Source organism: Nothobranchius furzeri, chromosome 11 (genome assembly GCF_043380555.1).
Source record: "Nothobranchius furzeri strain GRZ-AD chromosome 11, NfurGRZ-RIMD1, whole genome shotgun sequence".
Classification (NCBI taxonomy): Eukaryota; Metazoa; Chordata; class Actinopteri; order Cyprinodontiformes; family Nothobranchiidae; genus Nothobranchius; species Nothobranchius furzeri.
The window spans coordinates 64,414,861-64,486,949 of record NC_091751.1 but is presented as its reverse complement, the minus strand read 5'-3'; the positions used below and the strand labels follow the sequence as shown (position 1 = coordinate 64,486,949).

General features: G+C 44.3%; 1 protein-coding gene and 1 long non-coding RNA gene across 3 annotated transcripts; one reads left to right on the top strand and one right to left on the bottom strand.

Moving 5' to 3' along the window:
* Nucleotides 1–32,448: 32,448 nt before the first annotated feature.
* LOC129166977 (uncharacterized) lies at nucleotides 32,449–40,218 on the bottom strand. Of its 2 annotated transcripts, none has more exons than XR_011515506.1 (3): nucleotides 38,967–40,218; nucleotides 34,938–35,058; nucleotides 32,449–34,827 (listed from the first exon to the last, which is right to left on the bottom strand). It is a non-coding gene; the product is annotated as an uncharacterized lncRNA (long non-coding RNA). The 2 variants fall into 2 exon arrangements; XR_011515505.1 differs by having other exon boundaries at nucleotides 32,450–34,827; nucleotides 39,525–40,213.
* Nucleotides 40,219–49,077: 8,859 nt separating this feature from the next.
* On the top strand, nucleotides 49,078–59,213 carry LOC107384301 (kidney mitochondrial carrier protein 1). Its single transcript, XM_015957486.3, has 9 exons — nucleotides 49,078–49,277; nucleotides 49,391–49,538; nucleotides 49,627–49,721; nucleotides 49,976–50,061; nucleotides 50,540–50,635; nucleotides 52,671–52,795; nucleotides 53,071–53,194; nucleotides 55,205–55,285; nucleotides 58,576–59,213. The coding sequence occupies exons 1-9, from the start codon at nucleotides 49,214–49,216 to the stop codon at nucleotides 58,615–58,617; spliced, it is 861 nt and encodes a 286-aa protein (XP_015812972.3). The 5' UTR covers nucleotides 49,078–49,213; the 3' UTR covers nucleotides 58,618–59,213.
* The last annotated feature ends 12,876 nt before the right edge of the window (nucleotides 59,214–72,089 follow it).

The window sequence follows — 72,089 nt, the reverse complement described above, 5'->3', positions numbered from 1 at the left end:
TTTTACGTGTGTGTGTGTGTGTGTGTGTGTAGGAAGGTGTTAACAGAAGCCTTTTCTTATGTGTCTTCATCTTCCTCTGATGAAGAAGAGTACAACCTCTCACCCCTCTCAGAGTCTTCATCTCCCTCTTCTCCTAAACAAAACTGAGGCGGATTGCAGACACGGCGAGGAAAGAGGAAGCAAACTTCTTTTTCTGTGTGACTCAAACCTGTCAGTAGCTTTGCCTGGATGAGCAGGAGGAACTCAGAGGCTTCTGGATTATCTGGTTCCCGGAGGAGAACCGGAAGAACAGGAGCGGCATTAGAGGCGTCCTGGCTGCTGCCTGACAGAAAACACATTCCTCAGACTCACTCATCCAACACAGCTTCCTGGCCTGCTGATGCTGTTTGGTTCTCACAGCTTCGAGGAACTGGAATCACACATTAAACTTTTGTCAGGCCTTTTGTTCTTTCTTGTTTTGAAATTATAAGTGTTGGCTTCCAGTACCTTCATCTTCAGCTCTGCTGGAGCCTTCAGGTCTTCTGTGCTTCCTGTCTGACAGCAGTCACCACCAACAGATCTTAAACTTCTCCACAGTAACATATTTATTATCTTTGAATCAACCTGTGAGTCTGGAGTGCGGGCTATGTGGATTCTGGGGTTTTGGTTTTAGCTCTTCATCCTGAAACGCCGAGGACTCGGCTTCTTCTTCCTCCCTGAAACCAAACATTAAAGCTCACAAAACCTGTGTGATTGGTGTGTATTTCTATGACCTCAGAACATAGACATCTTCTCACAGGTGCTCCAGGACGATCCACGACACATGTGTGTGACATCAGTGTGACATCAGACATGAGTGAGACGTTTTACATTTCCAGGTATTCAGACAGCAGAGTTATTGAGTAGTTATTGAGTGTGGTGTCTGATCCTGAAGCTTCGTCCTGTTTAAATTGTTAGCTCTGCACACTCTTGGAAGTCTCCTGATGAGCTTCATGCAGTTGTTAGCTGAAATGGTTTTCCAACAGTCGTCGGCTTGGCCTGGGCTTTGTGGAGACAGCCCACCCCCGCATGGTCAGGTTGTGTTTACACAGCCTTCTCGGGAACGGGGACAGGGACATGTCCTGCTAAAGTAGCGCAGAGACTGCCTCATCCCAAACCGTCTTGATAGGGTGGAGGTCAGGTGATTTGGCTCACCCTCTTTCTTGGTCAGACAGTCCTTAAAACAACCTGGAGATGCGTTTAGGGTCATTGTCCTGTTCAAAAATAAACTATGGTCCAGCTACATCCAATGGAATGGCATGGAATGCTGCTGCAGGAAGATGTGGTAGCCATGCTGGTTCAGTGTGTCTTAGTAAATCCCAAACAGTAACATCTATGAAATACCCACACGCCGACACGTCTTCTCCATGTTTCACAGTGGGACTGGGGACCGTGCTTTTAGAGACAAAGGCAGTGGCTGGAATAAAAAAAAACCTCGTAGAACAGAAATCCATGGGTCTAATGTATTACCTGTATGTCGTGGCCCAAGCAGATCTCTCCCGCTTGTTGCTTTTTCTTAGTTGTGGTTTGTTAGCAGCTCTGAACCATAACAGCCAGGGGCCTCAGTTATAAAGCTTGCTTACGCACTAAACGGGGTCAGAAAACTGCGTAAGCAACTTTCCACGTAAACTTTGGGATTTATAAAAGAAAATGTAGTGGAAAAATGTGCGCAACTTGAAATTGACTAAGGACCTGGCTTACGCACATTTTGGACATGGAGAGCACCTGCAGTGCTGCTGCTGAGAAGGATACAATTATGAAATCCAGCAGCATTATCACTTGTACTGCTTCATTTTCACACCGAACATATCCGACACAGATCACTCTGAAGAACTCACAGCATTGACGGCTTCAGCAACGTTGTGCCACTCCGTGGATTTTCTCTTATTTGTTTTGCAAAAGCACTTCCTTTCATTTCTCCTCCTCACCCACAGATACCTCAATTTCTGCTTCTGTGAAATTGCGCTTCCTTGATCTGTGGTCGCGATCGAAATGCTGCAACAAGCCGGCTTGTGTGCATAAGGTCCACAAGGCATTTTGCATTGACTATTTATGGCAGAAAGTGGGCGTGTTGAGGGTGGGATGTGATTCAGAAACAGCTGAGAACCTTTCTCGTTAGTCTCTGATTTATAAATTCAATTCAAAAATACTTTATTAATCCCAGGAAAAGTGGACCTTGCGTGCAGCTGTGCGTTAAGTACATTTTTTGGCTGAACTTAAGTACAGTTTTAGTAAGAATTCTACGCAATGTTTTATAAATGAGACCACCTGGTCTCTTCTGACCGGTTGTGGTAGACGTGTCTGCTAAAACTCTGTGTGACGGTTAACAGTTAGCAGCAGAGGTGACTAAGGGTTTTCCTTTCCTCATGCGGTCCTCGAGAGCCAGTTCCATGGTAGAGCTTGATGGTTGTTGCAGCTGTGCTTAAGGACACTTTCAGGGTTCTTGTGATTTTGTAAACTGTGCACCAAGCTGACTTCTGCACAACACGACTGATGGTCCCACCCTATAAAGAAGGCAAGAAAATCCTGAAATAAACTCCAGCAAGGCACACCAGTTAAGTGAAAACCATTTCAGGTGACTCAGTCATGAAGGCTGAGAGGTTTGCAGCACTGCCAGAAAAGAAAAGGACGGCTTCTTTCAGGAATATAAAATCTACGTAATTCCTATTGTTCCATGTGTCTATTCACAGTTTTTATGCCTTCAGAGAGATTCTGAAACTTAAAGAGCAAGTCACCTCCCTACCACAGTCTTAATCAACTCACACTAAAGCTTGGTTTATGCTTGACGCATTCACTTTCCGCGCGGTGATGCGGCTCGCGGATGGAACGCGCTTCACAACTCGCAGCGTTTATGGTTTGTGCGGCTCGTCTCTGCGGTGAGCCAATATTCTCCCAAACTGTAGGGGGCAGCATGGAGCTCTACGGCATGCATCCAACACTACACCATAGTAGAAGTAGAAATTACTGTTTACAACATGGCATTCCAGCATTTTTAACAGCGTTCTCGTCTTTTCCGACAGTGCGAGCTATTTCTCTCCAAGAATTATTAACAACATGTTGATCACGGTGATCTCTGAGAGCTGAATCATACAAATGTCTGTATTTATGAACCTCTGCCATACTAGTTCTTGCCAGTCCGCCATGTTTTTCCGCGTCTGTCCATCCGCGTGGTTAGAAATTTTCCGAGGTGTGCGTTGCGGAAATTCTGGGCCGTGCAGAGACGTGGTGGAGGGGCGTGGTTGTTAAAATGACGCAAAATGACGCAACTTTTCCGTGCGGAGCCGTGCGGACCTCGCGGACGCGTCAAGCATAAACCAACCTTTACTGGAGGCATTGCCTAGCAGAATGACAGAGTGGAGTTGACGCAGTGACTGACAGCATCCCAACCCCCCTAGCATGCTCTTGGAGTGTGTCAGATGGCGGAACCAGCTGATAACAAGCACACACACACACACACACACACACGCACGCGCACGCACGCACGCACACACACACACACACACACACACACACACACACACACACACACACACACACACACACACACACACCAGAGGAACTAGAAGCAGACTCTAGGATATTGTCCTTCACAAGAGGAAAGGGAGGAGTGCATTATTTAAGGAGCACGCCTCATGAGCCACTAGAAAAACAAAATGACTTGTGAGTAGTTGAGCCAGTCGGAGGCCTGTGAGAGACTTGGTTGCAGTGCAGCCATGTAATACTGTACAGGCAACGTCCCTGGGTACCTCTTAACAAATAGCAATGGCTGATTCAAATTCAACGTAGTGCTGAGTTTTAACCCGATTACACTGATAGTTTTAGGCTGGATTATTGAAATGTAAATAAGATGCCCTAAAATGCCAAACTAATGACCACTCACGTCTACAGCATATTAGACACTCATTCTTGCAGGTTGCCAGCAAAAAAAAGTTGATTTGGGGGTGATTTGCTCTTTAAATGTTGATGAAAAATAGAAAAAGCACTGAATGAGGTTTGTGATAACTTTCTGTTTTGGATTAATGTAAAAATTATGATTCCAGAAGTTCATGGACAGGGAAATGTCAGATTTACTTTTCTTATTGCTGCGTCTCAACGGTGCATTCACTGTTCTGAAAAGTATCAGATTTCTGATTTTAGCAATTCTGCATAGTTACAGTTAAAATAATAATTATCTTATTTTTTGTTTAGATAAGAGAAAGAGCAGCATTCACACAACACAAGAATAAAAATACATAAAAGTAAAAAAAAAGCAAATAAAACAACAGTTAAACAACTATCAACACTTCACAGGAAGCCAAAGGCCAAAGGAGAAGAGGATGTTTAAAGGAGAGAAGTAAGATCAGAGAGGACATCCCAAGGGAGGTTTGTGATGATCCGTGATCAGCTGACCTGAGACAACTAGTGACAATGAGGCTAAAACAAAAGAAACAAGCTCATGTTTCCTATCAAATTATTATTTAAAATACAGAATAAAACTAAAAGAATAACTAGACCTTTAATAGCTGTCTGACGTTTTGCGAAACAAAATAAAATATTGAATACAAGCAAAACAAAATATGCTTTGACTTCTGCCAGAAGTCCTGTTTTACCGGTTTCCCTGGGATAAAGTGAGACACCTCCTTCATGTTGAGCACTTATTTATGGTTAGATGTCAGTAAACGTCACCCACCTGCTTAGTTTCAACTCTTCTTCCTGTTTTATTTCCTCCAAACACGCAATTTCTGGTTTTAAGCAGCTAAAGAGGATAAATGCTGCAGCTAAATGCAGGCCTACAAATGGTGGCTGCCGCCAAGGTAAACACTGGTTACCATAGCAACCTGGGACAGCTGGAGAAGACTGCCTTCACTGCAGTCGGAAATAAGCTTTTTGCTGGTTTTTAGACTTATTTCAACTTTCTTGATGCTGGTTCAGTCGATAAATATGATTCAAAGTGTGCTTCTAACATTTATTATGGTTATTATATATCTTTAGTTTTTCTCTTTATTGTTTTAAAACTTTTAGTTTAGTTTAGCTTGTTTCTTCCACAGAAATGCTTCCCATTCCCTTCATATCTTCTATTGGGAGCAGGCTATGTTTAATCCTCAGAAGTTAATTGAGGTTTTGATTAGTTTATAAATGTGTAATTATTAGTTACTTTTTAAGAGAGTGTGTTTTTTAAATTAAGGTAGAAGAAAAAACATATCTTCACACCTTCCTTGGAATTCACCCCTGTTTATTCTTGTGTAATTTGTTGCCATGAAATAGCTTGTTTTGGTTATTTCAGAACATGCTGATAAATATTTATTTGTGTGAAACCTAAAAGTTATTTATGAGTCCAAAATTCAGTTCACTTTAAAATAGAATGTTTTTCTTTCTGGTGTACATTTATGGCACAAAATATACCTAAATATTTATCTGTTGGCTTGTTTTTTTTTTTTACAAGTGATTATTGGGTGAATAAATCAATAAAAATTCTAATTTGGTACAACACGAAAGCAATAAAATATTATGTAAGATGTAACATTAAAGTGATGATGAGTATTTCTCCTGACGATAGTGGGCAGTGCATATCTAAATCAATGCAAGCAAGAGATATTTTTGTGTTCGAGTAAGACCTTACCAATGGAAGGTTATCAGAGTCAAAAATCCCTGGGAGGGATGTTTTCGAACATGCACTTTGTCAGATCATTTGACCTCCAGCAAAATGACAAGCACATCACTGGAAACGAGTGAAGAAGTAAATGTGTAAAACAACAACGTTTATGAATGGAAAAAGTTTTGTAACCGCTCGTTACAAATCAGTAAATGCGTTTTGTCCTCATGGGCTCACGTCGAAGGAAACATGGTGTCTAATACGGCGTTGCCCAGAGACTTAGACCTGCTCCTGTGTATTTTAGAACTGCTTTTTATGGTTATATGTTACGAAGCTGCCAATATTTTTCAACAAGTGGGCATCATTTATTTTATTTTCAACATTTCAATGGCTGCTTCCAGAGATTAATGGTAAAAGCTACACATTGTCTCTTTAAATGCTTAATACTCAAGATAAGTTGCTAGAAATACTTTGACACCTCTGGCTTTGAGCTTGTTTTAGGCCTGAGGTCCATACCATAGGTTATTATGTTGCTCTTTGTGTGTGTCTTTATGTTTAGGTGTTTCCATAGAGGTGACCAGTACCACTGTTAAATCAATCAGCTCCACCTGGGAAATGGAAAAACTACTCACAATCTTTTATTCAGTTCCAGGCAGATTTATATTTGGTTCCAGGCATTCCTTTAGTTCGTTTTGGCTAATAAAACTGTTTAAACTGACTCCTTACATGTCCTCTTCTGTGTTGCTATGGTTGTTTAGACAGGCCCTAACAAATTGGGGGCTTGTCCGGGATCTGAGAGAATCCCAAAGCACCTGATTTCCAGTAGAAGTGTGACAATGGAAACTCAAGTTGCTAAGGCATTTAAAACCAAGTAGCAAAGTTTTAAACAGGATCCTGAATCGAACAGGAAGCCAGAGTCAAGAGGATGCAAGGACCCTTCTCATTCTGTTTCATCTCCATTAAAAGACTGCTGCATTTTTAAGACTCTGTAATTTAAATGATGATTGATTAAGACCAACATTCATAAAATTCCACACAGGATGTAATGAAAGCATGAATAAGAAGATCTGATTGAATTTAGGACTTATTGTGGGAATAAAAGCCCAGTTTGCTCATTAACAGCTACTAATAGAAACCTCAAAGTTCACTTTATCATTAATTTCATTTCTAAAGGACTTTCCATTGACCAAGAGATGAACCAAAGTGCTGTACATGCATGAAAAGAAATTAAAACATCGATAACCCCTGCAAGGGCCAACAAAGATATGCATAAATACAAATAAAAACAGAGATAAAAGCAAAAGATAGAAGTGAAACAGTCTTGAGAAAGAAACCCCCCTCAAATGCACTAAAAATAATGTTTATAGAATCACATTTCCTACCATTTTCAAGCTTATTTCTCTGTCCTTTTTACACAGCTGTTCCTGTCCACACTCCATGTCAGCCATTTTTCTTCCAATAAGTAGCTGTAACTGCTACATTAGCTGCGCACACATCATAAAAGAATCCCTCTACCTTGAATCTGCGTGCTGTGAGTGGGAAGTGGAGAATGGAGTTTTGTGTGCGTCTAAGGGGTTCAGGTCTCTTCAGCTAAGTTATTTCATGGTTGTCTCGTGATCTCAGAAAGCCATGAACAAGCCAAAGATTCAAACACCTCTCAGACCCCAAATTTTGCACATGATTGACAGGAATGGTCTTTTCAGCCAGAGTTTTGAGGCGTTGCTTGGTCTGTTAAATTTGTGTCTTCCAGTTAGCTCGTTCTATTTTCACACACACTCAAACCCACACAGAAACTCCTATCAATTAGGCGGTGCAATGAAGTTTCTCGGACTGAACACTCCCTCAGGACTCTTGATCACACTGACTCACCACTGAAGCATGCACGTGTGTTTTGTGTGCACACTTTTGTGTAATTTATGTGGGTGTAGATACTGGGCAGAAGAGAATTATTTCATTGTCTAAAAGTTTTCTTTCTTTTTGTTAAGTCACAAACTAAACATTAACAGACAATTGAAGGAATTTACTGCTGGCTGCTGTTAGTCACTTTCATAAATTCAAAAATTTTAATAGTTTTGAGCCTTTTTGGGTAGATTTGCTGATTTTAGTGCTTAGCTTGTTAAATATCAGGGTGCAGTGTAGTGACATCAATGGCCCACGCAGGGCCCTGAGCAGATCTAGCAAGCTCTGGTATCTACCTCATGCCGCAGGATTAGTCCTTTGACCAAAAACCAGCCGTTGTCCTATACGTGCCTACATTACTACCACTGTCCTCTGATGGAGAATCTACAGGAGGGCCAGGTTGTTTTTTATACCTCTTATATTGTTATCCTATCAACAACACAGCTGTGAAGACAAACTGTCCAACAAGTAAGGAAGGCACAAGGCACAAACTTAAGTGCAGAATTATGAGAGGAAAACCACCTGATTAGCATACCAGTGACGAAGATCCTTTTAAAGCAGGGGTGTCAAACTCAAATTCACACGGGGTCGAAATGAAACTCTGGGACGGAGTCGAGGGCCAAACTTAATATTTTTTGAAAAAGTGACGGCAAATTTGCACATTTTCTTTATCAACATATATGCAATTTTGAACCTTTTAATTTGGAAACAAACTTATTTCTGCATTAACACTGAATGTGGAATAACCAGATTACACACGAGCAAGTCAGTTTTAAATAAAAGGCATCAGTGGTATTCATTACTTGTGATATATTCAGCATTTTTGAAATCTAATCAGGATTTATGTTTTCTTGTTTATTCATTTTTCTTATTTTTTATTCAACCTTTTTTCTCCTGTAATAAGTGTCATCGCTGCTGTGACGTCTAGCTTTCCCCACTGAGGAACAGTAAAGGGATTTTCTATTCTATTCATCTATCTGCAGCCTTTCGAGTTCCTGGTTTACTGTGATGCTCACCTGTTCCAGCCAGATACCTGCATCATGGGGTTGATCTGAGCTGAGGAGGAGACTCCTGTTGTTTTGTTCATCTTCATCATAATAATGACAACATTAGATGACAACAGGTGCTCACATGGGTTTGAGCTGATGAACATGTCTGAGCAGCTTGACCACGTTGTTGTGTGGCGGGGAGGAAACACAACGACAGCAGCCACAGAGTCGTGCTGGCTTGAGCGTGTCGCTGCTCGCTGGAGTTATATCAGCTCTGTCTGGAAGTTAGTTGGAAAACTTTCTCTTTCAGTCCTGAACACGTTACTGAGTGGTTAAAATCTCCGTTTCTGGGCTTCAACGTCGGTAAATTGCTGAGTAAACTTGGCGCTGAGTGAGAGGAGTGTTTAGTTTGTCAGAGACAGTGGAGCTGCAGACACCTGCAGCAGACGCTGGAAAAAACACAAAGGAGGGGGCGCTTCGGCTCCGCGCTAACGCTGCAAAGCATCATGGGAGTTGTAGTCTTAGCAGTAAAATCGGCCAGCGGGTCTGTTTCAATATATTTTTGGTATTTATCTCGCGGGCCACATAAAAATGCTCCGTGGGTCACATCTGGCCCGCGGGCCTTGTGTCTGACACATATGATTTAAAGGAACCCTTTGCAGTTTTGGCTTGCTTTTAGCACCCCCTAGAGTCTGTTATTAATTCACTCTGCTAAAACCAAAACTGAAAGGGTCAGGGATGAGGTCCTGCCCCAAATGGAGGAGTTTAAGTATCTCGGGGTCTTGTTAACCAGTGAGGGAAAGCTGGAGCATAAGATCGATAGGCGGATTGGTGCTGCATCTGCAGTGATGGGGGAGTTGTACCGGTCTGTCGTGGTGAAGAGAGAGCTGAGTCTGAAGGCAAAGCTCTCGATTTACCGGTCGATCCACGTTCCTACCCTCACCTAAGGTCATGAGCTTTGGGTAGTGACTGAAAGAATGAGATTGCGGATAAAAGCGGCCAAAATGGGTTTTCTCTGAAGAGTGGCTGGGCTCTCCCTTAGAGATACGGTGAAAAACTCGGTCATTCGGGAGGTACTCAGAGTAGACCCACTGCTCCTCCACATCGAGAGGAGCCAGCTGAGGTGGCTCGGACATCTGGTGAGGTTTTCCAGGCACATCCAACCGGGAGGAGACCTAAAGGTAGACCCAGGACACAGTGGAGGAACTATGTCTCTCACCTGGCCAGGGAACGCCTTGGGATTCCCCCGGAGGAGCTGGCCCAAATGGCTGCGGAGAGGGAAGTCTGGGCCTCTCGCCTTAGTCTGCTGCCCCCGTGACCTGACTCCGGATAAGCGGGTAAAAATGATTGGATGGATGGATAAAACCAAAACTGAAACTCTCCTCCTCGCTGTGGGTTTGTGTTTTTAACACGTTAATCTAACTGCTGTAATGTCTCCTCAGTCTTCATTAGTTTCTACAGGAATGATCTATCACTAAATGAAACAAATCTGATGTGTTTACGATCAAAAACATGCTGGAAGCACACTCCAGCGCTAGCATGTCAGCTAGCAATTTTATCATTGGCTAACAGAGGTCCTGGTAAATGTGACTCCTGGGAGGAGGAATCATGTGGGCCTCATTCAGCCCACAGGTAAAGGCTGTAGTGCAGGGCTATTTAATTCCGGGCCTTGGGGGCTGTGTCCAGCAGGTTTAAGTTTTAACCCTCTAGCAAAACTGTTTCTAGTTGTAACGTCCCTCTCCAACTGGGTTACGTTAGGATGGGGGTGAGGGGAAGGTTAAATTGCAAGAGGTTAGAGGTTAAATGTGCGTTTTACCGCGGGCGTTGGAAACTGACATTCTGGCGCAGCGTGTCACCTCCCGACAAACGCCTGGTCACCCATCGGCACTTTGCGAAGCTTTGGGTGTGAGAATGTGTTGGTTAGTTAGCTGGTTAGTCAAGGAAATCCATCAGCTAGGTGGCTATCATTACATCCTCCTTCAGCCCACAGTCTCCTGCTGCTGTTATTATGACCAGTAATATAAAATAAACAAACATTTATTATTGGAATAATTTATAGTTCTGGTTTTTTCAGCAGCAGAGCTTCATGCTTCATCACATTTGTGAAACGAGACCATTCAAACAAATAAGCAAACCAGGCCACACATTTGACTTCATGCTTTTTTATATTGATCTTATTTAATTGATAATTGATTTAGTTTTAAACCTTAACTTGTTTAAGTTGTTCATTTAAAAACAACTAGAATGCAGGAGATGACATCTACTCACTGAAATCTTTTTGTGGAGACCCCAGACCAATGCCCCCGTCACCCCAGATCCTCTCTCTGTCTTCCTCAGAGCTGAGGACGAGGATGGGACATGTGGCTAAACACGTCTCAGCCTTGTCCTCTTCTCAGGAGGAGCAGAAACTTGTTAGCAGGTAAGCAAGGTTAATGTGAGGAAGTTCAGATACTTTATTAGGGGCTGTGACAACCCTCGTCCCCTCGGTCCTCCCCGTCGTGTTTGTCTTCGCCCTGTTTTCACCACTGCCGAGCTTTTCAGCACCTGGGACAGTTTCCGGAGCGACTCACTCTCCCTCAGTGACAGTTCAGGACCTTGGAGAGAGGCACGCCAGAAACAGGAGCAGCTGATGCACATCAGCCATCAAGCAGCCTGGAGGACTTCAAAAGGAGAGCACAGCATTCATTCGATGAGATCCAGAGCTAGTCTGAGATTCTCCTGTGCTGGGTTATCCCCTTTCGCTACGGTTAAACTGTGGTTTATGTTCGTCTCAGACTTTTTGTAGAAAGTAGACTTTGTTCTTCTTCTCCAGGCTTTGACAGCGTTACAACTTTAGGTTTGGTGTTTCTCCCCATTGGACTTGTTAGCCGGGGATTTTCTGTTTAGGTGTTTTTAGTTATTTTGGCCAAATGCCATTTCGTAAGCTGTTTCTTGCTGACGTTTTCAGTTTACACCTTTATAGCACCGTTCCCAGTTTTCAGCCTTGCCTTTAGGAAAGGACACCTTTTGTAGATAAACCCTCTTAAATTTTACTCTCACCATCTCATTATTTTCCCACTCACTCACACCTCCACCTATTTTTCTGTGTTCGTCCCCTCATCCTCCTGGACGTTCAGGAGGGGACGTACCAGGGGCGTTAATGGGAGTCAAGTGCTCGCCCTGTAATCGGAAGGTTGCTGGTTCGAGCACTGCTCAGTCTGTTACTGTTGCTGTGTCCTTGGGCAAGGCCCTGAGTGCACCTTTCCTGCTGGTGGTGGTCGGAGGGACCGGTGGCGCCAGTGTACAGCAGACTCACCTCTGTCAGTGCTCCCCAGGGCAGCTGTAGCTACAATGAAGCTCATCATCACCAGGATGTGAATGTGTGTGTGAAAGGATGAATGGCTGGTTGTCTTGTAACATGCCTTGGGAGGTCCCAGGGCTCCAGAAGGCACTGTATCAAATACAGGCCATTCATTGTTATTTATTCTCACCAGCCCTTGACTCTGCTGGATTATTTTCTTCCACAAAGTGCACCAGGTGATGCTTTCAAATCTAAAATTACTGGTACTTTCATTGGCAGTAAGTTAACTTACTGAGGTGTGTGTGCGTGTGCGTGTGCGTGTGTGTGTGTGTGTGTGTGTGTGTGTGTGTGTGTGTGTGTGTGTGTGTGTGTGTGTGTGTGTGTGTGTGTGTGTGTGTGTGCTTGTTAACTGCTTGTTCCTCCAAAGATGAAACTATGAGAGTACACCGGGGATGTCATTTCCTGCATGAGTGTCGCTCTCTCGGTCCGCCAGGTGATGCTTCCTTTTGGCGCATTTCTCAAACAGGAAGCGTGGGTGGAGTAGGAAAATATGAATATCATAAAAATATGAAAATGTATTTAGTTTCCATACAGGTTTAGAGATATTTTGTGTCCCAGAATAAAACGGTTGTCATTATTTTGTTTACTTTAGACCAGCGGTAGGCAACCCTGGTCCTAGAGAGCTGCAGTCCTGCTCGTTTTCCGATGATCTTTGCTGTTCCTGCTGTTGATTACCTGGATCAGGTGTGTCCGGCCAATTAGAAGCTGCAAGTTCATGCATGGCTGGAAAACATGCGGGACTGCAGCTCCAGGGTTGCCTACCCCTGCTTTAGAACAGCCTTTGATGCCTTCATGAAAACAAAGCAGCAAAAGGCAAAAATGTTCTCACCCACCTCCCAGCAGCAGGCGACAACCAATCACAAACTCCTTCCCTGCAATCAACTCATCACACGATGAAACTGAAACAGTTTGGTGCTTTAATGGAGTCGGCTGGAACAGTCGCGGCCTGGGAGCCGGTCCAACAGACATCATCAGCATTCAGACGCTCAAACGCAGCCGCACCCCATCAGGCAGACACACCTGCCATGAAAGGTTGATGGGAAATTATATCCCACACAGACCACATGATAACAGAATCATTTCACACTCCAGCGGCCCTCTGCTTTCTCTGTGTGTGTGTGGGTGTGTGTGAGCACCATCCATTAGGGTGCTGGCAGCTTGCATGTACTGCCTGTCTGCGCCTTGGGAGACTCCTCACAAATTTCCATATGATGAGCTGCTGTGACAGAAGAGGAGACAGACTGAGAATGGGCAGGAAGGCGTTCCCTCAGGTCATATGAAGCTCTGTGTTTCTGTGACAAGTGCTGCTGAACATATAGTCTCTGCTGAAGCTTTATTAACAGTACCAGGCAACGCTGTCGTCACGACTTCATACGTGCACGTGGGCTACACTCGTGCTCGTGTTATCGTTTCCCCAAGTGCGCGTGTTTGTGAAGCATCTGTGCAGGTCCATCAGTGTGATGTGGTGTATGACGGACCCCCCCCCCCCCCCCCCCCCCCCCAGCCTGTGGCAGAATAAAGGCTAATAATAAATGCAAATTACAATCACAGGAGCAGATCGGAGCCGGAGAGGATAAGTGCTCCTTTATGAGGTGGTGCACATCATGTGCTATGAGAGGGATGGAGAGAGGGGTACTAAATACCAAGTGGTGACGTCACAAACAGACCACATCATTACTAATGAGGGAAATCATACGTTTAGTTGCGTTTAGTTATTATAATATTAGGGCTGAGAGTGGAACACAAGACAATCTGTATCTGTTCTTGAATGTGTAGGAAGGAACCTAGAGCCCTGACCATCAATGGTATTAGTACCGGTTCCCTTTGCCTCCACGACCACCTTCTCTTTTCATGCCATGGATTTACCCAGGCGTTGACCATCCTGTCGGCCTGGTGCCAGCTGTACTAATTACATGTACTGGGTTTAGGTTTTTGAGATATGGCTAAATATCATATCTTGTTTGGGGGACAGCGCCAGTGCTCTAAAAATAATTTCTACATTTTGCTCCTTGGATTAGTCAGTCTTAAAGTGATCCCTGGCCTGATTCCTGAAAGCACCTATGCTGAGAGGGGGACACGTGAGGTGGGTTGAGAGAGTACCTGTTGTTTGCTGCTAGGACTGCGACTGCATTTTTAGACAGGGTAATATCCCATTTTATGCGACGAAAGGATGTCCTTACTGGAGATGACAGTCGTAGTTAAGCCTCGGGCTAGACAGCTCCAACTACATTCAAGTCTTCAGTTTGGGTCGGATTAACTGGACCCTAGCTTCTTTATGTCAAGTCAAACCTGGAATTAGACTATTCTCATCCATGAATTTCTTACATGATCTTTTGTGCACAAATCTATTCAGTTATGTTTATTTGCAACGTGTGGATTTGATCTTTTTCATGCATTTTGACATAATTGTAAACAGTTCAGCTTGTAGCTGTTTAACCCTTTCACTGTCCTAATGGGGGTGACCCCATGAGGAAAGTTGACCATTGAGCAGGGTTGATGGTTTACCCCTTGGGTCCACGTGGCAGGGATGAGGAGTGCAAGGGATATCAATCCTGCTCAGTGGCTAACTTTCCTCGCGGGGTCACCCATAAAAACAGTGGGAGGGTTAAATGTATAGTCTTGAACAAGGCTTTCTGTAAAAGAGATGCTAAAGTGAGCCTTAGCTCGTTACTTCTGCAGCGGTTTCTAGTATAGATGAATAACTTATGAGGAGGAAAAGCTCTGGCGCTCCTGTTTCAGGAAGTAGAAGTAAAGCCTGATGTATGCTTCTCCGTCTGCGTCAGTGCGGAGACACGCAACGGCATTATCCGTCCTTGCGTAGGGCTCCGGCAGGCACGCAAGTACGTACGGAGTTGAGCCCACTTTTTTAAACATCCATCGAACGAGACGGATTACGCAAGCTTGTGATTGGTCAGGACGCCGCTGTTGTTTACAGCGCCGCCATTGCAAAGAGAGCCGAGAATAACTAGCGGCAGACACGGAGAAGCTTGAAGAATACCTCGCGAAAAAAACTCTAAAAATATGAACGTTTAGTTCTCCCGTGACTGGAGGAGTGAAAAGATGCGCAGCAAGCGTTTTATTTGTGGACGGAAATGACAGGAAACGTGGGTTTAGAGGTGGGGAGCGCATGAAGAGGTGGAGGAGGATGAGAGACAAATTTGTCCGTGTTAAAAAGTCTCTTATATACAAAAAACACAATATAAACACACTATCTTGGACCGATACAAGACAGGATACCACAGAACAGCGCTACGCCCTCTGTTGTCCTGCCGGGCAATTGCTTCGCAACGCTCTCCAGGAGACGGAGAAGTATGAGAGCAAAACACTTCCGTCAATCCGTGTGTGTCTGTCCCGTGCGGAGCTGACGGAGAAGCATGGACCAGGCTTTAGTCTGAGTAGCGGGGGTGGGGTGGGGGAAACAGCAGGGTTTGGAGTCTTATTAATATTCATGAGATACGAACACCTCGCGTCTGATTGGCTAACAGCAAGGCGACTCATTGGCTGCCTCCATTCACTCGTTAGTCTTGGGTTAAAAATGCACCATTGATGTTTTATCTCCACAAATAAAACCTCATAAACAGATCCTAATTTTGTATTATCTGTCACCCTCTTAGTTTTTACCAGTCAAACATCTGGATCTGTTTGCTAAGATGTAGGTTTTTTTTTAACCAGTGAATTAAATGGCATATTTAGGCTTGTATGGGTATTTCTATATAAAAAAAACGCTAATTAAAATATGACTTGTTCTATTTCTGCACCTCTTTCTGTTCCTCTCCGTAGAAAACACATGCTTAAATGACAGATCTGTTCATCGCTCAATAAATCTCTTTCTCGTTTGTGTCATTAGAACGGGAGCCAAAGGGTCTTCAGTTATTATTATTATTGCAGATGCTTCATATCTAATGTCAGATCTATTTATGATCATAATTCCTGCCTCTGGGTGTGCGCGTGTGTGTGTGTGTGCGTGTGTGTGTGTGTGCGTGTGTGTGTGTGTATGTGTGTGTGTGTGTGTGTCTGATCATTATCTTGACTTCCTGTTTCTGATCCCATTTCTTTACTTGTGCCATCTGCTCATTCATCATTTCCTCACTTCTGTATTTCTTACGTTAATTCCCTCTCTTAATCTTTTCCACATTTTCCATCTAAACTAAACTTTCTTTCTGCTCTTCCTTTTCTATTCGTCGGCTTCCTTTGTTTTTGTTCTTTAAACTCAGCCAGCAGCCCAGCGATAACAGAAGAGATCATCGTTAATGCTGGTTTGAGCTGCTTTTCCAAAATATTCAGCAAGCAGAAAAATTAGTGCAACGAGATGCAGAAACCCACAAGACGCTCTGTGAAGTAAAACCCACAGCAGCTTTAAAAAAGACCACATTAAAAATCCATTAGCGAGAAAGAACATACGTAGTCACAATATCTGATCAGGTGAATGCTTCATAAAGCTGACCCAATGTTAACGTTACACACAAATCTGGTTTATGAAGCATCCACCCTACTGTGCGCGGTGCTAAATGATTAACAAGAGCCTCAGTGACAATGATCAATATATTTTTATTACTTCCGCTCAAGGAGAGCAAGCACAGGAACATGCAGGGTACAATTTGCAGATCAGCTCTGACCAACATTATGTCGATATGGGAGTCCTATAGGCTGTAAGCGGCTATCTTAAGGGTCCAGGGTGCACAAATCCTAGTCCAACTGTGTTCCGTAGTTGGGTGAAGGTAAAGAAGACCACTGGTAAGCTAGCACTGTTCCACTGTCTGCATGAAGCACAAGAATAAAAATGTCCATTACACGTGTCATCTAATTTTCCTTGCCCCTTAAGCAGCTTGAAAGTTTTCACCATCAGGTACCTAACTAATTATCCTGAGCTCTAAAACCAAGTTTTTGAAGGTTTTACTCCGTGGGGACCAGCCAAAAGTCCCCACAAGGTCAAAAGGCCCCCACGTTGCAGGATAAACCCAATAAATTGTCCCCAGAAGGTAATGGATACACAGTCCACACAAGCACACACACGCTCACACACACACACACACAATATTAGAATTTTGGTTGTACTCAATTTAATTCTATTCAATTTTATTTATATAGCGCCAAATCACGACAAGAGTCATCTCAAGTCACTTCACGTGATAAACATTCCAATTCAGGAACTGCTCTGGCTCTCCTTTGGGTGGGACCAACGCTGGAACAGTGGAATAATGCATGTCTGAAGAAGTTATCCGGGTGGAAAAGCACTCTGGTTCTGGTGGTGGTTTAAAAGGCTGCCTGTGAAATCACTGTCATGTTCTGGCTCAGTTTATGAGAACTCCCAAAGATAAACTCCAACCATTTCTGCTGATCAAACTCTTGTGACTGAACACAGGTCCTGTTCCACTCGCAGACAAAAGTGCATTTTTAAGCATTATTAGTGCAGACTAGATACGAAAGGAAAACACTTTTTCACAACAGTGGAAAACAGCGGAGGCCTCCTCTGGAGGTTTCTTCCTGTTAAAAAGGAGTTTTCCTCTCCACTGTTGCTAAATGCTTGCTTAGTATGAGCCTCTCCCTGGGCTGCCACCTTTCCGTGGTGGAGGCAGGGGCGCAGATAGGATTTTCAAACTGGGGGGGGACAAAGTTCCAATGGACCCTCCCCCAAACACATGCACGCACATACACACACGCACACACACACACACACACACACACACACACACACACACACACACACGCACACGCACACGCACACACGTACATGTTCACAAACACACACACACACATACGTACGTACACATGCACACACACACACACACACACACGTACACAAACACACACACACACACACACACACACATACGTACGTACACATGCACACACACACACACGTACACATACACATACACATACACAAACACACACACATACGTACGTACACATACACACACACTAATGTGTAGCTACATGGAGGAACGGGGTGTTAGTGTTTACAGTCCAGGGGAGGAGGGACCTGGACTCGAGAGACATGGATGTGGGGGAGGGGGTTATGAGAGTCACAATGCCCCATCCAGACTTTTGCTATAGCAAAGAAAAGAAGCAGCTGAGACATGAAATTGCTTGAGTGAAGCCTAAAACTGTTTTTGGGGTATTTTACATGAGAAAAAAAAAACAATATAAAACGATCAAATGCTTGAAATAGTGGATTTTACATGACATAGGACCTTTAACACGAAGGAAAAGAGGAGCAGAAAATCCCTCAGACTGAAAATGTTGTGCAAAAAATGGTTGCTGTGGGATACTAAAGCTTGCATTAAGAAAACAGAGAAAGTCATTCGTGTCAGTTTCTGCAGACCTTATTCACTCTCTGTCAGCAGAACCTTTGTGACAGAGAGGTCATGTGACTGGCAATGCAGCCCAATGAACGTAGACTGATGTGAGTGGTGCCAACAGCTCCTGGTGCTTCCTGTAGCGCCGTGAGATCATAAAGATTTATTTTCCATGGGCAAAGGCATGATTATGATACCATAACACGGTGCCATAAAGAAAATAATGTCAGCTAAATGAAGAGCAGAGCGCTGAAATATGCTCGCTGTAATGCAATCAATCACTTCTGTCGAGAACACAGCGCTCCACCAACAGAGCTGTCACTGTCAACGGCTCGCCACTTTCACCTCCTCTCTGACTTTCTTGCATGTCTCTGTTATTCCATTTGTGTGTGTGTGTGTGTGTGTGTGTGTGTGTGTGTGTGTGTGTGTGTGTGTGTGTGTGTGTGTGTGTGTGTGTGTGTGTGTGTGAGTGTGTGTGTGTGATGTGTGTGTGTGTGTGTGTGTGTGTGTGTGTGTGTGTGTGTGTGTGTGTGTGTGTGTGTGTGTGTGTGTGTGTGTGTGTGTGTGTGTGTGTGTGTGTGTGTGTGTGTGTGTGTGATGTGTGTGTAACTGGGCCATTTCCCAGGTGGCCCTGCAGTCACCAACCTACACTCCTTTATGTGGAGGCAGATAAGAGGTGAGGGCTCGCCGAACACTCCGGCCACATGCCGGCTGAGATCACACACACACAGGAGTTTCCTGTAATATTTCACAAGGAGGAAGAAAGGAATGCATGAATCATTCTGACAGAGCCAGAATGGAGAGAGACATCCCTCCGTTATCTCCACACATACACACACTGTCAGAGATTTATGGTACACGGCTTTAATGGTGCCCTCACACTCTTCTTCCTCTGCAGTTGCCTCTCTGCTGTGTCTCAGACACACAACCACACAGGCATCAATCATTACTCTTCTTTTGTTTCCCTCCTCTTCTCCATCTTCTCTTTATCTGCTGTCCATCACCTACCCCTCCACAGTATTTCTCATTTCTCCCTCTATTTTCCAATTCCCTTCACCTCCTTCCTCCAGACAGCTCATAACTTCTCTCCGTTTTTCCTGCTCACGTTAATTGAAAGAGCAGTAAAAATAAAGATGTCAAAGTCTGACTGAGTTCAAAGTAGTTACCACTACATCATCTTAAAGGTGAAGATGACTCCTGATGCTGTCAGGTGATAAAAACACAGCTAACTCACACTGCACAAGGGTTTTAGGCAGCTAAGTGCTCAAATATACGGCCTGCTGACAGCCACACAGACTTCCTAATGGGGACTGTTTAAAGCTTAACACAAACCACTTACCCATGTAATTTATAGAAGCCTACTGCAGCCTCACTGCATGGGCTGGTATTCTGCTCAACCACTGTAAAAAACCTGTAATGTCATGTTTTAAAGCTCGGAGGTCAGTGTGTTGGCATGAGGAAGTCTGTTTTATGGTTGATGGTTGTTCTCTCATTCATGTATTCACTTGTTGGACTGTGTAGTCTTGAGTTGGGTCACTGGGTGACGATGCTGTCATGTGATGCTGGATGGACCCACAGTTCAGGTGAAAGAGCAAAGCCCCATTCCAACTTGCACTGCGCCCTATGGTCCTCTGTGAAGTGCACTTGGAATTGGGACAGTGACTGTTGTGTCATCGACACATGCCAGAATGCTGGTGGCTATCATCGACATACGTACTGGATGATTTGTGTCCATAACCTTGAATTATACTTTTTTTGTGCCAAAGTGAGAGGTTCCCATCACTGCCATTTTGACCGTGTCACAGGTCTCGTCACGCCCAGACAATCCAAAAATGGGAAAAGAGGTGGAGCTAAGGGTGGGGCTGTTACATTTGGAACAGGATTGGAACAAATTAACCAGTGTAGCTACTAGCTAACTTGGCTAACCCAAGAAGCTAAGAAGGGCTCCTTGGACCGGGGTATCCCACCCGCACGTCAGACTGGCTCCTGTGTGAGGCTGTAGTTGGTCGCCTGTGGAGATCAAATATGGACCGGGACTGTTAAATTACAAGTGGAGTCTCAGACCACTGCGATCGTAACCGGGTGCCATGACCTTTTACACCAGCTTTTGCTGCACGGTCGGAGATAAGCGGGACACTAGCTACATGCTAACCCCAAAGCTAACTGAGTTTTCCCAGCCATTTTCAGCAAGAAAAACATGGTAGAGCTAATCCAAAGTAAAGGCACCTCCGGCCTGCTTAGTAACAAAATCATAACTTGGTAAGCTGACCGAGGATATCGGGCTTCGTTGGCCCACCGTGGTGAAAGATCCACATGTCTGCTGTTGTTGATGGTCCCTTCCCCAGAACTGGAGATCAGCGGGACATTAGCTACATACCAACCCACAGCTGATGGAGTTTTCCTGGGCGTTTTCAGTGAGAAAAATACGGTTGAGCGCATGGACGTAATTTTGGGGGGGGGGGACAGGGGGGACATGTCCCCCCCCACTTTTGCCAAAGTCAAGTTTTGACCCCTGCACTTTTTACCATCCAAAAACAATATTACGCTATATTAAAATGACACTGGTTGAGCTCTAGGACCAAGAGGGAAAACAACCGTTTGTGTTGAAGCCCGTTTCCCATTAGAGCATACTGTAAAGACCCCCACCCCCAACTCCCCCGTCCCCGGTGTCCCCCCCACTTCTAAAGTGAAAATTACGTCCATGGTTGAGCGTCTCAAAAGTGAAGCAACGTCAACAAAAAGCTGCAGTGTTTCTGTGGTCTCCCTCAAAGGTCTACAGCTTTGCTTCGGAGCCAGTCCGGCTGCCCCGGGAAACGAACAGCCAGCCGCCTGCTCTAACTGTTCCCGGGCAGGAGATAGAAGAAGTTGGCACCCGCTTAAGTGTCTTCTGCAGCCCCACAGACATGTTTGACCAAGCACTTAAATGACACAGAATTTCCCCCATATAACCAGCAAAATAAACTAAAGAAATCAAATTTTACTTACTGATAAAAAGAAGCAGAAACTGGTCGGATAGTCTGTTAGTAACCACAGCCTGCCCTTTTGTCCAACTGATTCCACGATCAACATCAGACACGAACACACACACGGAAAAAACTGAAGTTCAGAGAGTTGAAATGGCCGAACATCTAATGATGTGAGGCCGAGGCCTTTCTTCTGAGCTAGCTCTGAAGTCACGCCACATGAATGCTCATTAAGATTTTTAAGCATTAAATTCCACTTGAATTGAAGAGTCACAAAAAAATTCTGCCCCCTCAGAGTTGTCATGAATGTAAACCAGATCTATTAAACCTAAAATGGTTTCTTGAACCAAGCTCTAAACATGTTTATTTCTGCTGTGAAATTGTCAATTTTAACATGGGAGTCAATGAAGATTTGCTTTCTTCTGCTGCCAGACCCTAGTGGACGAGGGTGGAACTGCAGTTTCTGCCACTTCCTTTTTGGCTTCATATTTGCTGCAGAATTATGGGGGCTTGGTCGATACACTACATTTTTTAAAACCTTTATTAACAACTTTCAAACGAACAACCAAACAATTATTTGAAACTAATTTACATTCATTGCTGCTTTGCAATCAGATCATCAATTAATCATCCTAAAATGAACTACTTTCATTTGAAAATACAGCTTTTCAGAAAACACACTTGAGCCTTTTCTCCCAACGGCAATGGATTGTGGGTAATGTTCCCCCGAATCCCCATCTATGCAGACTTGGGTGAGGTGCAGATTAAGGGTGCAAAGGCACGTGACCAACTTCCACACTTGAGAATCGGGACACCCTACGCACTCACACTCCTGGCCAAGATCGCACAATTGAAGGGCGCGAGTGTGGAAGTGCCCACTGGGCCCAAGAGGCAAGTCAGTGAACTCAAAAATGTTGAATAAAAACTCAAATAAACAAGACAAACAGGCAAGGAGCCAGGATAAGTGAGGGCTAAAGCAGCTGGGAAGACGAGCAGCTGATGAACCTGGGAACGTTCAAACTGAGGGACGATAGTTACAAGTGAGGACAGGTGAGAATATCAGCTGATGTGAAGCAGTATTTAACCACCTGTCAAATATTTAGTTGTGCAGATTTGCATTTGAAGCTGCAATATAAGTAAAGAATGTTCTAATAATCCAATTTACTCACACACACACACACACACACACACACACACACACACACACACACACACACACACACACACACACATACACACACACACACACACACACACACACACATGGGAACTGCACTACCTTGCACAGTGGAGCATTTAGCAGCTAATGAACCTGATCCCAGAGGACTCGGTGAAAAACACTGTGAAGGTAGACTGAACCTCCACATACCCGAGGGCTAACAAGAGACGAGACATGTTAACAAAATCTGGAAGGGGATTTTTTAAGGACTTTTTCTCATAACTACATTATCAAAGCCTATGGTGTCCTCATGTAAATAATTTAGTTTGGTTAGAGAGATGAAGTTTAAACACTTTTTGTATTGTTGCAACACGTTTCTAGCCTATAGGCTAGCCGAATGAAATGAATTGTACTCTGCATGATGGTCTAGCCACGCTTCATAGGAGCCGAAAGCCTGATTTATACCTTTGCTTCAGCTCCACGAGGGAGAGTCACGCACGCTGCGAGGGATTAATCCCCTCATAACAGTTATGTCTTCCGTTTCTGTTTAATCCTATATTTTGTGGATGCATTTTAAGTCAAATTAAGCTCGGTAACCTATAAATTACTTTAAGTTAAAGTTGATTTAGTGGGATCATCACTCCTTTCCTTCTGAGGTCAATTGTTTGTGTTGCCATGGAAGCGCACCCATAGGCAGACCTGATCATTTCCTGGTGTGCTTAATCAGCTCTACTGAGGGAGACACCAACTGACTGAAAAGAGAAGATGTTTACATGTATTTGTTTAAGTGTAGTTGTTGTTTTTGGTCTTTTGAGTGAAGTTAGGATGTAAATATGTAAATAGATTGTTTGAATTTCAAGGATTTCTAGCTGAATGTTGTCCCTGCCCACTTCTTAATGGTTGGTCCTTAGGTAGCTTTAAAAGTCAGAGTGGTTTGTCTCTAGAGAGAGGTTGGCTGTTTGTGAAGGGGAATCCATGCCCCACTGTCACGGAATGTTTGCAACCAAAAAAGATTAAAAAAAAAAAGTCAGAGCTCTGCAAAATCCTAGACTCTCTTTTTATCTGGTGACAACAGCTGGTAGCTATCTGAGTAAATGACAAGGCAGAGGTTCTGTCTGAACCCAAAACCTTACACACGCACAGACAGAGATGTTTTGCTCTCAAACTTCTCCATCTCCTGGGCAGTGTTGCAAAGCAATTCCAGCACAACAGAGGGCGTAGCGCTGTTCTGTGGTATCCTGTCATGTATCCGGTCCAAGATGGTGCATTTTCTATTGTGTTTTTGTGTTTCAGAGACTTTTTAACACGGACAAATTTGTCTCTCATTCTCCTCCACCTCTTCATGCGACTCCTCCACCCTGGTGTCCTGGACCTCCTTCACCTCTTCCTTTGCATCTCTTTGGATCCGTTGTTTCAAACCTGAATTAGCTGTGTGTTACAGTGCTGAAGAAAGCTGCCGGGTGCTTGAACTCATTAAACTAACTGTTTGTCCTCAATAGGGTTGGGCATCGAGCATCGTTTAGAACCAGTTCCAACTGTTCATTTCTCCCGGAATCGTTCAAAGTTTTTATTTCGATTCCTAGTTTCGACTGCAAGAATGCCGACCAGAAGAGGAATCCACGGCCGACCTCTGTGAAAAATAAACGTGATCTGCAAATTGTGATCAACGCTTTTCAGAGCTGATCACACCAGCTGCCTGTGTGCAGCACAGAATCCCCCCCCCCCCCCCCCCGACGCGCAGCGGCCAAATATAAACAAACGTGTCTGCCGAACTTTCACTCCGTGATGTAAACTTTAACTCCTGCAGCGAAAAATGTGGTGTGCGTGCGGTGCGTCAACACGGTGGATTTAATAAAAGCTTTAAAGAACAAACTCTGGACAGTGTGAGGCGAGTTTGTCTCACTGCAGAAATAAAAACACACACGGAGCATCAGCAGTCAGACGCAGCCGCTCGTGTGTTGGTGAGCGTCAGAAGGCTGAACAATAGAGTAGCTTTCTCTGTGGTGGACCACACCAGCTTCTGCCACCATTAATAATAATAATAATAATAATAATAAATCACACACAAAGTTGTGAACATTTTAATTTCCTTTCTGAACTGTTTCTGTTGAGAGTTCGTCTTTGTCTTCGTCGTCGTCTTCGTCTTCCTCCGCTTATCCGGGTCCGGGTCGCGGGGGCAGCATCCCAACTAGGGAGCTCCAGACCGTCCTCTCCCCGGCCACCTCCACCAGCTCCTCCGGCAGGACCCCAAGGCGTTCCCGGACCAGATTGGAGATGTAACCTCTCCAACGTGTCCTGGGTCGACCCGGGGGCCTTCTGCCGGGAGGACATGCCCGAAACACCTCCCCGGGGAGGCGTCCAGGAGGCATCCTGACCAGATGCCCAAACCACCTCAACTGGCTCCTTTCGATCCGGAGGAGCAGCGGTTCTACTCCGAGTCCCTCCCGAATGTCCGAGCTCCTCACCCTATCTCTAAGGCTGAGCCCGGCCACCCTACGGAGGAAACTCATTTCGGCCGCTCGTATCCGCGATCTCGTTCTTTCGGTCATTACCCAAAGCTCATGACCATAGGTGAGGATTGGGACGTAGATCGACCGGTAAATCGAGAATAAACAAGACAAACAAAGTTTTAATGTTTAAAATCTGTTAGATTGTTACTGACAGCAGCTACGTTTAAGTTCCTGTTCTGACTGAATGCTGCTGCAGCATGGAGGTGTAGTTCTCAGTCATCCTGGACATGATCATCCTGAGAGTTTTAGCTGAAAACAGCTGGACGTTTCTGGATATGTTGGAGACATTTAGCCTCTCATCCCAGAGGCTTCTTCCACACTTTGGTTGTGGTCAGAAACAAACACACTGGTTGTGCTGCAAGTCTTTTTCGTTCTTTCTCCAAAACATGTTTTTGTCTAAATGAAGGCGATGTTGTTGCTCATAGAATTAAAATTCATGTTGAAGTTAAGATTATTTCATCAAGTAGGACCTGTGGTTAGCTGGCTCATGTAAAACTTGTCATGTCTTGAAAGAGTTGGAATCAGGAATCGATAGGAACTTGAATCGAAATGAGGAATTGGAATTGGAATCGATCAAAATTAAACGATGCCCAACCCTAGTCATCAATACCTCAAACCATTCCACATGGTTTAGCAAAACTCTAAATGCGTTCTCATTCTTAAAACACATTCTGCACTCAAATGCACACGCCATCCGTACTGGTAAACACCAGTGGCAACAATTACATATAAAGAGAAAAGACATGTCAATCAGAATACAATCAATCAAATCGATTTCTTGCTTCAAATGATGTGACAACCAATATGGTAAATGGTCTGCATTTGATATAGCACCTTCTAGAGTCCTGGAAACCCCCCAAGGTGCTTTACAACACAATCAGTCATTCACCCATTCACACACACATTCACACACTGGTGGGGATGAGCTACGATGTAGCCACAGCTGCCCTGGGGCGAGCTGACAGAGGCGAGGCTGCCGAGCACTGGCGCCACCGGTCCCTCCGACCCCCACCAGCAGGCAACGTGGGTTAAATGTCTTGCCCAAGGACACAATGACAGCAACAGACTGAGCAGGGCTCGAACCTGCAACCTTCCGATTACGGGGCGAGCACTTAACTCCTGTGCCACCGTCGCCCCGCACGTAATACGCAAGTTCAGAGAGCAAACTGGTTGTTGAAGGTGGGAATGAGAAAGTGTGAGAATGGATAGAAGAATTTATGTGAGAGGATGACGAGTGCGTATGCGAGGTGGGGGACGAAGAGAAAAAGGAGGAAGACAAGAAAGAGGAAGAGGAAGATGAAGATACAGAGTGGAAATCTCCAATGAAATTCGAGCAACAATCGTAGACCATGCTGTTGACCGTGGGCTGACAAGGAGGGAAGCAGGACTTAAAAAGCAACCCAATTTGAGCCGCTTTTCTGTGTCCACAATAGTGAGGACATTCAGAGGAGAGAATAAGTACTACTACTGTATAACTACTACTGTAGTTTTGTAATTATAAATTTACAGTACATCAGTTATGCAGCTGTTCCAATAGACATTTGCAAAAGTCCACCGAGCTGCTCAACTGAGGGAATGGTTTACCAATGGGCAGTCCATCAACCTGTACCTGCCGCCATACTTGTCTTCCCTGAATCCCATTGAGGAGTTTTTCTCCTCTTGGAGATGGAAAGTGTATGACAGACAGCCCTACTCCGGAGTAAATCTGCTGTAAGCCATGGATTTGGCCCGTGGTGATATCAGTAAGGAATCATGACAGACCTGGGTACGGCACACTAGAGGCTTTTGCCCCGGTTGCAGGAATATATTGCATGTGATGTTGATGAAGTGTTCTGATCCGACCCAGCCCAAAGACAAGAAGAAACAAACTGATCACATGTTTAGCCCTTTGATTTGTGTCACTTTCCCTGTGCATCGTAGGATGTATAAGGTACAATAAACAAACTGTATGGTCCTGAACATTGTGCTTTCCGTTTGTTTTCAGTACTGACTGCTCAAAAGATTTCGACTTGTTCATATAATCAAAGAACAGGAATGACAGAATCACAGAGATAACGTTTTTGAGTTGCAGGGTACAGCACTGTAAAAATAAAGGTACAAGAAGTCAAGTCAAAGTCAAAGTAATTTATTGTCATTTCTACCACATGTGCAGGACATACAGAGAAACGAAATTGAGTTTCAGCACACACAATTCAAAGATCAGACATACGTGGGTAAGACACATGACAAGAATTGGTGACTGCGGTCATTCGCAACATGAGTCGCGCTACCTTAATAGATAGATGAAAAGGGTGTTACATGAGGATAAGTGAGGGTAGGTAAAAAAGGCATAGCAGAGTTAGACCCAGCGGGGAGTAACTCTATTATACAAAAAAACTCCTTTAACATGGAAGCACAAACAGCACAGATACAACATCACAGTCCGATGGGGAGGCGGGGTTGGGCGGGATCCTGAAGCCTCCAATGGGAGCTGCCACTGCGGCGCATTGACCAGCTGCAGACCAACAGGTGGGAGGGAGAGATAAGGACCAGAGAGCAGATTGAAGTTTCCCGCAGACGTCTCAATCTGAAGGAAGAGGGTGAAGGTCGGAACACAGCATCTGTCGGCATTCCTCCTTTCGTGGGGGTGTGTTGAAGCAGCCTTGAGAGGCTGCTTTGGCGTCAGATAAGAATAAACATGACTTTGTTTAGGGCAGGCAGAGATAATCTTCCTCTCCGCCTTGGAGTCTCTAAGTGGTCATTCATGTCCACCAGTGAAGCCAATTTTACATTCCACATCCCCGCATCCTCCGGCGACCCTCTCCGAGATCAAATCCATCTTGCGCACTAACACAGGCAACGCCGCGAGGACATTGTCCAGCTTACGGTTCACCTCGAGTAACGTCCCAGTCTGTGAGGTCACCGCACGAGCGGCACATTCCGTGGGTACGGGTCGCACTCCAATCGCTCCCGTCTTCCCAGATTTCCAGAAAACCAGATATCCTCCCACTCCAATCAGAAAAAATCCAGTGATCATCAGGCCGAATATCCACAAATCTTCCACTTGGACAGCTGAGAGAGGCACACGATTCGCCAGACCTCCCAAGAATCGAGTGCATATCCCGATGCGAATGTCCCCTCGGGACAGGTGGGAGCCCCCTTCTCCGTTCTCATCGTAGAAAAAATTTTGTCAATCGCGTTGAATGACCAGTTAATTAAGTCCATATTTCCAAAAAAGAAGGCGGAAGAACAACAGAAAATGCAAAGAGCAAATCATAGTCATTTCTGATCAAAGACAGAAACGTATGGAATTTGTTTGTGAGATTAGAAATGTACTTCTCCCTGAGAACTATAGGTTTTGAACAATGTGTTTTCTACATTTGGTGTATTGTTTACTGACTGCTTGAAAGTGTGAGTTTGAGAAATTTGTTTATCATGTGAGAGCAGTGTTTCATTTTGAGCACAGGTAATAATGTTTTGAGGTGACAGTTTTATTTATTTATTTATTTATTATTTATTTATTTATTTATTTTTACCGTGTCCTGTCTGGCTGTGAAGCAAGCAGAATTGATGTCTGAAGGCTGGTGACAAGCCTTACAGATTTACTCTCAGGTGGAGCATCAAAGCGTTTGCGTTTAATGTCACGCCTGATACTTAAAACTTTATTGTTGTTGTTCTTGAATGCTTTGTAATTCCGACCAGACACAGAGTCAGAGGTGAAAAAGAAAAGAAAAGACAAAAGGTGGGGAGATGGGGGGAAGGGGGTGGTGGTGGGGGTGGGGTGGGGGGGGTGGGGGGGGGTCACAAAAATAAACAAGAGTCTGCTTCTAGACCTGCAGAAAGAGAAGAGCAGAAAAAAATGGGACACACAATACAACAGGAGCAAGCTATCACTGCGTCAACCTGATGATGAAATATAAAATCAACATTGTTTAACTGAACAATCACACGATAATAAATCACAGTGCATTAAGTGCCAACCACAGCCTTAAGACATGTTGAACGTGCCCAAGCCCATACCTTTGAGAGCACCATGTGAGCACCTGTGTGTGTACATGTGCTTGTTTATGTAAGGTTTCTCTATAGGAGCATCCGATAGAGAGTGTGAGGGACCACAGATCCGCCCCCTAAAGATGTGTAGGAGACGGGGGGAGCTCCAAGTCCCAGAGATCCAGGCGCTGCCCCAGAACACAGGAACCCCAAGGAGACTGCAACCAGAAAGGCCCCCGCCCCCCCTCGAGAGTCACAGAGGATCGCCCCAGGGGGCCACAACCAGCAGCCGGCAGAGTCCCGGGATATATCAGCGGCAGGCCCACAGGCCCGCCCGCAGCCTCCCACCGAGCCCAGAACCCAGCGACCCGGGACCCAGGACCCAGGGGCGACCACCCCCGCTGGGGACGCAGCAGAGCCGAGGGACTCAGACCCCACCAGGCGGCCACCGGGATTGATCAGGCAGGCGCCAAAGATCTTAAACTCTCTGACCCGGGAGCCACGAACACTCAGGCAGACCAAGGCACCACACTCCACACCAGGTGTGGCAGGGGGAGGGGATACGAAGATCTATATCATAAAAAGAAGTCCCAGGAGAAGAGAGGAGTCAAAGGCCCCACCTGACATATGCAGTCATACACAAACACCGTCACACACTCCCTCCCTCATGCTCACACATGCACGTACAACCAAAGACTTACAAAAATGCACGCCCGACACCCACTCATGCTCCCCATACACACCCTATTCACTCTGGTCCCGGTACTCCGGGTACTACTTGAGGTGACAGTTTTATCTTGGGCACAGGTGTCCTAATTGAGCTCAAGCTGTGCTGACTTCAGGTAACATTATTGACTGCTAGTGCTTTCTAAATGACCACATGGTGTCAGCACTGAAAAACAGGGATTTGTGTTTAGAGTTTTGCAGTAACAGTTCACCAAATCTGACTCGTGTTAGAGCAGAGAATAGTGTGTATGGTTCAGGGAAATGGGTGTCCTTTTTGAAAAAAGGGCATTATGGTTTTGGAATTTAGAGTTCAAAAGGCTGGTTATAGTGTTTAAACAATCAAGAAAAACTGCTGATATTTTAAAGTTCGGCAAATCAGCGATTACTTACCCCAAGCTTTACACTAGGACCATCGTAGGGTGAGAAATAAAACATTTTCAGCTGCTTAAGTTGCTAGATCTTGTACTATTTAGTATCAGAGTGTTGTTATCTAATTCTACAACAACAAATCCTAACTTGACAATGTGTACAACTAACCAGGTTTTAACCATTTCTTGTTTGCTACGTTTCCTTAGCTATGGCTAATGAAGATGTGCATCCACTTTCTACGAGTTTGTTGAATGCTGTCCAGAGATTCAGATGTTTTTTTTCTGACAGACTCATACAGAGGCTGTAGGATCTGGTTAAGGCACTAGGAAGCTCAGAGCTGGACATGCATGTGAGTGAGGATCTTATTAACAGGAGAGGGGAGGAAAAACCTTTAAATGGAAACAAGAAGAAAATAAAGCAGCAAATGTGTAGAGAGCTGTTGTCTGGCCATAATGGTGTGTGTGTGTGTGTGTGTGTGTGTGTGTGTGTGTGTGTGTGTGTGTGTGTGTGTGTGTGTGTGTGTGTCACACCTGACCGGCTTACATTACTGATTAAACTGATCATTTTCTTTCCTTTTGATTTTCACCTTACTCTTTATTTTGGTATGCAGCAGGGGTACACACTCTGTCACAACCACACACACACACTCTCAAGTAAGTACACACCCCTCTCGCCCTTCAATAGAGCCCTATAATTTGCCAGATGCGGTGAATCACTGGTTGCTATGGCAACTACAAAGAGGAGACTTTTTCATTTTTCTGAATTTTGGCAACACACGCACACACACACACAGATACGCACGCATGCACGCACGCACACACACACAGATACGCACGCACGCACGCACGCACACGCACACACACACACATACAGTCACAGTCATGTGACTTTAGCTGTGGGTCTGAATAGAGGACCAAATCTAAAAGGCAGCTCTCGATCTCCAGCCAATAGATGTTGACCTTTGATGACAGCAACTGTGCTGGATTGGTCACATGAAATCACCCTATAATTAGGTGACGGGTGTTCATATTCAAGTGCAGTTGGACATTACCGAATACGCGCACACACACACACACACACACACACACACACACACACACACACACACACACACACACACACACACACGCACGCACATGCGCACACACACACACACACACACGGGTGAGGAAAGGATACTCTTTGAAGGGGCTAGCAGGGACCAACATAATGAGCTGAACTGATACTAATTTTCTTAGACAAGCTCAATGAGTCACTGGAAACACACACACACACACACACACACACACACACACACACACACACACACACGATGGATGCAAAATACAATCTGATTAGGAAGCAGTTAATGGATTTTCTGAAATGTCACCCTAAGATGCTTCACATTGTAATTACGCTTGTGCCATTTAAAAGACACAACCTTTAAAAAGCAAATGAAATTTGCTCTTTCCAAAATAAAACCCAGAGTCATCCCCTACATGAAATGAAGGATTGTACCGCTCAGCCAATCGGAGGCCAGGGATAATCCTCACACACACACACACACACGGAGGGCTGCATCTGGTTCGAGCTGATAAGAGGAATTTTCCTCCCAGCAGGGAATCAAGAAAAAGGAAAACACGACAAATGGAAGCAATGAGTGGGGGGTGGGGTGGGGAGCAGTGGGTGGGTGACAGCTGAAAGTTGAAGCATGAACGTCAGCGGGGCCTGCAATCACGAACTGTAACACGGGTTAAGCATAGTGATTTGTTTGTAATGCTGATGTGTGTGTGTGTGTGTGTGTGTGTGTGTGTGTGTGTGTGTGTGTGTGTGTGAAAGCGCAAGATCTGAGTAGCTTAAGGGAGCTTCTGTCTTTTACAGGCCTGTTTAGGGAAATGGCAGCAAATCATTAAACAGCATGTAGACTAGACACACACACACACAGCTGCATCCTACAGCTGATCTATCTGTGACTTCATAATGAAAAAACACTCCTTCAATGACTAATTTTGTTTTTCAGTGAAACATATAGGATCAAAAACTGGATTCTGTGGGATTTCACCCATGGAAAGGGTTACATTTTACATCTATTTCATGAAACATAAGACATAAGATTCCATAGTAAATATGAAATGCCACGACCAGAATTTGGAAGACCCGTGATGACGCCAAACACAGTAAAAGTTTCATACAGTGTCTTTATTGATGTAGCGTTACCAGAGGAGGGTGAGGCAGGAGACAGAGTCGGAGAGGACGCGTGGGTCAAAACCAGATCGGGACAGGCAGGTACAGGGAGCAGGCTGGAGACGTGGTAGTAGACAGGTGAGGGTCGTGGTGGCAGGCAGAGTTCAAGGCAGGGGTCAGGCGAAAAAACGAGGTCCAGAGGCTGTGAAGGCAAGGTGCAAGGCTGGAAGATCTACTAATAAAAAGTTTTCAATAATCTGGCAGGGGACTGGCTGGCTGGTGAATATATAGCAGGGGGAGCAGGTGTGTGTAATGAGCTGATGACAGGGACAGGTGAGATGAAAGAAGTGGCTCAGGGCTTGCTGAGGAGGCAGCAGAGGCAGAGGAGGGTGAAAGATGGGAGTCATGACATGAAATCAATCTTATGGATCTTTGGGTACTTTTAACCAGAAGATTGGAACTTTTTATTGCAGGGATTATGTAACACTTCGTATTAACTGAGAGACAAGAAAAGAGAGAGTCACCTTTAAAATTTAAGAAGATTTATTTCTAAACAATTTTAAACAAGACTAACTCTAAATTCTAAGTGAATGGATATATCTCTGTGTGAATGAGACGTGAGATGAATGGTGTACGTGTGAGTGATGTTTGTCATCAGAACTCTCGTATCCGGAGAAGCAAGTCTGAGTGATGAAGTGATCGGAGTTTCATAAACACATAAGACGCCATGTTGTCGCTCCACACATACCATTAGGATGAGACCTCCGTACAGATCCAGAATGCCAGGTCCCCGGGCCCCCCTTTGGTACCGGAGCCGATGAAACAGCATCAGCAGTACGACAGACTCGTTTTTGGATTGTCTCCAGGTAAAAAGCGACAGTTGGTTGACAGCGTCAGATGGACCCGGAGGGTCAGTGAGTTCAGCTTTTAATCTGAAAGGAACCGTTGCTTGGTTGGTAAAATGCAACAGATTTTATCCAGCTTGTTGTTTCTTTGCTTAAAAATGAAGTCCGGGTGGCCGGTCCTACTTCTCTTAGAACGCATTGAACTGACTTAAGATGGTGTGGGACTGGTTTTATTAATCTGGATGTTTTGATTTATGGTCAAATCAAAGTTGGGCAGATTTATAAACACCACAGAGACTATGCCACGCTTCAGAAAGGAAGGTTCTGATTGGATGAGTAAAAGCAATGAGTCATGCATTTACATTACGAGTGATCAGGATGTCTACTGCAGCTAGAATAAAGTCGAATTACTTAATAAAACTTACTAATCATAACATTGTCATTTCACAGATTGGTCAACATCTTATTATTGACTAACACTTTGTTTGATTAGCTTTATTAAAAATAGAGTTCTTTGATTTATTAAAAAGAAAGAGTCCTTTGTCTTCATTTTTCTCTTGGGCTGGAAAGGAAAAGTTTTAGAAGCAAACGCATGACCTTGAGCAATATCTCATGCAGATTAGTTATTGCTGAAGAGAGGGGGTAAAATGACTTTTAGGTGGAAAACAGTCATTTCATTCCGTTACATATCCTCCCTTTTCAATGGTATGGTGGTCCGTACAGAGACCACCTGGCGTTGAACAAACCAGAGTCCTAAAGGGACTCTGACGATAGGGGAAGGTTGCATTTCCCAGGAAGAGGCCAAAAGGGGATGAGGTACGAAAGCCACTCCGAAGTACAGTCTTGCATGATCCCTTTGGAAGCACGCAAGTCAGCAGATTATCAAGATATCCCCGTGGAAGTAACAATTTGAAGCAGGAGCTAAACTTTACATATCCACGGGTAGGGAATTCTTCCAAAATAGTATATTGATCTTTGTAATTGCACTTATCGTGATCCAGTGCAGGAAAGAGCAGCAGGTAGGTCAGGTCCCAGCAAGCGAAGTATCCCAGCAACCATGCCGGAATCCACGTGCGTCCAGGTCCTATGGGCCGGAACACCAATCAGGAGTAGAATCCAATGACGAATCATAGGTCCACCCCCAGGAATCACGGATCATCGACAAAACTCAGCAGAGGAGAGAGAGCACAGCACAGGGCACTTCAATGTAGACACAACAAAATGGCGTCTAATGCTAATTAATAAACAAAAAGAAACCTATCAGTATGAGTACCTACATGTACTATGTGTAGCAATTATGTGAATTAGCATTTTAAGTGAAGAAATGGATGCAATACACCACGTGTACTGGAAAAAGTGGTACAAAAAGAATAAAACTAATAAAACCCTGTACTGCGTATGGGAGAAATCACTGCACTAAGTAAAAGTGTAATCAAAATGAAGGGCAAAAATGGTTGTAGCCCATGATGGTAAATTAACAAAGTTAATCATAAAGTTTTCTAAACTTAATCACTGTGGCAAAATTCTATAAAAAAGATAGATATATGAGTCAAAGAGCACTAAAAATGTAAATCTGTGAAGTTAGTAATCAACCTACATGTAAATGTACCCATAAGGAATTACGATTTGTGAAAATAAAAACAAATTTGGATAACAGTAATATGTGGACTAAACCCATCTACTGTTAACTGATTACCTGACTTCAGGAACCCACAGCATGTTCATCTCAAATCACCCAAGTCCGCACGTCATGTGTAAGCAGGAAAGACAACCATGCACACAAACAAACATAGACAAACTTGTGTAACTCGAGATAGAGCACTATGGAGCCGACGAGTCTGGCAATAGAAATCACTCCACCTTCGAAGTTCTAGCTGAAGGCGCAGGAGGTGCAGGTGGAGGAGCAGGACCGGCCGGCTCAGGCGGAGGCACCTGGGTAGCCGGTGCTTCACAAACCGGTGCGATGGCCCGAGACAGGCGCCACCCGACATTGCGGACCAAGTCCTCTGGAAAGGCCAACCGTGCGGAGAAGTGACGGAACAGGAAAAAGGACAAACCTCATGACAGGCAGAGGTTTAGGAATGCAGTGAATATCACGACAGAATCAGCGGAGTACCAGGAGTAAGACAGTGGTTGAAACCTGGGACCGGGATCTGCCGACAACTCACGCAGCACCCTGTTTCCCACACCCACCCAAAGCATGGTTAGACCATCGAATGTAACACGATCCACCGTAGCTGGAGAAAGAGCAAAGGAGATGTTATCATAAAAAGGAGAAAACTCCACTTTAGACTTATGCTCACCAGGGTCCAAATAATATAGAGAGACCTCTCCTACATGGACCGTCGTGCCACATGGAACAGTTACCCATAGGGTTTGAGAGGGAAGCGCAACTCGTGTAGACACACCATGATGCTCATAGAAAACATCAGCTCTCTAGCAGGGGTATTAAGTAACCAACGGTTACCAACAACAACAGCAGTAGTATGAACAACATGTGAACGTGGAGTCACAGTTATAGGACATTTTGAATCACCTGAAAATCATCAATGCCACACACACCAGTGGCACCGCCACACAGAAAAGGTGTACTTGGACACAAGAAGTGTAGGCCACGTGTGAGAGAACACACGCGCAGGTCCTGGACTAACCGGACATGCGGCGTGTCCTCGTGGTACGCAACGACCGGAGGCGTATGTAACCTGACATGAGTGTCGTCAACCCAGTTACCTACATTCACCACATCTCTTAATCTATAGATGTCATTTGGAGACACAATAGGTAAGTTGATGATGAAGGCTAGCTCTCTAGCATCTGGATTGGCACTTAACGGGATAGCACTGCCCAATGAGAAAGCCTAGTGAGTCTGAAGAGCCATTGGGCCCTTCGAGGCCACACGAGCAATCGCAATCTGACCATGGCCAGGGACACGAGGTACGGAGGGATCCTCCCCATGAGGAGGGTATCGATCAAGGCGCTCATGTCCCGACCATAGTCGGACAGGCAAATGGTCAGCATCTGTGTATGAGCAAAATCAACATTCACAAAGGAACACAACTCATTCACAGCGGAAGTTGCTTCACGCAAAATATCGCTATGAGTGTTGAGTACCACCACAGTCTGTTATTCAGACGTGCCCAGCTGTCTCAGGGCACGCCGCTGCTGCAGTACCTGCTTACGCAGAGCCGGAAATTCTCTGTTAAGCTCGTCAACGTGTCGACGAACTGTGTTTGACTTAAATCTTATGTGTAAATAGACAATAGTTAGTCATTAGTAGACCAGGGCGGTCTCGGAGTGTGATACCCGAAGAGGGCCCAGGTTCGTACAGACGGGTTAGAGGTAGCTGAGAATTAAGTTCAACTGTGGTTGATAGCAGTCCAAAACACGCCACTAACAAAACGTATTTCGTCAGACCTGAAAATGGAAACCAGGAACGTTGTAGACTGTTGACTGGCGTGGCCTTGCGAGGGTTCGGTGCAGGTGGGTGCTCTGGAAGGCCCTCAGTCGACACGCAGGTGCAGTCAGAGAGATCAGGGTCAATCAGTGGTGGTACCGGGCACCGTTCAACCTCGCCTTTGGTAGGTGAGTCACCAACCTCGGGGCTATAGGTCACCGGCGCCTGCTGTAGTGCAGTAATGTCAGTGACATCATCAGCCTGTCCTTCGGCAGCTGGAGTCCCCACCGCAAGGTACTGGTCTTCAACTGGAGTATCAGCACCACCATCAGGCCCCCTTTGGCAGGTGGTGTCCCCACCGCAGGGCGTGGAGTCTCAGGTGGTGTGTCACCACAACTGCCAACTCCCACTAGTGTAGGTGGTTTCCCCACCACAGGGTGGAGTTGTCCTGATGTAGAGACGACGCAGACTCTCTGAATGTCACTGACCTTACTGTAACTGATTTGACCAACCAGGCTGGCGGCGCCGTTGTGGTTAACACCACCTGAATAGGTAATGAGGTGCTCAAGCGACGCCAAGGGCATCGGTTGAGTCAACCGAGTTTGGAGTGTCCAATCACCGAGTGAAATGACAGCCTTTAAGCGTTGGAGCAGGTCCCCTCCCAACACGAAGGGAAACGCTTCAACGTTAGTTACAAACACTGGATAGCTCACGATCATGTCTACCACTGTGAGGTTGATGGACACCACACTTTTGTCCACGCTTCAGAAAGGAAGTTTCCGATTGGATGAGTAAAAGCAATGAGTCATGCGTTTACATTACGTGTGATCAGGATGTCTACTGCAGCTAGATTAAAGTCATATTACTTATTAAAACTTGCTAATCATAACATTGTCATTTCACAGATTGGTCAACATCTTATTATTGACTAACTTTATTAAAAATAGAGTTCTTTGATTTATCAAAAAGAAAGAGTCCTTTGTCTTCATTCTTCTTTTGGGCTGGAAAGGAAAAGTTTTAGAAGCAAATGCATGACCTTGAGCAATATCTCATGCAGATTAGTTCTTGCTGAGGAGAGATGGGGAAAATAACTTTTAGGTGGAAAACAGTCATTTCATTCCATTACACCCGTTTTCTTTTAATTTGATCTATGACGTCTAGATTATCCACCTGTTGACAGATCAAGCTTCTATCTGATTTGTCAAACATTTAAAATAAGAACGTGTGAGACCTCACTGAATATTGAGCTCTTCAGGGTTTGTCTTGGTTAGCTCCATCCATCCATTTTCTTCCACTTATCCGGAGTCGGGTCGCGGGGGCAACTGTCTAATTCTAGAGGCTCAGACTTCCCTCTCCCCATTCACTTGGGCCAGCGCTTCCAGAGGAATCCTAAGGTGTTCCCTTGCCAGGTGAGAGATGTAGTCCCTCCAACGTGTCCTGGGTGTCCCTTTAATTCTCCTCCCGGTTAGATATATATATATATATATATATATATATATATATATATATATATATATATATATATATATATATATATACACACATATATATATATGTATATATATATATGTATATATATATATATATATATACATACATACATGCATATATATGTATGTATGTATGTATATATATACATACATACATACATACATATATATGTATGTATGTATGTATGTATGTATATATATATATATATATACATACATACATACATACATACATACATACATACATACATGTATGTATGTATGTATATATATATATATATATATATATATATATATATATATATATATATATATATACATGCATACATACATACATACATACATACATACATACATATATATGCATGTATGTATATATATATATATATATATATATATATATATATATATACATACATACATACATACATACATACATACATATATATGCATGTATGTATGTATGTATGTATATATATATATATATATATATACATACATACATACATACATACATACATACATACATATATATGTATGTATGTATGTATATACATGTATGTCTATCTCTGAGACCATGGTCTTGATTCAGAAAAGGGTAGAATGCCTTCTCCGGGTCAGGGATGAAGTCCTGCCCCAAGTGGAGGAGTTTAAGTATCTCGGGGTCTTGTTCACAAGTGAGGGAAAACTGGAGCGTGAGATCGATAGGCGAATTGGTGCTGCATCTGCAGTGATGCGGGCGTTGTACCGGTCTGTCGTGGTGAAGAGAGAGCTGAGTCAGAAGGCGAAGCTCTCGATTTACCAGTCGATCTTCGTTCCTACCCTCACCTATGGTCATGAGCTTTGGGTAGTGACCGAAAGAACGAGATCCAGAACCCAGAACTCAGTTCTTCTAGACACGAAGGTTCTGATTACCTCACATTCACACATAGTCACGATACATCACATCCCATCCACCTAGATCCATCCATCACAGTAGTCTTAGTTAACATGTCTTGTTTTTAATTGTTTGGAAAATAAATTTCTTGCTTTTTATAAACCTGACTCTGTCTGAATTGAGACGAAGTGTGTTGATCCCTGAATAAACAAAGAATCCTAGAATCTTCTGATTAAACATCCAAAGACCAAGCAGCTTGAAATTCTACATTTATATAGAATATCACAGCTTATTGGTCATAAGTAAAGGTAATATATTAAGCTTAAAAGCAACAATGTTTACCCTCTACACCTGCGTATGTCTGATCACAGACAGACCTCCTACCTTCCCTCGCTTTTATCCCTCCACGTCAGGCTGGATAAATTCTGGGTCTGCCTGGCAGGGGCTGAAGCTCTGTCCAATAGAGACTAAACTCTGAGGAAAGAATTTACATAAATCTACATGCTAAATGTGCAAACTGAAGCAGCGATTGCACGACACCACCTTTTCCCTCTGTGAGGATATACTCCACTAGCTGACCTTGGATTTAAAACAGTAACGGCGTGATAAATCCATTACTTTGCCTTTTCCGGCCAGACATGGAGTGGAAAAACAAACGGCATTTGTTTGTGTAATTGCCCATGAGCCAAGAAGATGGAGGGAGGAAGAGGTGGAGAGGAAGAATGTGTGTAAAACTGGTGAATAAACAGAGGAGATGGATGAGTCTATTAAAGGAGCAGCTAATCCAGGCTATTAGGAAGCAGAATGAAGGAGTGCGGGAGAGGGGTTACATACAGTGGGTTAATGGCTCTAAATACAGACTTAAACGGAGGAAAAGACCAACACAGATGATTATAAATGCACCCTGGGGCATCACTGGGATTTATGGGGAGGACTACCGACCGTCCTTCGTGTTCCTTTTTGTGAGTCACCTCCATTCATGACAGAGCTCTTCATCCGTCAATAGAAGCACACCTTTTTCTGTTCTAATCAAAAGCACCGACATCATAATTTCTCTGGGAACTTTGTGGCGTATGAAGACGACCCATTTAATTTAGTCTTTCAAGCAGAATCTTGCTCAGCCTTTTTTCTGCAGCTTTTGCTGTTTCTGACAAGAATGTGTCGACACCGCTCTCACCCCTAAAAATGACGACTGTCTCCATCAACCAGAAACAAAACGACGAAAAGCTGAAAAGTGCAATGAGGAGCTTCACAAAAAAGATCAGCAGTCAGTCCCAACATTGTGTCTAACAGCAGGTGAAGCGAAAAACACTGTGTCTTCAAAGTGACTCGTGGCAGCAAGTGAACATCTGCTCGCTGATACGTTAAAGGTGTCACGATTAAGGCAGGAGGAAGTTTAGGACCCAAGATGCAGGAAACCAGATGAACGAGGCAGGAGGTAGATGATGAAAATGAAATCCTTTATTTAGGAGTAATCCAAAAGGCAGGGAGCCAAAAACCAAAAATCCAAATGACTAAATCAGAGATCCAAAAACACTAGAAGCTAGCGAGCCAAACGAGACGAGACTGACAAGAAACAATGAACCGACAAAACACTGTGACACAGACAGGGTTTTATACACAGGGGAGGATGAGAGGGAGATGAGCTGCAGGTGTGTGGGGAGAGAGAGACCAGGTGAACTCAATTACTAATCAGGGAGGAAACTAACATGACCTAAGAATAAAACCTAGAGAAGAAGAGCAGGAAAAATTATTATTATTATTATTATTATTAGTAGTAGTAGTAGTAGTAGTAGTATAACTTTTAATGACCAAAGTAGTTGAATAAATCCTTCTCAGCCTGTTTTGGTAACTTCCTCAGTCAAACTGGTGTCCCTGTACATGTCTCCTGCAGTCATGGTGACCTTGCTGACACTGGCTAAGCCTGGAGGAGGTAACACACAAACATCAGCTGTTCACAAAGAGGTCAAGATCCAGGGCCTGGGAAAAAAATCCTTTTGTTCGAGTTTTTGTTCAGTGTGAGCAGTTTCAGAGACTTTTCTGTCACTGAAACTTTCAGTTTCAGCTCTTTAGAGACCTTGATGGGGGAGTCCTGCTGATGGGGCAGGAAATCAAGGGAGGACAGAAAAGTAGTACAGAACTTGGTGAAATTTAGAGCAGGAAAGAGATTCAATTTAAAAAGAATCATGCTGGATGCAGACAAACAGGATTACTCCAGACAAGACAATGTGGGATATTGTTTCCAAATGACTCATAGGGTGACAGAATAAAATGAAATTGTGCATTTATCGGGAATTAAAATACACGAAAACCACTGTTCTTTCATTATCTGAGTCCCTATTGGAGGAGCGGCAGCCAATCTCAGTTCAGCGTGTTGCAACAACCGACAAGTCCACTGTCTTAAAGCTGGAGGATGTGAGACAACAACTAGGACACACACACACACACACACACAAACTACAGCTGACAAGCCTTCCCATCCCATTAGATTCAAATCTGCCCTGAGGTACAGATAAAAATACCTCGGCACAAGGAGGGGGAGGAGAACAACAACAGCAGCTAGTGTGTGTGTGCGCGTGTGCGCGTGCGCGCGTGTGTGCGTGTGTGTGTGTGTGTGTGTGTGTGTGTGTGTGTGTGTGTATTTACTGAGCTCACCTTAACCTAATTTAGTGTTCACTAATATTTACCAGTACTAATAATGAAGATAAATACAATTAATGCCTTTTTGTAATTTTTTTCTCCAATAAAACAGGTCAGTTATGGAAGAGATATTTAAATAATAAAAGTCCAGCTGAGCAAATATTAAAAAACAACAATTAGAATATTTAGGACACCCAAACTTTGAAATGTCTGCTGAATCATACCGAGGACACGTGGACCTCACCTCCCATCCATCGCCACCCTCTCATGTCACATCGTGTTTTCTGTCTAAACTGTGAAGTATTTTATTTTGATTCATCAAAGATGAAAACGACCCAGTTCATTAAATCTGTGGATTCTTGTGTAATTCTGAACAGACCCCCGCACGACAGGATGTTCAGTAAGTGTTTAACATGATGTCAGAAACGCACTGAAGGAACCAAGATTTGGTTAAACCAAACTTGTGATGTTAAATGGACCAATCGCAGGTGAACAATTATACGGTTAAATAAAATTCAATCTAAAGGTTTGTGTGATGTTTGTGAGACTTTGAGGCAAGTTTATCTAATGATAAGTTAAAATGAAGCTCAAATGTTTTTGATTATTACATCAGCGTGACTTTAACTTTTTCTTTTCTTTCAGATACATTTTTATGAAATATTTTTGATTTTGATTTATGAATTGAAATGGTAAAATACTGCATTTGACATAGCTCCATCAAGAGTTTGATGGAGCATTAATTATAGAGAGCACGCTGGGGCCGATGGACTGAAAAGCACTTTTAAACAAAGATGAGGGTAAGATGTAGAGGGGGCATGCAGAGGTCTTCAAAGAGTTAACTAGTTTGGTTAACTCAGGCAAAGAAACAGGAGCAAAGCTATCTAGGATGATGGGCCTGGTTGGAGTCGGGAGAGGCAGCGATAAGGCTGAAGGAGAGATGCTAGATCTAACCTTAAAACCTAAAAATTATAATCTGGCATCCCTAGATGGTCAGAGCTCATCTGAAAACTGACTTGCTAAAATGTGCCCCGCCCAAGAAAATTCACCAGTTTCCACTAAGTTTGATATTTTCAAAGCAACACATTTTCATTCAGGTTCTCATGTTTTTCTCCATTCAGAGACAGAGGTAAGGGGCTGACCAATGGGGTGTGTGTGTGTGTGTGTGTGTGTGTGTGTGTGTGTGTGTGTGTGTGTGTGTGTGTGTGTGTGTGTGTGTGTGTGTGTGTGTGTGTGTGTGTGTGTGTGTGTGTGTGTGTGTGTGTGTGTGTGTGTGTGTGTGTGTGTGTGTGTGTGTGTGTGTGTTAAGCTTGCCAATGACTTCTCTGAATACAAAAAAAATATTTTAAAAGGCCTAGCTTTGCCACGTGGCTTAGTGTGATCTTCAGCCTGGTGATTAGTGACATCTGACCAAACTATCAGATGTGACTTTGGTCAGAGGCGATGACTACTAAACGATGAATTTATTTGTTTTTTATCTTTCTGCCTGGTATTCTCACAGGTATGTGATCACATAAAAATGCACTAGTTTTGCTGTATGGTATTTTTGAATCTCTTCTTTTATCTTTTGTTTACATAAGAGCTCAAACGAAGTACGATGCTCGCTCTGAGATTGAAATCACTGTTTTCCTGATGCTAAATGGCCCGGATTTAATATAGCAACTTCTAGAGACCTAGAACCCCCCAAGGCGTTTTAGAAACACAATCTGTCATTCACCCACCCACGCACACACACATTCACACCCTGGAGGTGGTGAGATACTATGTAGCCACAGCTGCAGGGTGCCCTGACAGAGGCAAGGCTGCCATACACTGGGGCGACCACCCCCTCTGACCACCACCAGCGGTGTGGGTTAAGTGTCTTGGCCCAAGGACACAAAAGCAGAGACAGACTGAGAAGGAATCAAACCTTCAGCCTTCCAATTATGAGGTAGACAATTACCTAACCCTAACCCTCTGAACGGTCGTCCCATGTCCCCACTCCAGACTCAGCACCTGAAAAACAATAAAGGAGTTTCGAATGAGCTGCCTTTTTTACTTTTCCCCCTCCAGCAGGGAACAGATGAGAGGTCAAAGGTGTCACCAGTGGAGGCAGTGGCCTGAATGACCAGATAAAATTGACTGCATGGTGATGCAGTAGGTAGTACTCTTTCCTTGCAGCAAACTCTGACTTTGGCCTTTCTGCACGGAGTTAGAATATTCTCCCCATACAAGTACAGTCTCCTTACGCAGGCCAAAAGTAGGCATATCAGGATTATTGACTCCAATGTTTCCCACGACAGTTGCTTCAGATTAAAGCCTCGGTCAGCTTCAGTCCTCTCATAAAATATCATCTACTGGGATGAGCTACTGTAGGTGAGCCTTAAAAACAGCTATTGTCTCTTACATGTCACATGTCTCTTATATAATTCACTGTTGCAATTTTCAGTTTTTCAGAAGAGAAAAGATGGAGAGTCAATAAGCAGGTCCAGGTCAAATAAATGACTTGATTTTCTCTTGAATAACACAACTGGCTTTATTCTGCGGACTAGCAAACACAGATATATCTCCTCCTCTTGCTCCAGGTTTGTCCTCAGGCTCCTTTTGACAAATCACCACATTAATATGGCCAGTTTCAGACGCACCACGCTTCCCTTCTTCTTATTGGTTTCAGATAAAACTCCAATATTTCCATTCGTCTATTTCCGTTCGCCAATGCCACACACACACACACACACACACACACACACACACACACACCCTTTGCTCTCTCCTGGTCATTAATATTGTTCGAATGGCCACTGACCCATAGCCAGACCATTTATCAAACGATGCAACTAGCATATGATCATAATAACTACGCTGCCTGTGGATCCAGCCCTTTTCACAAACTGGGAAGAAGGACAAACATGATGGGAGGGAAGATGAAATGGAGCCGATGTCTTTACAAAACAACCCAAACATATAGGGTGACAGATTACACATTACATCAGATCAGACTCTGTGTGTGAGCTGGTTTCATTCACTAGTCATCCTAGTCCTCTCGGAGACCTGGTGACTGGAGTCACCTCACCAGAGACCTGTGGTTCTCCACTGACCTCTGCAGGCAGAAGAAGGAAATTACAATGTTGAAACTACCAGATTTACAAATAAATTCAATGTATATTTCCCTTTAGACCTCAAAAGCTGAAAGGCTAATGCCAAATTATCTGCTATTATTTTACAGAAGATTAAATAAGTCGAATGAGGTGAATAATTCCACTTTAGGGGCATAATAATGAGTGATGCTACAGCTGAGTGAGTCTCTGTATTATATGACATTCTGTTGGTGTGGCTAAATCAGATTTAATCCCTAAATCAGAAAACATCTGATTTTGAAAAAAGATGTCTTATAATTATTCCTTTATTTAGTGTGTTATCTATAAATTATTATAGAAAAAATATGGTCAAGATCTTCGTGAAAATGCTGAGAAATTCTAAAAACAATTCTTAGACTAAAGTTGAAATGTCATTAAAATGCTGATTTATTCATTTCAGACAAATGTCAAAAATAGGATTCTAGAAGGCACTATACAGGTCATTACAGGTCATTTGCCATTTCATGAACACTGGGAGTGGTGCCTTTTGGAGTGAGTGATAGAAAGATGACCAGAGGGTCTGTTCCAACTATGGGGGACCATACTGATTGGTGGCATTTCACTGGTAACCATGGTAACAAAGACTGAAATTGGGAGTTTGTAAGGGATGTAGGCAGGAAACGTGTTTTACTGTCCTCTAGTGGCACCGCACAGTTGCAGCAAAGAGCGATGGAGCTGTGACCACGGCAGACACATAAAAAAACACAAAAACAAAGTGGTCAGCAGGAGGCAAAGAGGAAGACTGCAGTAACCATGCATGCCATCCAAAATGTCTGCATGCAAGGATCGCTGACACATTCCACAGGAGGGTTTAGGCAGGAAGTTACATATTTGTATCATGTTAAACAAATAGTTCGGCTGTTGGCTAATTCTTGCTGGAACGGGCCAATTTCAGGAAACCTGATTGCGCAGGAGGTGCACCCCTTCCTACACTCACAGCAGCTTGATTTTTCCACCAGGGTCAGAATTTGCTGTGCATGTTTTCTTGTATCCAGAGCAACTGTAACAGCAACGTGTTCCTCCCGTGTGAGTGAGGGCGCACGGTTGTTGGGTAGCGCTCCACCAATGTGCGTCACAGTGGTGGGTGGGGGTTGTGCAGATGCACTTTGCCAACTTCCAGGGAGGTTTGTTACCGGAAGACAAGATGAACGGCTTCAATTCAATTCAATTGAATTCAATTCAAGTTTATTTATATAGCGCTAAATCACGACAAGAGTCTTCTCAAGGCACTTCACATAGTAAACATTCCAATACAGGTCAGTTCATTAACGCAATCAGTAAAAAGTTTCCTATATAAGGAACCCAACACATTGCATCAAGTCTCTGACTGGTGTCAGTGACTTTACAGTAATCCTCATACTAAGCAAGCATTTAGCGACTGTAATGTCCAGCAATGGTTGGTTTTTAGGTACTGTTTGACCATTCAACATCTGGTCAAAATGGAGACACAAGGCTGCGTGTGTTCCCTTTAAATTGGCCTTCATCCCATCAGCTGGAGCTCAGAGCCTCTCTGCAGCTCTGAACACGTGATAATGAATTGTCAACAATGATGTTCTTTCCTCAAGGCTTCCCTTATCGTCCTACAGAATTCTTCCTGCCTCCAAATAAGGAACACTCGCAGCACGGATTAGATGCTAAATCAAAGAACGATTTCTTAAATTAAATATGAACTTCTAAAACTTATCAGCTAGATGATCAGTAAATAAACGTTTGTTTATTGTTACTTATAATAATTATTATATAATGAAATGCTTTCATTAATCTGTGCTCAATGATTGAAGTTTGAAATGAATGTTATGTTATGATTATAGTGATTGATATATGTTTCAGCATGTTGATATGACAAGGTCATCACCATTTGCACTCACACAAGGACAAAGTAAAGTAAAGTTAAATGTGTGGCACATAGATAGCCCCTTACCCCAGATCAGAGCATCCAGATCAAGGAAGGCATGTTTCTGAGTTGTCTTGGTAACCATTCCTCAACTTGTCAACCTCTGGTTGGCTACACAAATCATAACATGAGAACATTAAAACTGGATCACTCTGGTGATTCATCAGTTCTTGTGAAAACTTCAGAGCGGCCATCTGAAGCAAAACCCTCTTTAACCATCAAAGCTTTTGACACGTCGTCAAAATCTTTTTGCATCTGCGAAGCTGATATAGCGAACAGTTCCTGCAGAACAAGCTGTTATTGTTCAGACTCCTTAAGAGTCCGCCAGACGCGTGGTTCCATCCGTCTGTTGCGACCTGGCGACAACTCTAAGACCGGCCTAGTAGCGCCGTAGTTTCTTCTACGGACCTCTGTGCCTGGAAGTCCGAGGACTTCGGCATTCCAGATCTATCACGAGCGTCTTCGAGTGGGTATGTAGACATGACAGATTGCGCCTGATGTGTTTTTGATAATAATCAACTTCATAGCTTAACGCAAACCAAATTCTTTTACATCCAGAACTCAGCTCTCCTAGATACGGAAGTTCTGATAACATTGCATTCACACATAGGTCCATACATCACATCTAGCTCCATCCACTCACAGTAAATGTTAGTTAGCCTGTCATGTTTTAATTGTTTGTAAAATAAGTTCTTTTCTGAATCAAAACAAAGTGTTTACAATCCCTTAATAAAACAAAGAATCCTAGAATCTTCTGATTAAATACAGTAAAGACCAAGCAGGTTGATATTTTATATTTATATAGAGTGTCACAGCTTATTGGTCATAAGTAGTGGGAGTGGCACTCCAATTTCGTTGTATCCTGTACAATGACAATAAAGGCTATTATTATTATTATTAAGTGAAGGCAATATATATTGAGCTCTTAAAGCACTCAATTTCCTAAACCCTACACAACAGTGGAGAGAAAAACTCCCTTTTAACAGGAAGAAACCTCCTGGCTCAGTATAAGCAGCCATCCACCACGACTCACTGGAGATCGAGAAGACAGAGCAGACACATGCATACACCAACACCAATCCACCCACCCACCCACCCACACACACACACACACACACACACACACACACACACACACACACACACACACACACACACACACACACACACACTATGTATACCAAGTAATGTTTATGTGGTTACACTGTGATTTCTTAGTAAACATTCTATTTGGTGAGAGTTAAACATTATTGTATTTATCCTAGTGAATCTATAATCAAACGGGTAAACTAGTAGTAGCACATTCAGTGTCAAAGAAAGTAAAATGTTATTATCAGGAGTATGTCTGTGAAGGTTCTCAGTCATCCAGGTCATTGTAGTCGAAGGAGCTTTGGAAGAAAAGCGTCTGGACTTCTTTGAGTTGCTTGAAGACGTTTCACCTCTCATCCGAGAGGCTTCTTCAGTTCTATGGTCAAATGGTGGAGAGTCCCAGATTCAAACCCAGTGGGAGTTTCCCCCCGAAGAGGGAACAAAAGACCCCCTGATGATCTTCTACATAAACACATGAGCCCAGGTGTGAGGGTGGGTGTGGGTCCTATTCAGCCAGAGCCAGACATAGAAAAGCCACCTCCACGGGACAGGACTCAGCAGTTCATTTGCATCTAAAGGACAAAGGTCACTCTTTCGAGGATGCCAACATTCACATTTTGGACAGAGAGGACAGATGGTTTGAAAGAGGAGTAAAGGAAGCCATTTATGTCCACTGTGAGCAACCATCCTTGAACAGAGGCGGTGGTTTACGACACCAACTGTCTACCATTTATAATCCAGTTTTGAGATCCCTTCCCAGATGCCTCAACGCCCACGCATATCCTGGGCCATCTGACCTCAGGAATTCATATGATAGGGTGGGGCCAGGCTTCACAATGAGCTCACCCGAAACTCTGGCTGAATAGGACCCACACCCGGTTTTACCCAGCGGTCAGCCCGGCGTATCTCTGACTCAGCGTATCTCTGACTCAGTGTTGTGCACAGTTAACTCCGGTTTTAGCTAGGTTGCTACCTCCGTTAGCTTAGCTCCCACCTCCGTGTTAGCTTTGGGTTAGCTTTAGGTTAGCTCGTAGCTAGTTCGACCGGGTGTCGTCAGTTGATCCCAGCCTTACAGCCCCACCCTCAGCTCCTCCACTCTTCCCTTTTGTGGAATTGTCTGGGCTTGACGGAACCTGTGACACGGTCAAAATGGCGGTGGTGTACACCTCCCATTTCTCTTCAAAAACTTGTTATTGGAGCCTATGGAAACCCATGGTCCATATATGTATATGTCGATGCATTAGCACACAAAAACATTTTACAAGAACTTCAAAGATGCTTTCCAGAGTTTTCCCCATTCAGAAATTATGTATGATTTGTCAGAAATCCGTAAAAGTGATTGTCTTATCATGAACTGTGATATAATGTAAGCGATACATATTTATTTATTTATTTTGCTAAGCATTGGACTCAATTTTTGACCCGCATTGTGGGGGCTTGGTGACACCACAAGAACATTTACCAGTCCTCGTCACCCAGACTTATGTCTGGAGTTGAACGCAAATGGTTAAGTTAAAAAAGAGTTGTGCCGAACAGAAGAAAAAAAATTTAAAGAGATTAAAAAGTAGTTGATCAAACTGGACAAAAGTGAGATCAAGCTAAATTAAATAAGAAATATTGACATGAGGGGAAACTATTTGACTGGAAATGACATCAAATAATGTAATTGTGACCTTACACAACAATAAAGTAAAGGTTTCAAATAAAAAAAATTACTTTTCAGATTCAAAATAGTGAAACGTGAAGAAGCGGCAGGTGGGCGGGGCTAATCCGTCTTCAGGTCTGAAGGGGCCGGGTGGCGTGGATGGACTAAACACCGCTCTCACGACGGAGCGACCGTATTCTGCCCGGTTCGGTTCGTCCTGGGGCTGAGACTCGGTTCGCGGCCGGAGAACATGTCTAGCATCAACTGGAAGCCGTTCGTTTTCGGCGGGTTAGCGTCTGTGACGGCGGAATGTGGTGAGTGATGGCGCGTGGAGGAGGGCCGTGCGCGTGCGGGCTGCTCTTGAGTTGATAAAAAAAAAAAAGAGGCTGTGGTTGAAATGAGTTGATAACAAAGCCTGGTGTTGCAGGGACATTTCCGATCGACTTGGCCAAGACGCGTCTCCAAGTCCAGGGCCAGGTGGGGGACAGCAAGTACCGTGAGATCCGCTACAGAGGCATGCTCCACGCTATGCTGCGGGTAGGAAGAGAGGAGGGGCTCCGGGCGCTTTACTCAGGGTCAGTCAGTCATCTTCACTCGTTTCTCACCGCAGTGCTTTGTTTACTTTGTGCAGCTTTTAGTAAAAAATAAACCTGATTTTTGCAGAATTGCTCCAGCGATGCTGCGCCAGGCCTCCTATGGGACCATAAAGATTGGTACATACCAGAGTTTTAAACGCCTACTTGTTGACAGGCCAGAAGGTAGGGGTGTGTGTGTGTCTCCTCCCCTCTAAACTCATGCATACACACAGCAATGCTGTTGTGAGGTGACACCTGAAGTTCACAGCAGGCATGTGTCTGACTCTGACACACACACGCACATACCATGTCTGAACACGTTCAGCATTGTCTCCCTTTTTCATATAAAAGAACATCTGCTCCTGATCCAAAGCGTTTCTGGGTTCTGTGGTGTCAGATCTGTTCTCAGTTACAGCCTTCCTCCTGTTCTCTTGCAGATGAGACTTTGCTGACTAACGTGTCATGTGGTGTTCTTTCTGGAGTAATCTCCTCCTCCATTGCCAACCCAACAGATGTGCTGAAGGTAGCTGTTTGTATACATGATAGTTGTCTTATCTGTCTTGCATCTGAAGCAGCAGAGCAGGTCTGATGGTGTTTTACCCTCTAGCTGTGCAGCAGTTTGTCCAGAAGATCCTGTTGGAGCTGTAGTTTCATTTTGGTAGCGTGCCCTCTGGAGGAAAAGACCTCACGTGCCTTCACGACCCCACTTGTTTACCACTATTTTTAGACTGAAACCTCAAAGGCCTAACATGGTGTTCTGTAAATGACACGGGAACTTAACTGCACTGATAATATTTTGCCCAACCTTTATCTGGGACACCTTACTGTTCTGGTAGATCATCACATGCCCCAGCAGGTCGGGAACATTATGTTTCATGATGGTCCGACTCAACAGCCAAGAAACAAACAAGGACAGACAGTGTAGTCGTTGTAATTAATAGCTGGCGCTTGATACCAGACTTTTCTCAAGTTTCGCTTTGTGCCTGTCTCTGTTCTCCCAGATCCGGATGCAGGCTCAGGGAAATGTGATCCAGGGAAGCATGATGGGCAACTTCATTCACATTTACCAGGAGGAGGGAACAAGGGGACTGTGGAAGGTAGCCCACGCCTTATGACAGTTTTGGTCATTTTAAACAGTTTTCAGTGTTTTCCCTAGGAATTTTTCCAGCTGGGGGGGGGGGTGGGGGGGGGGCGATTATGACACGTCTCTAAACAAAGTAAAATGTTCTAGTGCAGAGTGGAGACAACCCATAGAACCACTGATTTGATCTCATTTCAGAGAAAAATAGAGCAGGTCAGATGCATCTAATAAATAAAATTACTAACAAACTCAGGAATCTTTCTTTGCTTCACTGTTCTGGTGCTGAGAATATCACTAATGCGGATCAAAGTAGATCCACAGATGAATGCACCTCTTATTTATTATTTGGAGACTACATTTACTGCAGCTGGCAGAGGCAGGGATGTTTTCTGTTGATACACGGAGTTTACAGAATCATTTTAAATGTTAATAGGGGAAGACTGCAGGAGGGAGCGGTAAAATACAGGGGGTCCCCAGCAAAAACAAGAAACTTTACGAGTCTGATGAAACCCGCTGGTTTTCCATCAGGCAGTCACGGGGCAGCTCCAACAACCCAGTGGCTGTGCTGGGTCAATGTTATCGAGCTCAGTCCGGCTCGGCAGAGGGTGAACGAGCCGAGGCGACGTCGTGCTCTGCTTAAGAAGAGGTGTTATTTTCCCGCTTCAGAAGAAGCGTCCAACGTGTTTTTACGCTTTCTCCGAGACATGTCACGTCGCTAAGTTGTTAGCGCCGCGCGCTAACACGTCAATAGTGCAGCGTAGCCTGCTGGAGGTTTTAAGGGTTCAGATGAAACACCCGACCTCTCAGGCTGCTCACACATCGATCTTAAGTTGTCGCTGTTGCGCTCACGCCGTAATACAGTATTAGATGCGGTTAAAGTCAGACATGAAAAAATAAATAAATTTTACATGAATAAGTGATGCTTAGCCTGGTGGGGGGGGGAAACCCTGTCAAGATCGTCAACACTCGTTTATCTTAATGCTATTGAAACATGTAAACCAAAAAGCATCATATCCACTGCTACCTTTCTAATTTTAAACTCAGTAACTTATGCTGTAACTTCACCTTGACCTGCCTGCTGCTCCTTGATGCCCGCCGGCTGTGATCACAAGCGACAACATAGTAGTTCCCGCTGCTTCTTCGGGAAACGGCGCAAAAAAGAAAAACTTGGGATCTTGCAGGCGTGGCGGTGAGATTTCAGCCGTGGCGGGCCGCCACGGCTACGCTTATGTAAGGGAAACCCTGGTTTTTCCGTGATAACGTTATAAATAATGTCCCCTACTTTTTCCATGTTACTGTGCAATGTCTAAATGATGACATGAGAAGCTTAAAGGTTGGTTTATGCTTGACGCGTCCGCGAGGTCCGCAAGGCTCCGCGCAGAAAAGTTGCGTCATTTTGCGTCATTTTAACAACCACGCCCCTCCACCGCGTCTCCGCACGGCCCAAAATTTCCGCAACGTGCACCTCGGAAAATTTCTAACCACGCGGACGGACGGACGTGGAAAAACATGGCGGACCGGCAAGAACTAGTATGGCAGAGGTTCGTAAATACAGACATTTGTATGATTCAGCTCTCAGAGATCACCGTGATCAACATGTTGTTAATAATTCTTGGAGAGAAATAGCTCGCACTGTCGGGAAAGACGAGGACGCTGTTAAAAATGCTGAAATGCCATGTTGTAAACAGTAATTTCTACTTCTACTATGGTGTAGTGTTGGATGCATGCCGTAGAGCTCCATGCTGCCCCCTACAGTTTGGGAGAATATTGGCTCACCGCAGAGACAAGCCGCACAAACCATAAACGCTGCAAGTTGTGAAGCGCGTTCCATCTGCGAGCCGCATCACCGCGCGGAAAGTGAATGCGTCAAGCATAAACCAAGCTTTACTGTGATCTACTGTAGATTTTTGTAGATTGGGTCTTTTTTCAAGCAGCACTAATATAATTAGGGATTGGCTGGATTTGACAGAGCTAAGTTCTCTGAGCTGAGGCTCAGTGACTTTCAGCTGGTGACCCCCCCCCCCCCCCCCTTTTTTTTTTTTCTGTATCAGGGTGTATCTCTCACAGCTCAGAGGGCAGCCATCGTGGTCGGGGTCGAGCTTCCCATCTATGACATCACCAAGAAGCATTTGATCCGGTCGGGTTACATGGGGGACACCGTGTGCACACACTTCCTGTGAGTTTGGGTTGTCATGCGCTAATTTTAGTACACTGTAATATTACACTTGTTTATAATGTTCAAACAGTACGACAACTGTCTGAAATATCCCAAAGGTTAATTAATATTTAGTATTTATGGTAAGGAGCTGTCGATTCTTCACAACAGCTGGCTGTGAAAGATTTCAGCAGAAATGTTAATATTTCAGCCGACATCAGCTTATTTGGGTTTTACTTTTGCAGCAGCTGTTCACACAAACAGCCACAATAACTCCATATCCTTGTGTCTTGTAGGTCTAGCTTTGTGTGTGGCCTTGCAGGAGCTTTGGCCTCCAACCCAGTGGACGTGGTACGGACTCGCATGATGAACCAGAGAGGAGGAGCTCTGTACCAGGGAACTCTGGACTGTCTGCTGCAGGTACGGCAACACCAAGTAGTAGTAGGGGTGTAACCAGGGTCCGAAACAAAATTTTTGACTCACCGGCCAAGTTGGCTGGTAGATGATGAAAATCTACCGGCCGAGCATATTTTTTACCGGCCAGAATTCTAAATGATTTAGATCTACCTAAAGCACCTTATTCTATATTATGTTGATTCCAAACAGAGAGGAGTGACAAAATAATTAAAACATCAATTAATAAGAAAAACAACTCTTTTGTCATTTTACTATTTATTTATTTATTTTTCAGAGATGTTTTTATGAACTCTTTCATTGAAATCTAGTCAGACTCCTTGTTTTCTCTGACATAGCCATTAGCGCCGAGACCGTGGGTGTCACCAGTGGAGACTCAGGTTGAGCCCGGGACATGGATGTGCAGGCAATATGGCATTTGCTGTTTTCATGTTCTCGAATAGTCTCAAGCTTCATGGTCTTATTTCCTGTGACAAACGAGTTGTTACAGTTCTTCTCTCGAGCGTGCTGGCGGCAAACGGTGCAGCTCATTTGCGCAGATTCTGGTTCATAATGTAGCCATTGTCTCACGACTCCGCCATCTCCAGTTCGCCACTTTTCACAAAATTTTCTGGTTGCCACTGGTCCTGGTGGTTTTTCTTCCAGTTCGACGAGTTTTCTTTTGGAAGGCTGGCTGACTCCAGTTAAAAACCGCCACATTTCACCGCTAGTTTTAACACAAAGCTAACTGCTAACTTGATAAACTGACTGAAAGGGATAGGCGGAAATGACGTTGGATGCGGCGCTCACGTTTCGCGTACGTTTGTGTACGTTGCATGCAGGCGGGAGGAGTATCACAGAAATCCATGGAAGATGACTGATAAACATAAATAATTTGGTGCAAACATTTACTCGCTATGTGGCAGATAGAGCTAAAAAATTTACTCGCCAAATGAAGCAATTTGCTCGCATTTGGCGAGTGGCGAGTGTTAATTTCGGACCCTGGTTGTAACGGTACGCTAAAATCATACTCTGTTCGGTTCAGTGTTTTGAAGAGCTCAGTTTGATAAATTTTTGGTATTTTGTAATTATATTTATTAATTTTTTATCTGAAGCTACTCCTATAGTGAGCAGAACCAGGTGTCATCACAGGCTGCTGATCTAGCGTGATGTCTTTAATATGTTCACACTTTATTTGCGCAGCTATGAATGTCACGCTCGTACAGACAAGTGTTGTTTGACTGTTGATGAGCCTTAAAAACTCACCTCACACCGCCCCAGAGTTTCTTCTTTAAAACTCATATTAAATAACGAGCTTACTCCGCGCCGTATTTTTGTTGTGGGATGAAAACTTTACATCCGTTATCCCAGGGGGAAAGTTCAGCAGACGTGTTTGTTTACAGTTTTGTGAGAGAAGGGAGGGAGGGGCGACGCTGCGTTCAGCGTCACTACAGGCTCCACGGTAGCAGCGACAGCCAGCTGGTTTGATCCGCTCTGAAAGGCGTTGATCAGGATCTGCAGGTCACGTTTTTTGAATGGAGATCGGGTGCGTGCAGCCATCATGCGTCACTCAGTACGGCGTCCGTGCGGAAATTCGCCTAGGAACTTTGATCTGCTGCACTTAAATAATGAATTTTTATTTACATGATATAACAAATTTTTCAGTGTTTCAGTGTTAAAGTGTGTCTAAAATACATGAAAATATTATGAACACACTAGAGATGTTATTGCAATGATGGCAGGATTCCCCAGACACGCCCCCTGCTGTCCTGGAGGAGAACTGCTTCATAACGCTGACACCAAGGAAGAAGAATCAAAGGAAAGTGTGTGTGTGTGTGTGTGTGTGTGTGTGTGTGTGTGTGTGTGTGTGTGTGTGTGTGCAAACATGCTGATGAAGTATAAACTGGGCTTAATGCAGAACATCTAACCTCTGATGTCACTGGTTTCCTAGTTTTAAAGACTCAGAGGGGACTTCTAGAGTGATCATCAGAGGGTAATTAGATTAAATTGTTTTTTGCTCATTTGTTTCTCTTGCAGACTTGGCGCTTGGAGGGCTTCATGGCCCTCTACAAGGGCTTCTTTCCAAACTGGCTCCGCCTGGGACCATGGAACATTATTGTATCCTTTCAGCCGTCTCAGTTTCTGTTGTTGTTTGGCTTAACTCATCAAATCAAATCAACTTTATTTATATAGCACTTTTCACACAAAAAAAATGCTTCACAGATTAAAATGGCCCCATAGATCCCATATTCCCATCCCCCAGGCTGGGTCAGATGGGTCAGGTAATGGCCGACACGTCATCAGTGGAGCCATCTGCCTCGGCAGCAACAGATCCACGGCAGCAGCCAAGACACCGGTCCATGACGCCCAGGGAGGGAGGGCGGAGACCCCACCACTGCCCGGGCACTACCCGAGGAGCGGCCCGGCCGCCGACCACCGGCCCCAAGGCAGAGGGCTCCGCAGAGGAAACACTGGAGGATTAAAATATATAACATGTAAAATAACAAAAGCTAATATGGATAGAAAGTAACTGATAAAAAGTGATAATAAAGATAGTAAAAGAAAACATAATAATATAAAAACACTAAGATGTAACTAAAATAATAAAACTAAGTAAAAGAGATAAATAGGTATTCATATAAATAAACAAATACGAGAAGCGATACAGTTAAACAAACTAGATAAGTAGTAATCAGTTGAAAGCTAAGCTAAAAAGGTGGGTCTTGAGCCTATTCTTAAAAGCCTGGATGTTCCCTTCGGCCCTGAGGTCCTCCAGCAGCCCGTTCCAAAGGCGAGGGCTGTAATACTTGAAGGACGCCTCACCGTGGGTGTGTCTTAACTTTAGGGATAACTAGGAGACGGCTGCCAGAGGAGCGCAGAGACCGCGAGGGTTTATATAGTAAAAGCAGTTCTGAAAGATAAGAAGACCCAAGACCATTAAGACACTGAAAAACCATTAAAAGAACCTTAAAATCATAACCTCTGCGATAGGGTTGGGCGATGGGACCAATTATTTGACCATCGACGATGGGCTGAGCCGTTATGGTTGTTTTTACAAGAGGCAATTTGTTTATTTATTTTAGGGGTGGGACTTTAACGGGTGAATTATAATTAATTAATTAAACAAAAATGACGCATAAAAAATTTTTATTTCATAATTTCATATCACACAGTGACATTTGAATAATTAAATGCATTTATATTTATTTTCATTAAAAAGCTTTAGTTTACAGTAATAATATCCATGTCTACTGTTCAGGCTATCCGCGGGTCCTTAAAAAGTCTTAAATTAGCTTTTCCAAATTTAAGGCCTTAAAAATCTTTAAAAATGACAAATAATCCTTAAATACAGTTTCTAAAGGTCTTAAATTACCAAAGACCCAATCAACAAAATTCTTTTATTTCTATAAAATTTTCATGAATTTCTAGTTAACGTTCAGCATTTTTTGTGTATGATGTTGGTGAAAGCGGAACCGTACACATTCAGTTGGTTGTGAAAGGGGGCTATTTTTAGATGAGCACATTAGCTGGTTAAGCTAGTGGGAGCTTGCGTCATGGGGAAGTGCAAGTTTAATGGTAACTGGATGGCTAATCCCACAATCGTGGTTAGCACCGGTTCCAGGCAATAGCTGGAAATTATAGCTTAAATTTAATTTAAAAAAAATTGCTTAAATTTGGTCAAAGTGGCCTTAAAAAGGGTCTTAAAAAGTCTTAAATTTGGCTCCCTTAAACCTGCAGATACCCTGACTGTTTGATTCTCTGCCTCATTATTTTTCATTTAAAAATTTGCTTTGGGGCACATTTTCCGGAAAGATTAAAACAAAATTAATTAAGATTAATTACAAATCCTCTAATTAGTTTTTTTATCAAGTCCCACCCCTAATTTATTTGTTCGCTTGTGATTGTTAATGACAGATATTTTACACATTACGCGCAGAGGTAACAAAACAAAAATTCCCCATCGGCTCATCTGAGCATTATCTCACACTTTCTCCACACCCAGCTGCTGACAGTGTGCGCAAGCGGCGCGCCGAAGAGGAGCTCAGTGACGCACTCGACATCGTGCACAACAGCGCACTGTCGAGTGGAAACCCTTCCAACTTTCAGAGAGTCCGGAAGACTTCTGATTATTTTTGTTTCCTGTTTTAAAACTTTAACTTGAGAGTAGCGCTCGTTATTCAGCACCTGCTTCGAGTGTGTCAGCAGAGCGTGGATTCATCCAGAACAACAGCCACGAGTCTGTTTGAGGCAAAAGTCCAGAACCTCGTAACCTCTTCAGCAAGCTCTCTGCAGACATTTGACAGGAAACCAAAGGTGAGGCTTCTTTTTAACACTTGAGCCGTGTTTAATACGAGCCGTTTATACGTCACTCTACCAAACTACAAATACAACATTCAACAAAAAAGAAAAATCTACATTTCTCTTCCTGCAAACATGCGCGGTGCTTCTATATAAATTTAAAAAAAATTTAATGTTTGGACTTCTTCTGTGTTCGTAAATCAGTCCGTTCATCGTGACGTTGCCCAAAGAGTCCCATGCACAAATAAGTCGCCCATCGTCATTTATTGGACTCACGACTGGCGGTGGGAAAAATTACACAAATAGCCCAACCTAGACTGTGAGGTAATGTCTCCTGACTGACGAACTACGTCGTAAGAAAGATCAGTTTAATGCTTTTGTGTAACTTTGTGGAAACACCACCTCATCATCCCAGTTAATTCAATTCAATTCAAGTTTATTTATATAGCGCCAAATCACAAGAGTCATCTCAAGGCACTTCACAAAATAAACATTACAATTCAGGTCAGTTCATTAAGCCAATCAGTAATAATGTTTCCTATATAAGGAACCCATCAAATTTCATCAAGTCACTGACTAGTGGCAGTGACTATACAGCAATCCTCATACTAAGCAAGCATTTAGCGACAGTGGAGAGGAAAACTCCCTTTTAACAGGAAGAAACCTCCAGAGGATCCTGGCTCAGTATAAGCAGCCATCCTCCACGACTCACGGGATCGAGAAGACAGAACACACACACAGTTACACCAGTCAGTGAGAGTAGGAGACCTTCAGTGAACAGGAAAAGGAAGACTGACCTCCTCACTGATGGTAAGGTCTATGCTGCTGAAGCATCAACGTGTCCCTGACCTTTGCGGCCAGGGACCGCTGTGATGACTCCAAACCACCATCACCACCTGGTCCTCTCTCTTCTATCAGCCTCATTCTGCCCTCCTGAGTCAGGCCTAGTTGTGCATGTGTCACCTGGTGAGAGTAATTTTGTTATTTCATCATTTACCATCAGTCCTGGTACAAAATTTTCATATAGTTTTAATTCCTAAATGAAAGGATAGGATTTGTGGTCACACACACACACACACACGTCTACCTGTTTTCCTTAACTTCGTCAGTTTTTCCTCACATACGAGCAACTGAAGAACCTCAACGTGTGACAGAACGGCATTACGCACGAGAGACAAGCACACGCCCTGAGACGAGCTGAGAGAACCAAACCTGGGAATGGAAGGAAGCTCGATCCTTGATGCAACCACCAGGAAAAGAGGATGCAGAACCTGAATTCGGGGATGGCCGCTGTTCTGGTGCGGGCTGTTTGAGCTCATCTGGACGAGACTGTGACACAGAAAAAAAATCACAGAATAATTCTTCTTCAGGGTTATCTACTCGACTGAAGGTTGAAGTTTGTGCCTTGATTCCTAGCACCTCTTGTCAGCTGCATTTGGACTCCAGATGTTCAGCTCCAGCTGACCGTTTGGATCATTTAGCCGAAAGGCTTTTCTAAAATCCACATTTCGTATTTATAGTGTGTGTGTGTGTCCATCTGTTTGTGTGTGTGCGTGCGTGTGCGTGTGTGTGTGTGTGAACCTGGGTCGTGTTAGGGGAACGCTGTACGGTACACCTCCTGTCCTGTTTGCACTGCGTCTCTCTGAGCTTTCACCAGAAGCCTAAACTGAGCTGCTTCTTCTGCCAGCGATACTTCAGATGTTTAAGAAACTGTTCTTAATACTACAAATAAAAAAAAAGTACATCTGTTAGTGTTTTGTTTTTGAGGAACCACAGTGTGGCGCTGGAGAGCCACTCGATCACAGGAGCCGTTTCCAGTCTTCAAATTCCCCTCGCTCAACTTTGAGGCCATAAATCTGGAACAATGGTGTTTCAGAGGGATCGGCCCTCGTAGTCATGTTCTATTTTTCTCATCAAACACTTTTATCACAAACATGAATATTTCAGGAGGAATTTCACGTAACTGTTTTATTTCTGTGCCTAAATTCCCAGTTTTCCTTCATCACATCTGTCTGAGGAGTTGAGCTGAACAGGAAGTGTGTGGATCTGTGTCTCTTGATTTAGGCAGGATTGCCATGGGACTCGTATCTGCTACAGCCGGCATGAGCTGCACTGCTTTAGGTGTGATGGGTTTGAAGACTGGAAGAAGCTTGTGTCACACTTCATTAGCAGCACACGCAACGCTGTTTTCCTGCTGACGACTCAAAGAGCAGTCGATAATGGAATAATAATACTGTAATGCGGTGTGTGCCGCTTTCTGCCTGGCATCATGTCTCTGCCTCTGGAAGCGGGACTAGTCCAGCCACAGGGGATTCCAGCAGTCACAGACATGCTCCATTATGGGTATTATTTGCTGCCTGGCCCAAGGGCACAGGGGACTGTCTCCATTGTGTTCCAGGGATCAGAGTGAGCTTTTGTGTTGGAGGGATCCGGTTCCAGTCTGCTCCAAACACCACACACTTTAATCTCTTATATTTTCTAATGCAGCACCATTCATGAATAAATGGATTAATATTGAATGAGTGGTTGGAAACCCAAACACATACATTTATCTCATTTGGAACAAAGGCGTGGCACCTCTCAGGAACGCTTTAAAGTTTGGTTCTGCGTTGAAGTTATAATCACTGGTCTGAACAGCCTCTGCTCTCGACTAGTCCAGCTACAGCCAAGAGCAAGTCCACTAATAAAAAATAAACATCTGGGTTGAACACTGGAAGCTCTAGAAGTGCTACAAGATGCTGCTAACATGTAAACAATGATGCGATGATTAAAATCAGAGTAAAGTTTTATAAAATAACATCATGTTTAGTTCAGTCCCTTTACCAGAGGAGTGTGAGTTTGGTCCGCATAGCCAGTAGTAAGTCGGACCTGTTCCCGGTGAGGGTTGGACTCCGCCAGGGCTGCCCTTTGTCACCGGTTCTGTTCATTACCTTTATGGACAGAATTTCTAGGCGCAGCCGTGGTGTGGAGTGTGTCGAGTTTGGTGGCAGGAGAATCTCATCTCTGCTTTTTGCGGATGATGTGGTCCTCCTAGCTTCATCCAGCTCTGACCTTCAGCTCTTGCTGGGTAGGTTCGCGGCCGAGTGTGAAGCGGCTGGGATGAGGATCAGCACCTCCAAATCTGAGACCATGGTTCTCGACCGGAAAAGGGTGGCTTGCCAATTCTGGGTCGGGGGAGAGGTCCTACCTCAAGCGGAGGAGTTTAAGTATCTCGGGTCTTGTTCACGAGTGAGGGTAGGAGGGATCGGGAGATCGACAGGCGGATTGGTTCGGCGTCTGCAGTGATGCGGCCGCTGAGCCGATCTGTCGAGGTGAAGAGGGAGCTGAGCCAGAAAGCCAGGCTCTCGATTTACCGGTCGATCTACGTCCCAATCCTCACCTATGGTCATGAGCTTTGGGTAATGACCGAAAGAACGAGATCGTGGATACAAGCGGCCGAAATGAGTTTCCTCCGTAGGATGACTGGGCTCAGCCTTAGAGATAGGGTGAGGAGCTTGGACATTCGGGAGGGACTCGGAGTAGAACCGCTGCTCCTCCGGATCAAAAGGAGTCAGTTGAGGTGTTATGGGCATCTGGTCAGGATGCCTCCTGGACGCCTCCCTGGGGAGGTGTTTCGGGCATGTCCTGTCGGCAGGAGGCCCCCGGGTCGACCCAGGACACGTCGACAGTCAAGTAATGTAAATCGAGTCGACTTTGACTAATCGTTGAAGATGTCATACACGTGGGTTGTTTCGCTGGATTTTTTGACAATTAAAATTGCGTCCACATTTTCAAAGATAAACATCTCTTTTAACAAAGGTAGTTTCTGCATCTTTACTGTTTCCCTGCTTCAGCCCTCTCCCCCTCCCCCTGCGCAGCGGCCGCAAACTCACTGATGCGCCTGCAGCCTCTCAAAGTTCCTGCTGCTCTAAAAATTAAAATAATTATTTCATTTTCTGTTCCTCACTTCTGGTTACCTTCAGTGGTGTCTGTTTGTTGCAACCACCAGGTACAAAAACTAACTTGTTTTTATTTGACTATTTTTCTGTCCTGCCTGTTTATTATCTTCCTGCATCTCCTCTCAATCCTAAAGAAAAACTGCTACCTGGGTTCATATATATTCACCTCATGAGTTACCTTTGAACTGCAGCTCTAAAAGATCTACCGACCGCAAAAACAGCGGAGTGCGCGCTGGCCGCGTCAGTGAGATGAAATCACCGGAGGACAAGGTGATGCGCCCCGCTCCACAGCAGCGAAACGCATCAGGCACAAATAAAAGACAGAAAACATAAAAGGAAATGAGCCGACATGAACGATCGCTTGTTATATTTGTTTTTGAGGTGGCGACACCTGATCTGATGATGTTACTGTTGCCGTGCTCAGGATGCAGATGTCTGGAGAGCGTCAACGATCAGAGCTTAGCATGCGCAAGCTGGTTAAGGTTAGGATGGGGGTGAGGGGAAGGTTAAATTGCAAGAGGGTAAAGGTCACAATTCGGTCAAATGTCCGTTTTACGGCGGATGTCAGTACCGACGCTCTGGCACAGCGCGCCGCCTGCCAACGTGCAGGGGTTCATCACCTGCTGTCTTTTCCGAGAACTGCATCTTGTCGGCCATTATCACATGACAGCGACTAGTCGATGAAAGGCATAAAAGGTCCCTACAGAGCAGTGAAGTCGACTAGTCAACTAGTTGATACAACCCCTACCCCATGGTAGAGTAGGAGAACACATTCCATCCTTCAGATGTATTTTTTTTTATCTGTCAAGAAATTGTCTCATTCGTTTGTGCAGAAGGTATTCTGCAGCCACAAGGCGGAGTTTTTCCCTGTTAGACTATGTCTAATCTAAGCTAATATTGGTGTTTAATATAACTAGTGTAACTGGTTTTGTTTCTATCATTAAAGGGATATTCCACCCCTAAGTGAAATGTTGTCTATTCCTGTATTCCCCAGAGTTAGATAAGTAAGAAAAAAGCATTTTGTAACCAGCACAGTAATTCTCCTGGTCTGGCAGCCGTGTTAAATCCATGCGCCATGCAGCGGCTGGTTACAGCAGTGCTTTGTCGTTATGTAGTTCCAAGTCTAAATTGGCTCCTGGAAATCCTTCGTGTTACTTCTTATTTTTCAGTTGCAGGTGACATGACTATTGAGCTCACCAGGAATAACTGGAATAATTAGTATTTTTAATCACTTTTGCACTAAATACTAGTTTCTGCTATTCACTTCCATTGTTTATGCTAAGCTAAAGCAGACAAACTGCTGCCAGACCAAGAATTACTGTGTTGGTTACAAAAAGCTTTTTATTTTCACTGGGGATGGCGGAAATAGACAGAATTCCACCTAGAGGTGGAATATCCCTTTAATATTTACCAGCCAAATAATGATAAGCGAGAAGCCTGGAAGTTGTGTGTTGCAGCATTTTTATCTGACTTTTACTCAGCGCTATTCAACAACGGTGGTTTTATTTGTACAAGTTTTTTTTAATTGCTTAATGATAATTTTTGTTGTGCGTTAGTGGTCAGAAAGATCAGTTTAGAGAATCAGAGTACAACTTATAGAGCGAACAGCTAGTCAGACTGAGATGGGGTTCAGACATTTAAAACAAGCAAACACATTAAAAACTTGTTAACACAGCTCTGCTATGGATTTGTTACACTCCACTACATTACATCAGTTAGTCACGGGTATAATTATGGGACAGATGGACATGTTCTCTTCTAGGACACGTGTTTTACACAGAATGTGACAGTCTGAATACACAGTAGGCGCATTTGTCTGATGGTGTAAACATTTACACTTGAATGAATGTATACAGGTTTTAGATCGACGTCATTTAATAAAACTATATAATTGCTTTAAAGGCATATCTGGTTTATGATGCTGGGTTGGCTACAGTGCTCATCCAAAAAACAGGCAGGCACCATCATTCGCATTACAGCCGACCTACATTTGCACACCAGTGGTATGGGAATGGGACCCTGGGGGAGTCGGGATCACAAGGATGAGCCGCTGCTGCCCCATTGTTCCTCTAAGATGAAAGCAGGATGACAGGGTGAATGTGAACGAAGATAAATGAAAGAAGATTTGTTCCACATGCTGTCATTATATTCTTGGGCTCCAAGAAAAAAAGTTGGTTTTATGTATGAAATCTGTACTAAAGTGGGTGTGAATTGAGGTTTTAGTGAGAACAAGATTTGCTTCTGTTTTCCTGTGATTTTTTTTCCAGCTTCTTACTTAAAGCAACATATGCTTTACCTATGGCAACCTATAGCTTCCAAGGAGAGTCTGGATTCTGGTTGAAGGTATGCTGGACCCATGGACGTAGTTTTTGAGGAGGCATCTGATCTGCCACCTTGAGCCGTAACTTGAACTGTGCCGGTGGTCTTCCATTTCTCAATATGTTCCTAACTGTGGAAACAGACAGCTGGAATCTCTGAGAGCTTTCTGTATCCTTCCCCAAACCATGATGGTGAACAATCTTTGTTTTCAGCTCATATGAGAGTTGTTCTGAGACCCCATGTTGCTGCTCTTCAGAGAATATTCAAAGAGGAGGAAACCTTTCAACAGGTCCCCATAAAAACTTTCTCATAATTGGATTCATTAATGTATGGAGGTCAAGGGTCACTGAGCTTACCAAACATATTTTGAGTTCCAATAATTAGTTCTAAAGGTTTTGGAATCTATAAAATAACTGCGCCCAAATGTATGCACCTAATTAATTTAGTTCCTAACAATTATTGAACACTTTCTGTAAACCCTATGAACTTTGTTTCACTTCTCAAATATCACTGTGTGTGTGTCCTATGTAATAAATTTAACACAATTTTTTTTATAACAACCAACAATTCATACAGGAAAATCATGAAGATTGACAAGGCTGTCCAAACCTTCGCATCCCGCCGTAGTTAACCTGGCAAGCCATCCTACAATTTGAATGTAATCATTTTGCTTCAGCAAATGGCGGTCTAGATTCTAGGCTAGGTTTTAGTGGTTCTTGTTCTTGAGCAGCTTTACATTGGACAGCACTGAGAAGCCTTCTGCTGACCAGAAACAGCACTTAATAGTTTTGTAGTTCAGGTAGGAACACTAGTGGGAGGACTCTACCTGCTTTATGACAATATCAGTTGTTTACTGTGTCGTTAGCTAACTTAATGACTAGCGTTGTCATTTCACAAACCGTCAATAACAAGCAGAAGAAAAAGAATTAGCTTTTTCTGTTAGCATCATGGTAGAACTTTGAAGTTAAAGTAAGCGAGCAATGTCTTCGGAGGAGAAGCAAAGATCTAAAACCAGAGTGAACATCGGCACGACCTACAATCGTTTGAGGGAGCTAAAGGAGGCTATGAAATCAGGCTGACTGTAAGTAATATATTTTTGTCTCTTTTTAATTTGGGGCTTTGTTAATTTCAGTTAGCTTATGTTAGAGTTAGCTTGCTGTTGCTAGCTACAGCAGGCTGTGGCGGGGTTGTTTACAACAGTTGTAATTCTGCTTTAACCCAGTAGGGCGGAGAAGGGGAAACTTATGTTAGTGTTGCATCAATAATGCAACTGTTAAAATCAGGATTCCTGCCAAACATTTTAAAGGTTGTGACAACTCCACTTCTCTTTCATTCGAAAATTGTATTTGTTTGGAAGCCCTTTTCTAGTACTAATAACAAACGTTATTATATTTGTGGTTCCTAAAGCTATGATATGTGGCTGACAACTTTTGCAATATTGGGAGAGTTTGCAGCCGTGATGATTGGTTTTAAAGCCTTTACACAACCTTTACCCTCATGCGTTATCTTTTTCACTTGTATTTGAAAATGAAAACAAAGCTTCAACATGGTACACAGAAAAAGATCAATGACAATTTAAAGCATAAACAGGAATTCCTTAATTCATATTAAAATTATGGTTCAGATGTTTCCTAGTTTAAAATAATATTTTAACTTCTGAGTTATAATTGTGGTTTTAAAATAGAAAAGTTTCATACTCATGAAAAAATATATTAAATAGTTTCAGACTCATGATTTTGATTGAATTAGATTTTTTTCTAATTCATAACTGAGAGAAATAAATTAGTGAAAGTTTGACAGTAAAGATTGTGGGTTTGTATCTTAACTGTGACCATTAAAGTCTCAATACTCCCTTCCTCACAACAGTGACGTTAAATCTCATGGTTGTCATGATGAAACTTATAATTATGATTTTGAAACCCAGTTATGACATTCTCTGTCACCATGTGTTTTTAAGTGGCAGAAACAAGCTTCCATGGTTTTCTAAAAGTCCATCCATCCATTGTCTGAACCCACTTTGTCCATGTAGGGTCGGGGGGGTGGGGGGGTGGGGTGGGGGGGCTGGTGCCTATCTCCAGCGGTCAACGGGCAATCAGGCGGGGTACACCCTGGACAGAGAGCCAGTCCATCGCAGGGCAACACAGAGACACACAGGACAAACAATCATGCACACACACACACACACACACACACACACACTTACACCTAAGGACAATTTAGACGGACCAATTAACCTAACAGTCATGTTTTTGGACTGTGGGAGGAAGCCAGAGTACCCGGAGAGAACCCACGCATGCACAGGGAGAACATGCAAACTCCATGTAGAAGGATCCCAGGCTGGGAAGAGAACCCAGGACCTTCTTGCTGCAAGGCAACAACTCTAACCACTGCGCAGCCCTTTTCTAAAAGTCATCAAACATATTTTTAAGACTCCATGAGGATGACAAATTCTCCTTTGTTTGATGTAATTCCAGTGGATAAACGCTAGGCAGAGCTCATGTGCTTTCATCCTGCTCGGACATGTGATGAGAAACAAAAACACCATCTGGATATCCCCAAACTGTGTTTCTCTCTGGATAACCCGCTCAGTCACAGCTCCCGTTCAACATCCCAGTCTCTGATAAGGAGTAAATATTCAAATATTCTGTGGTGTTGGTTTTCTTTAGCTCCTGATTTAAAATTCCCTGCCCGCAGGCACAGCATGCTAGCGTTGCATGCACAAACCACATAAAACACACACTTACACACAGGAGCCTTGTCATGTGTAAAACTGTGCATACAACAATGTAAGTCTGTGTTCTCCTTGGATCTCATCCGTTAAAAAAAAACTGGGATGTTGATGGAGAATCAAGTGGGAGAAGTAAAACACTCAGCTGGCAAACAGGAACAGGGGCGCCGTAAAGCGATGAAAGATTAGGAAGATTCTAAGGGCCCACAGCTGTCAGGGGCCCAAAAAAGTTTCAAAGTTGAATAAAAAATAAAGTTTAAAAATCACAAGTACTTTACTTTGCAGTATTTTTCTCATTTAAGACATTAAACAATATTTTAGTCTTTATGAAATGTGTATTTATTCAGAGGTCCCTTCTTTATTTCGACTAATTAATTTGACCCCCCACCCCAACGGCATAAAATGGTACAGTCCACCTGGCCGAGGGGCGCGCAGGCGAGGCTAGCTCACGCAGCAGTCAGACAGCAGAGTGCGCCAAGGCTGCAGTAAAAATATGTCTGCAAAAATAAAGTCTGGGTCACAGAAAAGGAAAGAAAGAAAGGAGAAAGGATAGGCAGAAGAGAGGGCGTCAGTATGTTACACAGTTTTTCTCAAAGAAAGGTGGGTTTAGTTAGTGAGTGGTTAAATTCAACCTGTTTGCTAGCTTTGATATCCACAGTGAGAGGAACTATGTTTCATCTAATTATGGTAAATGGGTTGTTGTCCTTGTCCCTACCAGAATCAGCAGCTGATGATATGTCAGCAGGTGTCCCCTCACAACCCAATGAACCTCAAGAAGGTGAGCAATGTAGCATGTTAGCTAGCAGCCTCATTTAAAGTGGTCTGTGGGAATCACTTAAGGCTCTCTTCTCTATCAGTACTATTACAAAGGAATATAAAAAGGCTATTTTTGGTGATAAACACATTGCTTTTCCACATAATGATAATTATATATATCAATCAGTAAAAATGTATAGATTGTTTTGGATGCTGGGCAAGTTAAAGCATTGTTATTTAGTCCATCACTAAGTATGTCTCTCAGGAGCATTATTAATTATATCACTGTAAATAATAAATCTTGCTGTGTACAATCAAGGCTGAATATATTTATAGATGTTTTTTTTTTTGTTGTTGAGAAAAATGGGTTTCTAGAGACTTATAAACGTATTCATGCAAAGTTGTCCAACTTTAAAATTTTATGTAACCCTAACTGACTCCGGTTTGAACTGTGTGCTTATTCATTTTGTGTCTGTGATGAAGCCATGGAGAGGGTGTGATGGATCCTGTGTTCTGGAGAGAGTCAGAAGAGAGAGTCAGGTTTTAAAATTTAAAGATTTATTACTAAACAAATTAAAACTAGACTAACTTTAACACTAAATGTATGGTGTAACTAAGGTGAATGAGACGGAGAATGGTGTGATGTGGAATGTTGCTCAGAACCAGCAAATCCGAAGAAACAATTAGTTCTGATGGGAAGTGAAGGTGATGTCTTCACGTTAAGCTTTGGTTAGGAGATTCATAAACACATTCGACACCATCCTTTTGGTCTACGTACCCTTAGCGGAAGTCCCCGTCTAGATCAGGAGGTGTAAAGGTCAACCTTGACCTTTAAGGAGCCGAAGCCTGTAGAAGCAGCCGACCATCAGTCTTGAGATACTGTACTTCCGGGTCACGACAATTTTGTTGGCATCTAGCGAGAACCAAACCTGGGTCATGATGGTTCAGCTTTTATTCTGAAAGGAACCGTTGCAGCAGTTGGAACAGCAACAGATTTTATCCAGCTTGTCGTTGGTTCTTTTGGCTGAAGACGAAAGTTACGGATTGGCCACTCCAACATTTCTCGAGAACGCTTTGAACTGGCGTTAAAGATGACGTGGACATAGTTTTATACTTCAGCTGTTTTGGTTTATGGTCGAATGAAAAGATGACAGATTTACCAAGCACCACCAAAACCACGCCTTTGTCAGATCTGGCAGATTCTGATTGGATCAGTAAAGCAATGTGTCATGTCTTATAACGCTATGTGAGATCAGTCCTAGTGGAACATTTAAAGTCATATTACTTATTATATTCTATAGGATTATAATAAAGTAATTAATATTTTGATTTCACAGATTGGTCACATCTTATTATTGACTAACACTTTGCTTGATTAGCTTTATTAAAATAGAGTTCTTTGATTTATTAAAAGGAGAGAGTCCATTCTTCACTCTTCTCTTGAGCTGGAAAGAAGCAGTTTTATAAGCAAATGCATGACTAGCTCTGTGTCAGAGGAGAGGGGGAAAATGACTTTTGGTGGAAAACATTCATTTCATTCCGTTACACAGCTGCAAGACAGAGGCATGCATTTTAAGTTCACAACGTTTGTACCTTGCGACATTGCAAGTAAAATTATGCAAATGTTATTACATGTGAGACTGACAGAGTACAAACAAAGTCTAAATGACTTTTGTGTTAAAAGTTTTGTCCTGTTATGCGAAACATAACCAACATTTTACCCTTTCTCCATCATTTAACCAACGTGTAAGTTGCTGCTGTAGACAAAGACAAAGGTGAAGACAGGCTGAGACAAGCCAGAGAGAGCTCTGGCAAGAATATGGTCCAGAAGATGTGGAACATAGATGCTCCCAGAAGGTTGTGGTCTTCACCAACAGCTCATGGACAAACTCCTCCTTGAACCGTCACCTTATCGTGGTGGAGGAGTTTGAGTGCTCTAATGATCCTAGGAGCTATGTTGTCTGGGGCACTTAGTGCCCCTGGTAGGGTCTCCCATGACAAATTGGTCTTAGGTGAAGGGTGAGACAAAGAACGGTTCGAAGGATCTTTCATGGCGGTTAAAACGAAGAGTCGGAGTACCCGGCCCGGAGGGTTACCGGGGTCCCACCCTGGAGCCAGGCCTGGGGTTGGGGCCCGTGAGCGAGCGCCTGGTGGCCGGGCTTTCGCCCATGGGGCCCGGCCAGGCCCAGCCCGAACCGGATACATGGGCTCGTCCAACTGTGGACCCACCACCCGCAGGAGGAACATGAAGGGTCCGGTGCAATGCGAATCGGGTGGCAGACCAAGGCGGGAGCCTTGGCGGTCCAATCCCCAGACAAGAAAACTAGTTTTTGGGACATGGAACGTCACCTCGCTGGCGGGGAAGGAGCCGGAGCTTGTGGCAGAGGTTGAGCGGTACCGGCTAGATATAGTCGGACTCACCTCGACACATTGCATTGGCTCTGGAACCCGAGACCTGGAGAGGGGTTGGACACTCTACTTTGCTGGAGTTGCTCCGGGTGAGAGGCGGAGGGCTGGGGTTGGCTTTTTGTTAGCCCCGAGACTCTCTGCCTGTGTGTTGGGGTTTACCCCGAGGGACAAGAGGGTAGCTTCCTTGCGTCTTCGGGTCGCGGAACGGGTCCTGACTGTTGTTTGTGCTTATGGGCCAAATATCAGTTCAGAGTACCCACCATTTTTGGAGTCCCTGGGACGAGTGCTAGATAGTGCTCCATCAGGGGACTCCATTGTCCTGCTGGGGGACTTCAATGCTCACGTGGGCAATGACAGCTTGACCTGGAGGGGTGTGATTGGGAGGAACGGCCCACCTAATCTGAACTCGAGCGGTGTTTTGTTATTGGACTTCTGTGCAAGCCACAGTTTGGCCATAACGAACACCATGTTCGAACATAAGGATGCCCACCGGTACACTTGGTACCAGGGCAGCCTAGGTCACAGGTCGAGGATAGATTTTGTAGTCGTATCATCTGACCTGCGGCCGTATGTTTTGGACACCCGAGTGAAGAGAGGGGCGGAGCTGTCAACTGATCACCACCTGGTGGTGAGTTGGATCAGATGGCAAGGGAACATGCCGCGTAGACCTGGCAGACCCAAACGCATAGTGAGGGTTTGCTGGGAACGCCTGGCAGAAGAACCTGTCAAGACGGTCTTCAACTCCCACCTCCGGCAGAGCTTTGACCACGTCCCGAGAGCAGTGGGGGACATTGAGTCCGAGTGGGCCTTGTTCCACTCTGCGATTGTCGTGGCGGCTGTTGCTAGCTGTGGTCGTAAGGTGGCCGGTGCCAGTCGTGGTGGCAACCCCCGTACCCGCTGGTGGACACCAGAGGTTCGGGGAGCCGTCAGGCTGAAGAAGGAGGCCTACAGGGCGTGGCTGGTCTGTGGGTCTCCAGAGGCAGCAGACAGGTACCGGATAGCCAAGCGGGGTGCAGCAGTGGCAGTTGCCGAGGCAAAATCTCGGGCGTGGGAGGAGTTTGGTGAGGCCATGGAGAAAGACTATCGATCGGCTCCAAAGAGGTTCTGGCAAACTGTCCGGCGCCTCAGGAGAGGAAGGCAGCAACTCGCTCACACTGTTTACAGTGGGGATGGGGAGCTGCTGACGTCAACTGAGGCTATAGTCGGACGGTGGAAGGAATACTTTGAGGAGCTCCTCAATCCCACCAATGCGCATTCCGAGGAGGAACCAGAGCTGGGAGGCCTGGGGATGGACTGTCCGATCTCGGGGGCAGAAGTTGCTGAGGTAGTCAAACAACTACACAGCGGCGGAGCCCCGGGGGCGGATGAGGTTCGTCCTGGGTATCTCAAGGCTATGGATGTTGTAGGGCTGTCATGGTTGACACGTCTCTACAACATTGCGTGGTCATCGGGGGCAGTTCCTAGGGAGTGGCAGACCGGGGTGGTGGTCCCCATCTTTAAGAAGGGTGACCTGAGGGTGTGTTCCAACTATAGGGGGATCACACTCCTCAGCCTCCCTGGAAAGGTCTACTCCAAGGTACTGGAGAGGAGGGTCCGATCGATAGTTGAATCTCAGATAGAGGAGGAGCAATGTTGTTTTCGTCCTGGCCGTGGAACTGTGGACCAGCTCTATACCCTTGCAAGGGTGATGGAGGGGGCATGGGAGTTTGCCCAACCAATCCACATGTGCTTTGTGGATTTGGAGAAGGCTTATGACCGTGTCCCCAGGGGCACCCTGTGGGGGACGCTCCAGGAGTATGGGGTGGGTGGCTTTCTGTTAAGGGCCATTCAGTCCCTTTACCAGAGGAGCGTGAGTTTGGTCCGCATAGCCGGTAGTAAGTCGGACCTGTTCCCAGTGAGGGTTGGACTCCGCCAGGGCTGCCCTTTGTCACCGGTTCTGTTCATCACTTTTATGGACAGAATTTCTAGACGCAGCCGTGGTGTGGAGTGTGTCGAGTTTGGTGGCAGGAGAATCTCATCTCTGCTTTTTGCGGATGATGTGGTCCTCCTAGCTTCATCCAGCTCTGACCTTCAGCTCTTGCTGGGTAGGTTCGCGGCCGAATGTGAAGCGGCTGGGATGAGGATCAGCACCTCCAAATCTGAGACCATGGTTCTCGACCGGAAAAGGGTGGCTTGCCACCTCCGGGTCGGGGGAGAGGTCCTACCTCAAGTGGAGGAGTTTAAGTATCTCGGGGTCTTGTTCACGAGTGAGGGTAGGAGGGATCGGGAGATCGACAGGCGGATTGGTTCGGCGTCTGCAGTGATGCGGACGCTGAGCCAATCTGTCGTGGGGAAGAGGGAGCTGAGCCAGAAAGCCAGGCTCTCGATTTACCGGTCGATCTACGTCCCAATCCTCACCTATGGTCATGAGCTTTGGGTAATGACCGAAAGAACGAGATCGCGGATACAAGCGGCCGAAATGAGTTTCCTCCGT

What these genes read in the sequence shown, in the direction of transcription:
- LOC107384301 (XM_015957486.3), top strand. Translation starts at nt 49,214, where the DNA reads ATGTCTAGCATCAACTGGAAGCCGTTCGTTTTCGGCGGGTTAGCGTCT. An exon ending in CTCCGGGCGCTTTACTCAGG is followed by an intron (nt 49,539 to 49,626) that starts GTCAGTCAGTCA and finishes TGATTTTTGCAG; the next exon opens with AATTGCTCCAGCGATGCTGC. An exon ending in TGGGACCATGGAACATTATT is followed by an intron (nt 55,286 to 58,575) that starts GTATCCTTTCAG and finishes TAACTTCGTCAG; the next exon opens with TTTTTCCTCACATACGAGCA.